The sequence below is a fragment of the Alexandromys fortis genome, unplaced genomic scaffold (assembly GCF_014885135.2).
Source record: "Alexandromys fortis isolate MF-2015 unplaced genomic scaffold, M_Fortis_MF-2015_v1.1 scaffold_159, whole genome shotgun sequence".
NCBI classification, from domain to species: Eukaryota; Metazoa; Chordata; class Mammalia; order Rodentia; family Cricetidae; genus Alexandromys; species Alexandromys fortis.
Genome location: NW_026068031.1, coordinates 3,875,929 through 3,947,296, shown reverse-complemented (window position 1 = coordinate 3,947,296; position 71,368 = coordinate 3,875,929). Strand labels below are relative to the sequence as shown.

At 50.6% G+C, this 71,368-nt stretch overlaps 1 protein-coding gene across 1 annotated transcript; it reads right to left on the bottom strand.

The window, feature by feature from the left end:
• Positions 1–14,358: 14,358 nt before the first annotated feature.
• Jdp2 (Jun dimerization protein 2) lies at positions 14,359–57,803 on the bottom strand. The gene is made up of 4 exons (XM_050164643.1): positions 57,354–57,803; positions 47,860–48,083; positions 21,342–21,446; positions 14,359–15,447 (listed from the first exon to the last, which is right to left on the bottom strand). The coding sequence occupies exons 1-4, from the start codon at positions 57,649–57,651 to the stop codon at positions 15,262–15,264; spliced, it is 813 nt and encodes a 270-aa protein (XP_050020600.1). The 5' UTR covers positions 57,652–57,803; the 3' UTR covers positions 14,359–15,261.
• Between the last annotated feature and the right edge of the window lie 13,565 nt (positions 57,804–71,368).

The following is a 71,368-nucleotide window of genomic DNA, read 5'->3' as shown; positions in this document are numbered from 1 at the left end:
CACAGGCCTCACTCTCCTAGAGACAAGGCTAAGTCTAGACACAATTTAGCTCATTACCAGACTCGAAAAAGAGAAAACTCACAAAGCAGATTTCTCTGGAGTGTTAAGGTGATGCCATAATGATGGGGAAAGAACAGGTGCTTTAGGTTTATTTATGTAAAGACGTGAGAGCTTCAGATGCAAGGATCCAGGACTGCTTCAGGGTATAAGAAAGGGTTTTAAGGTGTGCATATGCAAGTTTTCAGATTTCTCTCTCATGCTACTGCTCATAATCTTAGCGTTAATCAATAAAATTCGAACAAGCTATTAATCTAGCTCTGGCAGAGTACTGCTACACTCAGAACTGCAAGATCAACACTTTAACTATAGACTTAAAAGGTGCTTTTCATTGTGCAAAAAAAAAAAAAAAAACAAAAAACAAAAAAACAAATCAGTCACAGTCATTTCTGGCATGAATATACTGCCATTTATACAACGTAAATTTCAGTACAGATTATTAACAGTGGAAATGCCAGTGTGTCTAAAACTTATGATCTCACAAACTCAAAGAATTCTTGTAAGTTCCAGGGAGTTGACTTGGAGCACTCACCTCAAACAGATGCACCCCTCCCTCAAATACCAGACTCTAAGACCCTAAACCTCCCCACCTTTCCCTGGTTCCTGACACCCTCCCCCTCAATTACCAGGACCTAAAGAAAAAAAATTTCCCCTAAACATAACCATGTCCTCTCCTCTGCCAACATCTTGCCGGGTCTAAGAGGCAGCAGAGTTCCATAGAGCCTGAACAGCTGTAAAACAGCCAGCTACCCCAGGATGTGGCGGTACCCCAACTTTTTCAGATTCCCCCTGAAGATAGTCAATGCCCCCAGGGCAGTAGGAAGCAGTCTTGAGAACTCAGCACTCTCATTCTCTTAACCTGCCTTGCCTAACTCATCACTTTTTTTTTTTTGCCGTTGTTTTGTTGTTTTTTGTTTTTGTTTTTAGCAGGGTTTCTCTCTATCTTTGGAGCCTGTTCTGGAACTAGCTCTTGTAGACCAGGCTGGCCTTGAACTCACAGAGATCCACCTGCCTCTGCCTCCCAAGTGCTGGGATTAGAGGTGTGCACCACCACTGCCCGGCCAACTCTTCACCTTTTTAATAAAAAAAAGAAGGGAGGAAAGTTAGCATCCAGGCATACCTTGGTCCTACCCCTTGGGCACCTGGCACAGTGCATCACCCCCTCTGAGCATGGCAAGCAGTACCCTGACTGCACTGCACACAGGTGCAAAGGTCCCTTTAAGAGACAAGCCCCAAAGAGCCATCAGGGTTCCCTGCCCTGTGGGAAGTCCAAGGACCACCCCCCTCCATCCAGGTCTAGTAAGGTGAGCATCCAAACTGCCTAGGCTCCCACAAAGCCAGTACATGCAGTAGGATCAAAAACCCAGTGCCATTGTTCTTGAGGCTTGATTGGGGGAGGGGGAGGGACATGGGAGGCGGTGGCGGGGAAGAGACAGAAATCTTTAATAAATAAATTACTTAATTAATTAAAATAAATAAATAAAAATTAAAAAAAAAGAGAGACAAGCCCCGCCTGCTCCTGCTGTCTTCCTGCTGGTCTTCCTAAGAGGCCAGCAGATCTCTGCCTCCCTCTCTTCTCCCCCTCCTCTGTGTCTCTCTCTTCCCTCTCCTTTATTTACCCTTCTCTCAATAAACTCCACACTCAAGCTCCGTCTGCATGGCGGTATTTGTCTTTCACCTGCCATGGGACCCGCTAAAGGTCCCACTTCATGCCTAATTCATAATACCTGTGGCTTGGATCCGAGCCACTCCCAGAAGCACGCAGCAGCACATCCCTTCCTGACAAATGCGTGTCATAAAAATATTGAAATGTTGGCACATGAAGAAGGACAAAAATCCCTACAACTGCCCGTGCTCAGTCAGAGGAGGGTTTCGTTTCCCTAGAAAAAGAATGTGGTCCGCTGTTCACCTCACGCCGCGGCCTGGCCCTTACCACACAGGCCTGCCCATGGCCCAAGAAACTGTGGCCTCCCATACTTGCTCTCCTGCCTGGAAGACATTTGTGCTAGCTTTTCAGAGTCGAGAGAGCAGCTTAAAAGGAGGAGTGGTTTTTGTTTTTGGAGCACAGTTTCAGAGGTCTTAGTCCATGGCTGCTGTCTCCGTTTTTTCTAAGCTGATCGTGAGCAGAGGCATTCTTCCCCAGGGTGGCTGGGAAGCAGGAGAGACAGGAAGGGCACAGGGACAAAGTTTACCTTCCAGGGCTTGTCCCCACTGACCTGCTTCCTCCAAATAAGCCCCACCGCTCTCTCTGCAGCAGTCTGCCAGAAAGTTACCCCATTAATGGGGTGGTCATTCTCACGACCCAACTGCTTCATGAAGCCCCACCTCTAAACCCGATTCCTACACACCACACCTAAAGCATAACAGAGTTCAGCTAACACTAGTTCAACTGAACCTAGCAGATAGTTGTGTGAAACTGAGCAAGTCTCTCAGCCAAGCCTCAGTTTCTCCAGCCATAGTATGCCTCAGTATCTCAGTAATATGACCAATCTCACAAGAACCCAGCAGGTTCCGTCTTTTGTTCATCCTAGAGCATTAGGGAGTCACGTGGCCTTGCTGTAATTGCTCACGTGTGTGTGTGTGTGTGTGTGTGTGTGTGTGTGTGTGTGTGTGTGTATGTGTCTGTGTGTCTGTGGGGAACAAGAGCAAGATCAGGACTTACAAAGTGCTAGGTTCCAACATTAACTCACGTAGTCCCAGGGACCATGACGCCCTCTTGTGGCCATTGCATGCACTGCACATATGTGGTACCCAGACAAGGCAAGCAGGAGAAAAATCCATACACATAAAATAAAATAAAAATAAAGAAGGAAAATTTTTATTAAAGATTTAACAGAGACAGCAAGGCACAGAAGGTCTAAATCCAGGTCCCCGTGTGCAGAACTGTTTCTAGGATGACTGTCCCTTTACCGGGTTTGGGATCTGCTCATGGAGAGATGGGGCCAGCTTTGCAGAGCAAATGAGTTAAGAGTCCCATGGGATCCCATCCTCTCCATGGGAGCTCATATCCCAGCACAAGCCATTTCAGGACATTATCGGCTTGAGTAGATCCATTTGCCCTGAGGTTCTCTGGGCAAGTGACCGCAAAGGACTTCCCAGCACCAGGTGTAGGGTAGTGGTGTGGACCACCTTGGGCTCTGTTTAGTGGAGCCACCTAGAGGACGCTAGATACGCTGCGGCTTTGTTCGGCTCTGGGGTTTCTTTAGGTGGCGAAGAGCAGCTAGGAGGGCAGTCTAGACCAGCCTCACAGTTGGCAGCTCTCCAAGCCCTGACCTGTGGGTTAGTTAGAGCGCTATCCCTAACACGTTATCTATGTTGTTTCCAAACTCAGGTCTGCGAAGGCCCTGGGTCCCTTTCTCTGTGGCAGGTGTAACATCCAATATGAACTCGTGCTTCGTTTTGCAGGTGATGCTTTGGGACACGTCAGACCAATGGACCAGTGGGAGTATCATCAATGTGGCAGGCGATAAATTCACCTCGGGTTCCTTTCCCATTGTCTACCATCTCTGTGGCTTACGAGGCATCTAGTGACTACCACTTCTAGCTCTGTGGGTCTCATGAGCAGGATGAAATCCATCCAATGGGAGCTTCGGGACCCCGTGGAATATCAAGAGACTCCAACTTCCTTTGGGTCATACCAGGATAGGGAAAGAGAGTCAAAGTAACCTTCAAGCTAGATGGTGAACGGGCACCTCTGCCTTTTCCGCGAGAAAGTGAACAGATTTTTGACTCCTTTCCCCTATGGGTGAAACTTGAGAACATATTTACCAGTTAGTAGCCTCGCATATAATCGCCACCTGTATTGTCCTCTTTCCCGCACTACAACAGAATACCTGAGGCAATCATGCAATTAGCGTGAATAATCTTAGCTCATTGTTTCTGGGGCTTCAGTTCTAATCACTTAGCCCTGTGGCCTTGGACCTGTGATGAGTTAGAGTATGGTGGCACCAAACGCATGATAGAGGAAGCCACTCCACCTCCTGGCATCCAGGAAACCCAGAGAGAGAGAGGAAGCCCCTGGGGTCCCAGTATCCTCTTCAAGGGCACACCGCTAGTGACCTAACTTCCTCTTACACAGCTACACTTCTTAACAATCCAACCACATTCTAACAGCACCACCAGCTGAGGAGCAAGAGGGGAAGGCATTCACTCACCATCTGAGCCTTGTTACCGACTAAAGCGAGCTACTTTGTATCTTACCCGTTAATGGAAGCTCAGAAGAATGCATTGCCCAAGTGACTGAGCAGTATTGTTGGCTGTGATGACGACACACACAGCACACTGGCGACAATTGTCTAGGTTCACAGTAGTTCACCCTCTGCGATCCACCTTGCACGGGGGGGCCAAACAAGTGGATCCCACGGAGGTATGGTGGGGACCACGCCCACCTCCATCCTCTGAGTCCCTGCAGCAGGTGCTTTCCCTCTGCATTGCGCGTTTCTGATTTCTCATGTGTGTATGGGGGATTGGGGGTGGAATAGTTTCAGATGCATCTGCTCAGCTTTTCCCATCAGAGGTCACTGAGTGGCGCGGGTGTGTGGGTTCACACGGGCTCATGAAATGAAGACTCAAAAGAGACTCAATTGAGAATGAATTTAGCCTTTCGGCTGCAGGGGGCTCAGCCTCTGTGGACTGAAACTTTTTTCCTTTGCCTTTTTTTTTTTTTTTTTTTTTTTTTTTTGGTTTTTTGAGACAGCGTTTCTCTGTAACTTTGGAGGCTGTCCTGTTCTGGAACTAGCTCTTGTAGACCAGGCTGGCGTCGAACTCACAGAGATCCGCCTGCCTCTGCCTCCTGAGTGCTGGTATTAAAGGCATACGCCACCACCATCTGGCCCCTTTGCCTCTTGTATTTTTTCCTTTGTTTACATTTTAGCTAGTAGATTTCCATATCTCAAAACAAACCAAATGAAGCTTCCAAAAATACAATGCCAAGTGCAGATAACTGATTCACGAGGTAACACGGTTTTCCTGGTTTCCCCATAACCCAGTTTGCACAGGCTTTGAATCCATGGGAAACTCTCAGACAAGATTCACATAGGGCAACAAAAGGTATCTGTGACACAGAGGATGGATTAGGGTTGTGTGCTAACTCCAGAGCTAGGCTGGGTATTAATTTCCGCCACAACTGAATGTCAAAAATGAACGTGAGGGCCAGGTGGTGGTGGCACACACCTTTAATCCCAGCACTCGGGAGGCAGAGGCAGGCAGATCTCTGGGAGTTCGAGGCCAGCATGGTCTACAAGAGCTAGTTCCAGGACAGGCTCCAAAGCTACAGAGAAACCCTGTCTCGAAAAACCAAAGAAAAAAAAAAAAAAAAAGAATGTGAGGATTCTGCAGTCCCCAAGCTTCTCCCTCCCAAATGCAGACTTCCAGCTTAGGCAAACGTCCAACAGGAAGGGTGTGACTGTAACTCACTACTGCAGCCACTGTGGGGCAGACTAGGGCCAGTCACCATCCAGCTCTGTGACACCATCCACAGAGGCCACAGCCTTAAGGCTGTGACCAACACCATGACCCAAAGCAACCTGAGGAGGAAAGTGTTTATTTCAGCTTATGTGTTGTCCATCGGGGAGGGCAGTCAGGGCAAGAAGTCAAACAGGGCAGGGACCCGGAGGCAGGGACTGATGCAGAGTCCATGGAGGGGTGCTGCTGACTGGCTTACTCTCTGTGGCTTGCTTGGCCACCCCAGGACCACCAGTCCAGGGGTGACACCACCCACAGTGATCTGGGCCCTCCCACATCAATCACTGATCAAGAAAATGCACCATAGGCCTGCCTACAGGTTTTCTCAACTGAGGTTCTCTCTTCCAAAATGACTTCAGTTGGGTCAAGTTGACATAAATCTCACATCCTTTATATTAATGGGCATGGCCCATTATTATTAATGGATTCAACAGTCCTCAGAAGAGCTGAGAAATCCATTTCCCTGCTGTAGAGTGTCTGGAATGCAGGGATTTCTTCAGTAGAGTCCCTAGTGCTTTGCATACTGCATTCTGGGTTTGCGAGCTGACGTCCATCCAGACATGGAGGAGAACTTTGATGCCCACCATGCAACAATGCCCTTCATCATTGGTGGGGGGACAATTCTGTATTCTGTCCATTACATTTTAAATAAGTGCTGATTGGCCAGTAGCCAGACAGAAAGTAGAGGTGGGGCAATGAGAACGGGAGAAGAAGGAAGCTCTCTCCGAAGTCCTGCCCAGACACCAAAAAAGCAGGATGTGACCTGCCCCCGCTGAAAAAGGTACTGAGCCATGTGGCTAACATAGATAAGAATAATGGGTTAATATAAGTTATAAGAGCTAATACGAAGCCTGAGCTAATGGGCCAATCAGTTTATAACTTATGGAGATCTCTGTGTGATTTTCTTTGGGACCTAACGATTGTGGGAACTGGGCAGGACAGAAACCCCGGCAAGCAGGCTCTCTTGTTACACATCATGTCTCAAACAGGCCTCTCCCATTCTGCAATTCCACAATCACCATCGATACCAGGCAGCTCCAGTCTCAGGGCAAGTACCAAGTACCAAGTACCAAGCTTCTCCAAGATGCTGCTGTCCCTCATCACAATGTGCCTGTTACCTGGAAGGGGGGAGGCAGATATCTCTGGGTCTCTAGGGAGCACTGTCAGATGATGATCTTCCTGATAAATTTTCTAATCCCCACTTAGTGGGAATCCACTACCACTGATGTAATAAGCCAGTCAAACCGAATTAATAAAGCCAGGTTTGATCTGAGCAGAGCACTCCTGGGTGACACTCAGGAGGGTACGAGAGGTGTCACATGACAAATATGACTACCAGGTCTTAAGTAGCCTATAGGCGTGGTCTTGAGCAGCCTCAAGGAGGAGCTGACTTTTGGCTTTGGCAGGCTTTCTCAGGGGCGGAGTTGGAAGATGGCAGTGTCAGGGGAGGGGCCAGTGCTAGGCGCTCTGAGTGGGGTTTAGAGGGGGCAGCTCCAGGGGAAATGCCACTCAGAGTGCTGAGGGAGGGGTCTGGAATGGGGCTCCGAGCTGGAGATTCCAAACATCCCAGACTTTTGGGGTGTATATGGAGGCCGATAGTGCCTCCACCTAAACCCTCCCCATCTCACAAGTCAACTTCTTGGTGGGCCTACCTCCCCGAGGAGACACTGTCCACATGTTTCCACCCCACTTACAGGCCAGCATCTCTGTGCGCTGCAAGTGGCTACACGGGCAGTGGAGCGGATACATCCCAGATGTTGATGCTGATGCTTGAGTCAGAGGTGAGGCTCCCACTTTCCCAGACTGCGGCTTAATCCTGCCAAGATGCAACTGTTCCTGCATGTCTTCTCCTGGGTCCAGCAGATACTTGTCAGCCAGGGTCTGGGTGTCCTCCAATAAGTGAGCAATTGCCTTTCAGCCAGGGACTGTGTTTCTTTGACCTGTGTCTGGAGGTGAGTGTGGCCGACGTGGGCCCGAGGACAAACACCAGGCGGCAGGGCCTGCTTCACTGCAGCCTGTGCAGGTGACCTGATGGCCTCTGCTTCTCCACAATATTCAACAGATTCTGAGGGTTCATAATTCTCAGTCACCCAAATGCCCCCTTTCAGGTGTTAGGGTCTGTTGCCCTAGGATGTTCGCTTTTAAGGGCCCTAAATATGATGTCAGACAATTCATCAAGGGGGCTGGCGAGACGGCTTGGTAGGTGAAGGAGCTTGCAGTCAAGGCTGACCACTTGGATGTGACCCCTGGGCCCACATGGTGGAAGGAGAGGACGGATTCCTGCAGGCTGTCCTCTGATTTCCACAAGCATACTGTGGCATACAGACTGACAGACAGACAGACAGACAGACACACACACACACATCTTTTCTGTTGTTTGTTTTTTAAGAAAGAAAATTCATCAAGGGCTATTCATTCACAGATAGGCCTGCTGTCTTTACAGTCTGATTCTGGATCCAGTTCTCAGCACAGTGCGCCCTGGTGCTATAGAAACAAGGGTCCCTTCAACAAAACACTACCAAGGTGGGCTCTGGTTTTCACAGCACCTGCCGAGTTTCTAGTCAGCTGACTTCAAAAGCAGCTGGCAAACACCAACCAACAAGTCGAGGTCTGTGACTGGCCTCCAGGGCACTCAGGTGGCACACGTGTCCTTTCCACCAGTGTCACGGCTCGCTCCACGTAGACTATCCGAGCTTCTGTGGTCCACACGGGCAGGCGCTATTTGCTGCACCGTCCAGTCCGAGCAGCACTTGGCTTTGCTTGGCTCCTGTGAAGCGCACCTTGAAGCCAAGCCTTACGCTCTGGTGCTTAGTCAGCATGGCGGGGGGCAGTATCAAGTGGGACCAGGAGAGAGAGAGAGAGACAACCAGTCCATGTGTCACAGGACCAAATACCAAATCGCTTCTACGGGCCACCTCCGCAACTCTCCCCTCTTACTCTCTTCCCCAACAACGGCCCCCACACACAGCTCCCCTCCACAGTTCCCCTTCTACAGGCCTTCTCTTACCCTACTGTTAGACCTCAGGGACGGTGGGAGAGGAACCATGCATTGGGAGGATGAAAAGGAAGAGTGCTCGCCACACTCTCCTCCCCGCCAGGAACCACAGGAGGCTCCAGAAGCATCGACGCCCTGAGTTTCCAGGTCGTGTGTGTATAGCACAGATGAATTCCAGGGTAGGAAGTGGGACTGTCAGGGCCTGCACCGTGAGGAGGTGCTCACACCTGCTCAGAACAGGTTGTGAGAAAAAGCAGAGTCAGAGGGCTGGAAGCGAACACAGCGGTGTCCAGGACAGCACCCAGTACGTAGTGTCCTTTACAGCAGGGAGGGTGTGTGGGTCATTTTGCTTCCCTAGCAAGATATCAGTCTCTCAAAATAGCCAGTGTTTATATATGAATTTCATACATTCCTATAACGTATTTTGGCCAAATGCAGCCCTCTACCCCCCCCTTTGACTTCTCCTGGGTCCACTTCCCACCTGCTCCCAACTCCAAGTCCTTTTATAAAAAATAATCCATTGAGTCCAGTTTGTACTGCCCATACTCTCATGGCTGTGAAGAAGCCACTGGGACATGGTCAACCCTACCAGCGGCTACACTCTTAAAGAAAAATTACTTTTTTCTTTCCAGGCAACTGTCACGGCTCCTCAGCTAGAGGAGGGAGTTATCTGAGTCTTTCCATGCAAGAATGTTGAATGGCTTGGCTTTGTGTAGGTCTTGTCCCGTGCAGTTTTTTATCTGAAACAGCGCATCCAGCTCAATCTGCCGCTCTTTTAACCAGACTTGGGCATTCCTAAATGACCAAGATATGCCAGTATGGTAAAGAAGCTTGTGTCAAAATTTCAGAGAGACTCTCACTGTTTTGTATTTAACATGCCTGTGTCTATGCATTTCTGTGACCAGATGGATGTGTCTAGGTGGTCTGTGCATGTATCTCTGTGTCGGGCCAGGCTCCTGTGTTTGTTCTGTCTCGCAGATCTGAATGCCAGGCACTGGGAGCAGGTGGGTGGAGGTAAACCACACGTCTTCTGGAGCTCACAGAGAATGTAGCCTGTCTTGCCGGGTAGCAGGAAGGATCTTAGTTAAGGATCTCCAAGTCTTCATTTCCTGGGTCACAGGCAGAATAATGGCCAGCCCAGAGAAGGCCACATTCTAATCCTTGGAACCTGTTGTCATAAGCCGGGGAAACTAATGTTGCATGTGAAGGTAAGGTGGGTAATTTTTGTTTGGTTTGGTTTTTGTTTTTTTGAGATAGGGTTTCTCTGTGTAGCCCTGGCTGTCCTGGAACTCACTCTGTAGAACAGGCTGACCTTGAATTTACAGGGACCAGCCTGCCTCTGCCTCCCAAACTCTGGGATTAAAAGCCTGCACCACCAATGCCCTGCTAAAGATAAGGTTGTTAACCAGTCTTAAAAACAAAGAGATTGTCCTAGATTATCTCGGTGGGGACAATGTCATCACAAGGGTCCTTACAAGGCAGTAGATGGGGCCCAGGGAGGTGGCTCAGTTTGTGAACTCGGCTGTGCAAGCAGGAGGCCCTGGGTTTAATCCTTTGCATCCACATAAAAAGGCAGGCACATCTACACACGCCTCTGATCCAGCACTGGGAGGCGGAGACAGGAGAATCCTGGGGGCTGGCAGGCCAGCAACTCCAGCAGAACTGGTGAGATTCAGCCTCGGTGAGAGATCCAGTCTCAGAGTCAGATGGAGAGTGACTGAGAGAGACATCAGTGTAGTGAACGTGTACACTCACACCAGACAAAGACAGATGAGAAAAGAAAAAGAGTCATTATTAGGGGGCTTGGGCATGAAAGGATATGTGTAGCTATTGTTGTTGGCTTTGGAATGGGAGAAAGGAAGGACTGTGATTTTGGAAAAGCATGGATTTTCCCCGAGTCTCCAGAAGGGACAGCCCTGTCAATACCTTAGCTTTAGCTCAGTGAGAAGCATTTCTCACTTCTGAAGTCCGGAGCTGTGGGATAATAAAATATGTGTTGCTTGAAGCCATTTCACCGGTGTAACGTCAGAGCAGCAGCAAGAAGCCGTGCACCGGGACCCACTGAGTTCTGTCTTTCAAAGGCTGCCCCACCCTATTCTTTCCCTACCTAAGGGGCAGAGTGGAGTCTTTGCCCAGGGGATGGGTTTGCAAAGCCAGCAGGGAAAGAGAGCATCGAGGGGGCAGGAATCAACTTTGCATGCACCTTAGCTGCCCACCCCAGTGCTCAGGCACCGGGAGCTGCTGAGCCAGGGCAGAGGCAACTCTCCAGGTTAACACCCGCAGAGTGTCCTCCCCAGGGCAAGGCCAACTAGACTCAACACTCTGAAGTGCTTCTCTTTCCCTCTAGGCATGCAACTGAACTTGCATAAAGTCAGAGCCAAGTGTTGCAATCCGTTGAAATTTCAGAGTGGCTTTTATTTCCTGAGTTTGCTAAGGAAATAATGGGGGGGGGGGGAGGCAAACCTTCTATTTGAATTGGGATCTGCTCTTTTTACCAGGAAACTTGAACCAGACAAAGGAGGAAAAGGAATATAAACAGTGCCCTTGAGCACCTCTGGCGAGTCTGGAGTTACTGTACATTTGATGATCATGCTTAAAAGCGAAGAAACGGTCACACGTACAGTTGAAACCCGGTGTCCTAATTTACCCTTGGAGAATCCCCCGCTGGTTCCTGCCCACCCTGCGTCAATCCCAGCCCCTGGTTTGGGTATTTATAGCCTTCTTGCATTTGCTGCTCTGTCTGCTACCATCTCTGTGTGTCCTTAAGAACGCATCCATTTACATGTTGAGAAACATGCCACACCTTCCATCCTTCTGTATCTGCTCCCCTGCCCTCCAGCTCCCGACTGCTTCCGAGATTCATCCCAATGGATAAATGGCTAACCATGGGCGTAGTGGGGGCTCATCCTAAGGGCTAACACGCGATTCTGTGAAAGACCATCATTTGTGTGTCCAGCCTGACATTCACGGTGATTAGGTGACCCCTGGTTTTCTTTTAGCACAGCAGTCTCAGTGGTGATTATTGGGCGTTTTGACAGAACTTCTCCCAAGTACCAGTCTTAGGTGGGAAACTGCTTTGTCACCACAGGTCACCGCACCACAATAGACACTGCTCTCCCCAGAGTCCCACCTGCAGAGGATGGAAGCTTCCTTTAGCCATTCTGGTTCCTGCCTCTCTGGTGATGGCAAATGTGTCTCACCTGTCTTTCAGGCTGTGACTGCACGCAACTCAATTGCTTCATCCTGGACATTCAGGGAGGGAATGATGAACCCAATACAGCTGTAGGAGCCCAGGAGCCTTGGATCCCAGGCTTCCATCACATCACACAACAAGCCCTGGTTAGAATGAAAACTCTGCAGCCGGCCTTTAGAGACTCAAAGATAGTCAAATAATTTTGTGATAAATACCAAGTGGCCTCTCCAACAGAGGTCAGGATACTGCTCATTTACCTCCATTCCTTCTTTGATCCTGAGAACATCCTCATAAAAAGATTAGGGTCCTACTGTCCCACATTACAGGTAAGGAAACACCAAGCTCTCCTCTGTAGATGGGCATAAGAGCTGGCGACCCGGCGTGTGCTGTGAATGCATGGGGCTCTGCGCGATCACTTCCGCCTGCTGCCGTGATGCTCTGGCAGCTGAGGTCTCATTGCAGACAAATTAAGCTCAGACCATTCCCTTTCCCAGGGAGGTGCGGGCCCAGCTGTTATCCACCAGAGGAGCTGAGAATAGCATCTTGTCACTACCTAACAGGTTTGTGACCTTGGGCGAGGTCCCTCCTCTCTCCGCCTTGTCCTTCTGAGACTGTTGCATGGACCTCCCAGAAAAGCCTCGTGAACCAGCTGAAACACACAGTGTGTGACACACAAGAGACACCCTAGAGCTGGCTCTGATGGTGAAGCCAAGAGTGTAACTGAAGGAGAAAGCTACCATGTCAAGAACAGGAAGACGTTCACGCAACCTGTCTGGATCAGGCGGGCAATGGTGGCACATACCTTTAATCCCAGCACTCAGGAGGCAGAGGGTAGATCTCTGTGAGTTCGAGGCTAGCCTGGTCTACAAGAGCTAGTTCTGGGACAGTCAGGACTGTTATACAGAGAAACCCTGTCTTAAAAACCAAAAACAAACAAACATACAAAAAAACAAAGGGTTGGATCTATGAAAGTCCAGGTCTTGGCTTCCCAGCAGGAAATTAAAGCAGCCACGGCCTGGGGTGGACAGCAGCCCTGCAGGGGCATCTCCAGGCCTCCTGAAGGGCTCTTACAAAGTCTCACTTTCCTTACTCTCCTGGCTGGACAGTGCCAAAGAAACCCAGGTGACGGGTTATTACTGTGTGCTGCCCTAACAGACAGGGAGCTGGCCAGATTCTGTCTCCAGGCTGCGGCTCTGGGTAGAGAGACCACACCAGGCAAGTCAGATGGAGGGAACACAAAGGGAAGAAGAGAGGGACCAACTGTTTATTAGTGACCTATTTTCCATTTCCATCCCTCCCAGATGCCTCATTGATGATTGAGAGGCCACTCAAGGTCACTGACACAAAGATTCAACACCAAGAAGTTCCCCGGCCCCAGAAGAAACACATTTCCAGGAAGGAACAGCGTGAAGTCTGCACTCATTCCGCTTCTCTCGAGCTGGGGGACTTTAAGCTTGGTGAGCCTCCGGGTGGAAGGGAGCTAATGGCAACCACCTTGTTGGCCTGGCTGAACCCTCACAGAAGCAGACAGCGCATCGAGCTGTGCCTTGCACACGGTCATGTGTGGAGCAAGTGGCATTGGGGTGCCCCAACTCTGCCGGACAGGAAATTTGACTGTGGAGATGAGAGACATATGTGTCTCTTAGGTCATGGACACCTCTGCTGGGAGAGCTGGCTCACTACATCATCAGGGGCCAACCTAGAACTCTCCAGAGTCTACAGCTCTCTCCCAAATTATATCTCTAATGGTGGCCTCTAAACTTCCTGTTCCCAGGGGTGTGGCATTCATCCATAAGGACTATCAAGACAGCCGGTGATGGGAAAGCCATGTGTCTCTGGAGGTGGAGTTCCAATACCAGCTCTGTTTCTTGTGAGCTGAGTGACCCTGGGTTAAGTCATGTGCCCTCTCTGAGCCCTAGTTAAGATATCCATCTGAGAGGGGGATCTGTTCTGTGCTGTTGTAGGAAGTAAAAGTGACCTCACGTTTGTCATGCAGTTAAGACTTCAACAAGTGGTGGCTTCATCTTGTCTCCCTGGGTCTCCAAATCCCCATCTATGAACTGGGGCCAGTGGCCGCCCCTTTGACAAAGCTGCCATGCAGATGAAGAAGGGTGTTGGGTTTGAAGCAAGTAAGCAAGTATAAGATGACCCCAGCGTGGGCTCCATGGGGCAAGACCAAGGTTTGTTTATTCCCCGGCAAAGGTTCCGTTCATTGCAGTGCCTGGCCCACTCAAGAGTGCAGCTTCTGTGGAAGCTGAAGAGAGACGGTTCTGCCGGTCAGAGTACATACTGCTCTTTCAGAGGACCCGAGTTCGGTCCCCGGCAAGCACATCAGGAGGCTCACAAGTGCCTGTTAGTCCAGCTCCAGAGGGATCCAAATCCCCTAACCTCTGCACATATCATACAAAGACATACACACGCAATTAAAAATAATAAAAATAAATATCAAAAAGTTTTGGCCTAAATAAATGAAGCGAGTACTCTCAAAACCGGTAATGGATGGAATTCTTTAACCTCTCTAGACCTTAGCCTCCTCATCTGAGACATGGGCATATTCAGGCTTACCTGGGAGGGCAGCTATGGCAATTACTCCCAACGCCTCCTGCCCTGGGCATGCCCTCTCCCCGGGGCAGACACCACTCGAGGCAGCTGAGTAATTAGAGCAATGTTTACTGAGCGATACAGGACTGAGTACTAGGAAGGGTTTACAAGGATGGAAATGCACCCCCACCGCCTGGCCACCAACCCTCAACACCCAGCGCCTACAGTACTTAGGAATTACAACGGCTGTACCTGGAGGGTGGATGTCCTTAACGACAGACCATAGCGTATGTATTTGTACTGTGTCAATCGAGTGATTATAGAAATCCATATATATATTGCTCGTATAAAATCTTTTTTTGTAAAAAATATTAAAAAAAAAGAAAGTATAAAAAAAAAAGGTGTGCAGTTGGAAGCCCCGCCAGGACAGCCAGTCTGTAAACATTCATCGACTGTGTGCTTTGGGAGGGCGCCCGCGCCTCAGTGCCACAGCAAACTCCAGCAGGGCCACCTGGCTGTGCCACCTGAGCAAGGGCCATCACAGCCCCGCAGTGCACCCCTTTCCACCGGGCTTGGGCAGGGCTGGGGAGGGTGGATTGCAGTCCACGCTGAGTTCCATCCTTGGCCACACCGTGTGTTGGGACGCATGGCTTTTCTCGGCTGCTCGGTAGTCCTTTGGGTGGGGGGTCTCGGCAGAGAGGCCAGAGGAGCGCCTGAGGAGGCTACCTGGCTGGGCATCTCTCTGGCTGAGGTGCCCTTCAAGCTGGGCCTTGGAGTGGGACAGCCCCTACCTGCGGGTCAACTTTGGTCTCATCGCTTGGTCCCTCTGGTTTCTTCAGTCTGCTCTTGCTCTCGCGTGGCTGGGCTGAGTTTCAGAAAGGAGCCGGCTGGAGGCCAGTTATGCCAAGCCTCATGGTAGAGTTTGTCATGCGCCCTGGGGGAGACCTCCATCACCTCTTCTCCTTCTGCCGTCCCCGCTCCCCATCCTCTGATGCCTCCTCCAAGCCTTCAGTCACTTCTTGTCCAGCTGCTCCAGCAGCGGGTTGCCTTCGGACTCAGGTGTCCTGACGCTGTCTGTGCGCACGATGCAGGTGGGGCGGTGGCGGTTGAGCATCAGGATAAGCTGTTGCCGCTCCAGCTTCAGCTCCTCTATCTGGGTCTTCAGCTCGGCGTTCATGAGCTCCAGCCGCTCTGACTCCTGTGCAGACAGAGACACACCATCAGCCGCCCCTGCCAGCCTGCTCCCTAGGAGTACCCAGACACTCTGGCCGGCACCTGTCCTGCTGGCTTGGTTTTCCGCCCGCCAGTCCCACGGAGGCATCTAGGGGTAAATGACCTTTTGCGGGCAGTGCCCTGTCGTGCGGTAATGACCTCTGCCACAGCAGGAGGGGTCCAGACACGTGGGGAATAGTCCAACTCAGAGTCCTTCTCGCTCCCTTCCCTCGATCTGCCCCAGCCTCATGGCCCCCTTGCTGTCGACTAGAAAGCATAACCTAATGCTCCCTGCAACAAGATCTCTGCACCAAAAAAAGGTGTGTGCCGGGGGGTAGCCCACAGGTCGCAGCACAAAATCAAGAAGAGCTTTGCTACGTGGCAATATCTGATGGGATAGTGTTGATGTTGGGGTTGATAAACCCAGTGTGGGCCTTTCCTCCTCCAGCGTGTGCCTCCTGGCCATTAGCTTTCAATTACTTAAAACTTTCCCCTCTTCCCTCAGGATCCCCAGAATCTAGGAGTCTTGCCCACAGAGAGACAATTGACAAGTGACCTGCTGGACCCCAAACAAGGTTTCAAACTGGTCTCAGATGAGACTTCCTACACACTCCCAGCCCTGGGGAAAGGAAGGAATGCTGAGGGTGTGATGGGGTGTGGGTGTGGGTTCGTGTGTTCAGAGTGGGGAGAGGTGACAAGCATGCCTGGTCTAGGCCTGGGGCTCACACAGTAGGACCATTGCACAGTAGGACCATTAAGAGCACAGCAATGGGCCTTCCTGCTTTTCAGTTACAGCCCATAACTGCAAGTTCTCCTCGCGTGTGAATGAAGGAGCCTCAGGCCGGCGAGCTCTCCGTGGAAACGACCTTGTGTCCAGGTGTGGAGAAGGGTTTGGCTCTCACGGCTGAGGCTGCTTCACTGGCAGGCAGGGGTTGGAGAATAAAGATCTGTGGTTGTGACAACAAGGCAGCCCTCACAAGGACATTCCGGCTCAAAATGCCAATGCTGCGGATGCTGAGTGGCCTGTGTTAGTCACAGAGCAAGCTGTGTGGCCAGTGCTTCTGCCCAGTGGGGTACAGTTGGGGCGGCCTCCCTCTGAGACTCTGGGCCTTCTGTGGAGTCCCCACACCTCCAGTGAGGGGGGCATCTTCCTCACACTGCCAGGTCGGGATTGTTCCTCATGCACATCTCTGAGGTGGCTGCACAGGCTCCCAGAGAGCTCAGAATAGCTGAGGAAGGCAGCCATTAGGATCACACTCCCAAAGCAACAGTTTCAAAAAGGAGAAAAGAAATGCTAAGGGGGACCCCCCCAAAAAAAAAAAAACAAAAAGTGTCTATGGTCGCTTTTATTGGGACAGGCGAAGACAAGACTGGAATGCAGGCCTGGTCCACACTTCTCAGAACTCTGAGAGATGGCTAGTGTTTCCGCCATCCTCCCCACCTCCTCCAACCCAAGCTGCTAACACAATCTTCAGATTGTCCTCAGCCGTTGTATTGAGAAGCCTCCGGGCCATCTACCTACCTCTGAGGATGAGCCTAGGCCTGCCCTGGCGATAAACACTTTGGGGAATCCAAAGCCTGTGAACTGCTCCTCCTATGGTTCCTGAGAGGTGTCCACTCAGCACATAGCAAGGCCCCCCAAAGCGACCAGCCATTCTGAGTGCAGAAGACCAACAGGCATTGCTAACAGCAGGATGAGGAGCTGCCTCCAGATAGTGGAGGGGGCAGGGAAGGGCATCTGGGTAAGAACCCTCAGGCAAGAGGAGTGCCGGGCTGCCACAAGGGAAGAAATAACCAGGGACCACTGCGCTCAGCTCTCTAAGACACAGCCTGGTGCACAGTGGAGAGGGCAGAGAAGACAGAGCCAGAGGGCAGCTATGCAAACCCCATAGGCTTAGACTCAGTCTTAAGCAAGTTATCTTGATGATCCCTGGGATTAGGAGAGTTCCCACAGAGAAAGCAAAGTGGAAACCAAAGGGCTAGAGGGGCTTCAGGGAGTCTCCCTTGAACCTCTGGGCAGGAAGACAAAGATGCTTCAGGGTCAACTCAGCAAGTCTTGAGGACGGCCTGGGTTTGGAGAACGGAAGAGGCAGAGCAGAAGGGAACAGCCGCATGGACACTAGAACGGAGCCTGAGAGGGGAGCTGGGCTGGAGGGTGCCAAATGGGGCCTGGAAGGAGTTTGGCCTTGGTTACAGTGGGAGTTTGGCCTTGGTTACAGTGGGAGTTTGGCCTTGGTTACAGTGTGCCTGAAGTTCACGCTAGACATGGCTAACTCAATATAGCGGCATAAGCTTGTATTTCAAACCCTCAGAAGTTGGAGGCAGGAAGTTAGGAGTTCAAGGCCAGTCTTGGATACTCAGTAAGCTTGAAGCCAGCCGGGTCTATATGAGACCCTGTCCTTGTGTTCCAAACCCAAAACAGTTAAAAAAACAAACAAACAAAAACCCAATGGAAGAATACGTCATAGCACTCAACACCACATAGATCTACGGCCTCCGAACCAGCAGTGGAGATTTAATCCCTGCTGTGGACATCTGTGTCACAAAAACAGGTGAGGTTTAGTGTTTACTTGTCCTGGCTGTCACAGCATCACTAACCTCTTCTTTTTTGTTGTGGTTTTTGAGACAGGATTTCTCTGTGTAGCCCTGGCTGTCCTGGAGCTCACTCTGTAGCTCAGACTGGCCTCGAACTCACAGAGATCCGCCTGCCTCTGCCTTCTGAGTGCTGGGATTAAAGGCGTGCGCCACCACCTCCAGCCCTGACTTTATATTTTAAAATGTCCCAGGCGACACAAAAGCGAGTTTCATCAACTTTTCCAAGGGCTGGGAAGCAGCTTGTGTCTGGGCTAAATGCTGGCTGTTTGCTAGCTACTGTGAAGAACTCTTCCCATGAGAGGCCACCCATTCATCCCTCGAAAACCTGCCAGCAGAGGGGGCCCTTCTCATCCTTCCAGGGTCGACGTGACCACCAGGAGGAAAGCACCTAGGGAGAGCACAGAGTATCTTGGGAATGTAAAATGGTCTTGCCTCCAGGGCCGGAGGACCTTGTGTGGGTATAGTGGCACAGGAGCAGCCAGCGTCATAGAAGAGAGACACCTTAGGCTGCAGACGGAGGCTTTGGGGCAGGCCCAGGGTCTGTGAGGTGTGAACTGACCCATCAGGCCTGTGCATGCCCAAATTCAGGCCTTGGCTGATCTAAAGAGGCGAACCCTCTAAGAGGTTGTCTCTTTGGTGCACGTCAGTGTCCAGAGGTCAGGGTAGGGGTGAGGGCTAAAAGCTACGTTCCGCGAGCCACTCGGGTCTGCAGGCCTGGTCAGCACAGTGGTCACATCGAGACTTCTCCTCCAAGGCCTCAGATGGCGAGGAAGAGGGACTGGGCCAGAGCCCACGTGGTGTCGCTCTCCAGATCTAAGCTCACAGAGTTTCCTCCATCATGGCAGCCACATCTCTTCCTGGGACAACACAATAGTATTTCATCTGCCCCAACCCAGCGGACTCCTCTGATGGGCTGGCGCCTTTCTCCTCCTGCATCCTCTGGTGGTTCTCCATGACCACGGTTAGTATCGTGTAATGGGGACACTCATGAGAGGGGAAGAAGGTGTCTTAATAACGGGGGCAGGACAAGAGGGATACGCCAGTCTATTTCAGACGAGCCAATATGTAGGATATCTTTAAAAATGAGGCTTTGGGTCTGCCTGTCCCAACTTCCTTCCACGTGGGAAGCTAACCTCCAGCTAACTGATAACGTTCTTTTTAATTCTCTGAACACACCCTTAAACAGCAGCACCTGCTTTCGTATGTGCCACTTCTGATGCCCCCTTCAAACCCACATTCTTCATTCTTACTTCCTTCCCCATTTTTTGTTTTATTTTGTTTTTGTTTTTAGAGATGGGATTTCTCTGTGTAATAGTCCTAGCTGTCCTGGAGCTAGCTCTTGTAGACCAGGCTGGTCTCGAACTCATAGAGATCCATCTGCCTTTGCCTCCCGAGTGCTGGAATTAAAGGCGCGCACCACCACCGCTCAGCCTTGCCTTCCCCTATTTTGTCTCACCAATGGAATAGCTCTCTCAGTCCATTCTCAGCACTGGAAGTCCCCACAGCACTCTGGGCTCCTGAAACAACATTCCTCACTAGCTACCGCTCCTCATTTGCCATCTGCTACCCACTGAGAACGGGGCCCATGGACCCACAGTACAGGGGCCCTTGGTTATCACCTGCTAGACAGAAAGATAGATGAGTCTCTGCCCTCCACCTGCTAGCAGTGTGGCTTTGGGCAAACAACTCCATCTTTCTGAACCTTATGAAAAATGTTGTGACCATTGTGACCATGTGAAATGCCTGGCACACAGTAGGTGCTTGACAAGTTCACCTGGCACCGACTATCTAGGCACACAGTAGGTGCTTAGCAAGTGTTAGGCTGAAAAGCCGTCCATCTGGCACTGGCTAGCTAGTGTGCTGCTGTGTCACTGAGAGCCTCTGGTGTGGCACATCTTGTCCACTGTCTGAAAAGCTCTAAGTAGCAGGAGTTGCGTGGGCAGCTTCTCCTAAGAAGCCTGGCTGCACCTCCTGGCTCTGTCCATTGGGTACTTGATAGATGGACATAAAACACCCAACTGCCTCCTCTTTAAGGCCTGTATCTTCAAACCCGCTGAACGATACCCTCACTTTAAGACCTCCCAGCAGTAGGCGATTCCGTCATGTTGATTGGCACTGCCTGCCCAGGGTGCCCACAGCTAGGGAGAGGTCTGTACATGGCCCACATTGTTCATACCTGGGACCCCAGAAGAGCTCTCTGCAAGACTGAGATGGGACCACAAACCCCAGTGTTGGAAAATATCAGGCCGATCCAGCCTTACCTCTTCATAGCAAGAAGGACAATGTCCACTCTTGCTCTGCCCCCCTAACAGCAAGCCTCGCACACCCTGGAGCCTGAGAACCAGAACCAGAGGTTTGGAGGCTAGTAACGGGCTTTGGCATCAGTCCGACCCTTCAGTGGCTGAGAGACCTGGGTGGGTCACCACCTTCATTGTGTCTTCCTCGCCTGCAGAAAGCGAACCACGAAGCTCCCTATCTTCATGGCTACTCTGCCAACAAAATGAGATCTCAGTGCCTGGCTTTGCAAAGGTTCACGACTATGGCTCATCGTTATGGTGACTCGCGGAAGAAAAATGCCTGTCGGTTAAGTTAGCATATAGCATTGCTATTACTGTTCAGTGGCAAACCAGTGATGGGGGTGGAGCGTGGCTGACAGCCAGGGGACTGCCTATCCAGTTTTCCACTCTCTTCAGGGCCATCATTTTTGGAGACAAAGGCAGCAGAGGCTGAGACGCAGGACCAAGGGGAAGAAAGAGCAAGCACCCTGCTCGGCATATCACAAGTAAAAAGGCAGCTGACAGCGGGAGGAGGCAAAGGCAGTACGTGGAGCCTGACCTCACATTCAGACCAGACCTCTGGTCCCTGGAGGCAGCAACAGAGTTCAGAGGTCATCTTCAGTGGGACTAAGTGCTGGACAGTGGGGATGCACGGTAGATGAGACGTTAAAATAAATGGAGTTTTTCCTAGTAGCCAGCCCAGGAGCTAAGTCCACTGCCCACAGACATGACATTGCCCCAACATCCTACTTCATTAGCATGTACCCTAACACCATGGTAGCCACAGGGGGCCAAAATGGATACTGCCAGGTTTGGGCCACTGGGTCAATCAATACCCAGGACCTAAGGTCAGTGTGTGTGTGTGTGTGTGTGTGTGTGTGTGTGTGTGTGTGAAACGTGGATCTTTCTACCTTCTCTGGGTTGCGGTGTCTGATGATGCACCCGACTACCGAGCGCATTGGCCCCTGCAAAGGCCAAGGTGCCTCCCCTCCACCACCACCCCGCTCACCCTTTGCAGAAACTCCGTGCGTTCCTTCTTCTTGTTCCGGCATCTGGCCGCGGCCACTTTGTTCTTCTCTCGGCGCCTTTTCCTTCGCTCTTCTTCCTCGTCTAGCTGTGAGGGCACAGAGCCACGGATTAGACACCACGGGTGGCCCTGGGCACAGCTTCCCACCTGACACATGGACAGACAGGGGGACAGATCCCCCGTTTGCACCCACATCTCAGCAAACACAGCTGTCTCCTGGTCATAGGAGGATACTTCTCTGAGCAGGTGGGTAGCCTGGGGAGGAGCCAGTGTTCCCCCACCCCAAGGGCAGGGCTACCTGGCTTAGCCAGAGTTTCTGAGACAGGCAGCTCCCCGCAAGGGAGTGGGGCAACCCGTTCTGCCTGGCACAAGCCCTCTGGGTGTGATTTTTTTCCAGGCCAGCAGCTCCCAGGCACTTCCTTTAAAAACACCTTGGGCAGAGACCATTCTGTACCCACCCCTCCCAGACGATCTTCACCCCACCTCTTCAGCTGGGATTTCAAACTCTCACCACCCATTTCTGCCAATGTGGCTCCTTTCCTTGGTCCCCCAAACTTTTGCTCTATTTCCCCAGGCTGTCACAGTGACTCTGTCCCCTCACCTGACTGGAATTCTCTTCCCCTTTTTCATAGTCCTCTCCTAAGACTCCAGCTGGGAGGTGCCAGGACACATCCCAGAGTCCCCTGAGATTACAAGCTAGCCTGTCTCTCCGGAAGGAATTCGGGAGCATAAAGGAAGGCCCCTAACCCAGGAGCAGCAAAAGCTCACCCCTTCCCCTCCCTGACTGGCAGTTGCTAAGGTTTCACTGTCAGTATGAACAGGAGCTACCCCTTGTCTACTTTGGCAAATGCTCCCAACACAAACATCACAGGATCAAGTGACTGCTACTGTCCCGATTTGCAGACAGTAAAGTTTGAGACTTAAAAGCCACTTTATCAAAGGCCACAGCAGAGCCAGATCTTGAACTTTTGGATGGATTTCACCAGTTTCAACCTTTAAAAAAAGAAGAAAAAGAGCAGGAGGAGGAGGAGGAGGAGGAGGAGGAGGAAGAAGAACAACAACAATAACCGGAGGCTTCTGTAGCCAAGGTTGTTCTCCAGCTCACTAGTAGCCAAAGATGACCTTGAATTTATAATTGGCCTGAGTGCTAAGATTATAGCTGTAGGCCATCACAAATCAATTTATCAGATGCTGGGGATTGCGTGATAGGCAAACACTCTGTCAATCAAGCCACATTCCTTCAGGGGTATTCTGTTGAGGTACCTTGTGCTGTCCTTGCCAACCAGGGAGATCTGGAGGCCTCAGAGGGCCAGCTGGACTGGGGACAGCTCCAAGTCAGAGGCCACGAGCTGTGGTGTTGCTCTGGGCTTGCCAATTCTGTCACTTCTTGAGTGGGATAAGGTTAGGGGTGACTCTGGCAATGCACAGCCTGTGACAAGGCCTCAGCCCAAAGAGGCATCAGCCAGGAAAATAAGTGTCCTCTCTGCGTGCCCTTCTGGAACAGTCAAGAGCACGAGGAGAGGACCCAGGCCAATGCGCTGGCCCAGGAAACAGACCCTGGCAGGGAGGCTTACTTCCTCCTTCATCACTACTTTAAGGCTCCTCTCTAAGCCATACTGCCCCCCCAGCAGGCCGCTGGAGCGGTGCCCTCATGGATGCCACCACACCCGACACCTCCCAGGCCCCTGGCCTCCTTTGAAACTGAACCAGAAGTGACAGCTCCTCTGGCTGACCTGCGTCTAAGGTACAGAAACCTGGCTCAAATTGATTCCGCCCAACCTCAGTCTCACCCCAGAGCGGGCCGAGGTAACTGTGACATCAGGCAAAGGGAAGGAACTGGAGGAAGTGGCTGGTAGCGCAATCTCCCCTCTGCCAAGAGGTTTTGCCCACAAACTGCCATGGTGATGGGTGCAGCCTGCTCCTGCCGGGCTCCAGGGCTTCAAGCCTTCCCCTAAGCAGCCCAAGGAGACGTAGTCCCATCCCCGGAACCTGGATTCCCAGCCCCCGGCCCCTGCACAAGGCCTTGGACCAGAGTTGGGAGCGACATTTTCAGGGGCTGTGGCCGCAGCTTTAACAGGTCACCTGGGTCAGTTTGACCCCAGAGCAGTGGACCATTCTGTCCACCCTCTGAGCCAATCAATCCCTCCTGTCAATCCTTTTGACTCTGGAGGCCACACCCTCCTCCAGCCGGTCAGACCATCTACCCTAAATAGGGGGACTTTCCTACTTGGTAAACTCCTTCTCATCCTTCAAGAGTAAATGTCACCTCCTTTAGGAAGGCCCCTTAGATGCCCCTTATAGAACCCCTGTGCCACTACAGAATTCCACTCCATGCCAGTGAAGGTGACAGTTTGCCATCCCTGCTTTTCTGGAGAATGGGTACCAAGCACGCACTCAGTCAGTGACGATGGGCTCAGCTGAGTGAACAGAATACAGAGTGTAGAGAATGGACGGATTCTATCTATAGACTTCGATGGTTGAGTTGACATCCATGGGATGCCTCTGCCTGTCTGCATGGGGTTGGGAGTGTTGGTACCTGTCTCCTCCAGAAGCATAGTGGCGGGAAGCAAGATCTAGGTGACCGGGACGAATTTGTAGAAGTCCTGTGTAGTCCTGGCATGGATCAGGGTGGGAATTTAGGTCTAGAGCCCCTATTCTGCAGCTCCCACTGCATACACCCCAGGCCGCCTCTCCACCCACCCTGAGCCATCTTTCCCACTTACCACATCTTCCCCATTAGAATGGGGATACAATCCTCCGCCCACAACTGCTGCTTTGGAGCTGCCTAGGGGTGATATGGCTAGCAAGGCCCTTCCAGAAACAGGGCAGGGTCTCACGGGGCCTCTGCCTTCTCCATCCCCACAGTCACTGGGCTCCTCAACTGTCTGTGGCCCTCACTAGACAGAGACTATTCTCCCTCTCCTCCCTCAGTCTCCTCTGCCACCCCCAGGAAGGAAGCTGGACCTCCCCCTCCCTGATGCCTCCTGAGTTCTCCAAAGCATCTGACAGAATGTCCTCACCACACACAGTGCAGCCATCTAAAACCAGAACCCCAAATTGGGAAAGGGGTGTGTGGGGCAGAGCTCTTACAGCTGGAAGAACCTGGGCGTCAGAGGTAGCTTATAGCAGAAGGCATCTAGAGAATGGTGCAATGGAGTTGGGAGCTGGGGAGTCCACCCTTTCCAGCCATCACCCTGAGCTCTGTCTGTGGTCCCCTCCAATTCCCAAAAGCCCCAGGGGTGGAGAAGTCTGCAAGATCAGTCAGAGTTGTTTCTGCACTGTACTCTGCATTGAAGGGAAAGATGCTTCAGGGACCAGTGACCTGAAAGGTCCCTCCGCGCCCCGTTCCATCTCTATTCTCAAGTCCCTGCCGAGGGACAGGGAAGCCACAGATGCTGACCACAGTTGATGCATGGGACAAGGTAAGGATGGATGGTGACAGGAGCTGAGCTGTGTTGTGATTTGAAGATTCTGAAGGCTGCACACAGAGATGCATGGAGTCACCAACCTCCAGCATTGCCGGAGGCAGGGAGGTCAGGCAGTTGAAGTATACAGGAATAAAGAGAGATCTGAGGGAAACAAGAGGGAGTTATGGGGACAAGGGAAAGGTGTGGGCCAAGATGGGTGAGCAAGATACCCAAGGCACACACTGGGTCCCCTCACCCTGAGGCCCCTGTAAGTACAAGGTATACCAGGGAGAGGTATATCCTTCAATGTCTTATCTAGGCCCTGAGAGACGATTCCAGGAAGAAAGAGATATTTGAAGAAGGAAGACACAAAGATGGGCGAAGAGAGGTGGAGCTTGTAAAGATAAATGAGAGACACAGACAGACAGACAGTGGCAAACAGCAGCACACAGGCAGGAAAAAAAAAGCCATCTTGGTCCTCTTGATCCCACCCAGTAGGGCCTGACTATGCAGCTTGTCTTTGGGGTTCACGATGGACCCATGGATCCTGAGACTTTTTCCTTTGACGTGGAGTGAGTCTGAGGTTTCTACCGCTTGCTACTGAAAGACACCTGGGACATTAGGTTCCCCCTCCCACCATCAGGGGCACCTGATGATACCAGAAGAGCAGGAGGTGGTCCCAGTGATCTTAGGAAGAACTACCCAGCAGTAAAGTCTAGAACCAGCCACGGCAGAGTGCGGAGCACGGATGCAGAGGGCCCTTAGACAGCAGCTATGAAAACAAGCAAATGGTGCCAGCACTGGGAAGACTGGCGTCTAAAATCCTCCCCCCTAGCTCCTGCTATACCATTATGCTACATGGACACGGTATTAAACTGACCCCGAAGTGCATCCCTCAGCCCTCATCAGAGAAGCATCTACGTGTAGTAGACAATGATTACCAGAGACCTACAACTGATCAACACACCGAGAATGAGCAAGCCTGGAGCCCTTGGTCCTAAATGGGACAGCTACTTCCTCGCTCCCCTCCCAAAGCACAGAGATCACTGCAGTAGAGAGACTGCAGCGTGTGTGAGCGCCGGAGGCGGCGGATGACTACAGCTGTTTTCGGGACACGTGTGGGCAGCTGCACATAGGAACTCAGAGCAGCGGACAAAACCTCGGCAAGCTCAAGACAGACAAGATCCCAGCATGGAGAACAGAAGTGGACATGAAGGTCTACCCGAGCCACTCAGAAAGGAGAGGCAGCGTTCTTCGAGAACGCAGCCCTTGAGAGTCCACCCTTACTTCAGTAGATAGCCCTACGCCCGCGCACATTCTGGCGGCCCGTGGGTCACTCAGGTGGTAAACAAGAAACACATGAAGCTGGGAGGAGACCGTTGTGGGGAGGTGAGAGGGGAACTGAGCGGAGGGAGGGTTAGTGTGATCAAAACACCCTGCATGCATATGTGAAATACTACGTTCTCCCCAAACATTTAAGAATGCTCTAATAGTTAGCTAAAGAATATTCCCTCTCCCTGCTGGCCCTCTCCTGTTGGCCAAGCTCAAAGCAAGGGATGCTGGGTAATGGTACTTTGCTGTGATAGGCCACAGAGGCACGCAGCAGACAAGATACACATGGATCTGACGGATGAGTGAAAATATCCCAAACACGGCTTTCTGTAGCCCCATACAAGCCCACTTGCCAGAGCTGTCAGGCAGGACACAATGACAGGGATTGGGGTCACCCCCACAGTTAGCTTTTCTGGGCAATTGCCATCAGGCACTGTGGGGTTCTAGCACCCTGAGACTCAGAGTGAAAGTCTAAAGACAATTGTCTGCTTAGCGGCTTCCTTCCTGAACCCCACCCCAGACCTTCGGGACTGGCATTTGTCTGTAATCTGATTCCCAGGGGACCTGTGTGCCCTGGAGTTTGCTCAGGAGGGCATCATGAGCCCTCGGCTGTTCTCTCTACAAACGTTATTTCTCCCGAGGCTGTGTTCTTTCCGTAAATACCACCATCTACCTGATGGTTCTGCCAGAAACAAGCCTGAAGCCACCTGAATCCAACAAGCCCCCTCACAACAGCCCATTTCACAGCCTGCAAGGATCCCACTTGCAAGCCGACCAGATTGCATCATCATCAAACTCTCACTGCTGAGCCCTGTGACAGGCGATGGCCCCCAGGGGCTCTCCTGGCTACAATGTCAGTCACCTCCTGTTTTCAGTCCTCCACAGCCTCCATCACTTCCGGCACAAACCCTCGTAGGTTGGGCAGGGCCCAGTGGGAGAAGATCCAGCCCTGACTGCTTCTTCTACAGCCTGGCTTTTCGTTACCCTCAACTCCAGCTACAGGGCCTCCCGTGCCATCATCAGAAGACCAAGTCCTTCCCATCCCAGGGCTCTAAACACGCCGTCCTCTCTCCTGGGACCCCTTGTTCTAGATTCCACAGCCACCTCAACGGAAGGTGCCTTTCTTTTCAGGTGCCCCCCCACACACACACCACATCTATTTCTTTCCGGGGCTTTTCACGAATCGCATTTACCTTTTCCAGGTAGACATCTGCCTGCTGCTTTTCAGTTTCCCCTGAGGTTATTAACCTATTTATAGTTCGTCTATCTACATAAATACCTTAGCCTGTCTCTACTGCCGTCACCCAGCCACTAGAGCTGAGTATGGCATGGCGGGGGGAGGGCCTTCAATGGCTATTTATAAATTAAATCAAGAATGTTTACTTTTCTATCTTGTTAGGCATCTAACACGGACCTCTCTTGGCTCCCTACCCCCTTTTACAAATAAGGTTGTTGGTATGATTGGCGACAGGGTTCTAATCCAGGTCTTTCGGCCCCAAGGACCCAAGCACTCCTGCCTTTGTGAAAGGTCACATCGTCTACATGTATTCCACATGCATCTAACATTCACCCCCCCATTCCCCCCATTCCCCCCTGCCCTCCCCCTTCCCCCCACCCCCCCAAGCCTCTTCATCTAAGCCCTCCATGGGAACACATAACAACCCCAGAACTTCTGGTCCAGATAGCAAGGTTCATTTTGCTTTTTTCCTCTTTGGGTCTTTTTAAATTGAAAAAATATTGACTACACAATGAGCAGGAACAAGTAGTGGCTACCGAGCTAATGGAGGGACTTCTGTTCTCCTCAACTTAGTCTTCACCTTGGGTCACGTTCCTCGGGACACGGAACTTTGTCTCTGCAGCTGCAGGAGTTCACACGAGACTGATATGTGACACCTGACATTTCAAAAGTAGTTTCAAAATTATGTCTCTTGAAGGCTGGGGATATGACTCAGCTGACAGTGTTTGTCTACTGTGCAGAAGGCCCTGGACCCCACTGTCAGCCCCACCTAAACTGGGCGTGGTTGGCGTGCACCTGTGAGGTGGAGGCAGGAGGATCAGAAGTTCTTAAAGTCAACACTGGCTACATTATCTAGGTCAAGGCCAGCTTGGGCTACACAAAACTCTGTCTCGGGAGGAAAATTCTTTTGTGAGACCACCAAGCGAGAACAAGAAAGAAAAATGACATGTTTAACCCAAGGTATAGGAAATACAGAAACTCTCTGTCACGAGGTCACACGGACAAAGCAATAAAGGAAGGCGGCACAAGCAGGCAGGGTAGACAGCGAAAAGCAGAAACCAACGGTATTGTTAGTGAGGAGATCTGAAGGGCCCGGAACCAAAGCGAGCGCAGCAAGCCAGGCATGGGTGTGGGTGATGGCATAGTCTGTACTGTTCTCCATGGTCTGGGTCCTAAGCCACTCTGTAAGGCTGTGGGCCCTTCTCTGAGTCCCCATTCCTCAGTCCACACGGATGGCACAGGGTGGGTTCTGCAGGACACAGCCGCAGCGCAGAGCCTGGCACACAGGAATGGCTCTGCAAATGTCCTTCTCTGCACACAGCAAAGCAACCGGCACTCCAATTGCCCAGAGGCAGTGAGAGGGGAGAGAGCCTGGAAAGGTGATACAGCCTTACAGCATCCAGTCGCAGCTCTGGGCTTAAAGCCGCTATCCAGGCCCACAAGAGCCCTCCGCAATGATAGGAAGAAGTCACATTTCAACACCAGGGACCCGTGAGCACCCTGGGAAGTAAACACCCAAATGCCAAACATACCAGACATTCCCCCACATAAACAGGCTGTGATGAGCCAGGGGTTCCCTCGCCCCCCCCCCATCAACAAAGTAGGGCAGTTCAGAGGTGAAATCTTGGCCACCGCCACTCCTGCAGGGATGAGGAAACCCCAGGCTCTGTCCCCCTGCAGCCTTCAGGGGCCACGCCTCTGGCCTGCTCTCCAAACCATCTACCCTTGGCTCTCCTCTTCCCTAGCCAAGCCTTCTGATGCAAGTGGCCAAGGGCTGAAGGTCTGCTCCTTCTGGGCACGGCTTTGTGAGCAAATTCACACAAATGGCACTTAAAGGTCAGGGTGGCAACCCCAAACCACGGTCCAGAATGAGGCCGGTTAATGAATGGTTAATAAAGGAGGAGGGCTATCTGGATAGGACCGTGTCTGCAGAGGAGACACCCAGGTTAACACCAGCAAAGCAGTCTCAATAGTGCCCAGTCTTCCAAGTTTTCAGGACTAGCTGAAAATATGAATTTTAAAAGTAAGACCTCTCGATTCTTAACATTGCCAACTAATTCCATTTTGAAGTGAACACTGCTTGAGCCTAAAAAACAAAACAAAAGAACAACAACAACAAAAAAAAAACCCCACATCTGTTGTACTGCCTCCTGGCTCGCTTTTGACTCCAATGGAGTCTGCCATCAGAAGTCTGGGGTCTCGTCATCCCTATCAATGTCCTACTGAGACCCTGAGCCAACCACTCTCTGGACCATCTCAACAGTTCACAGAAACAATAGTTCCCAGTTCTCTCTGACCTGTAGGTACATCTGCAAGGGAAGCTGGGGGGCTTTGTTTTCTTGTTTTACCAGTGAACAAACTGCAGTTTGGGAAGGTAAAGATCAGCCCATAGCTCCACAGGCAGGGCAACTACTGGATTCTGTGATGGCAGGCTGCCTCCTGCGGCTGACTGGTCTAGACCCTCCTCTCCGCTGACTTCCCTGGGTTCTGTCCTCCTGGCAGGGATGGTTACAGAGCAGGGAGGAAGAGTGAAGTGCGGAAAGGACAATAATATTCTCCTAACCCCTTTGAAGAAGTTTTTGTATGTACAGACTAAATGGCAAACACCAGGACCCATCCCTAGATTCTACAGATGGGAAACTGAGGCTGGTTCCAGGTTTACACTTGAGGGCAGGGACTGGGTCTCAGAAGACAAGTTCAAAGGACACGTGGGGATGTGAGGGTGACTGACTGTGACATCTGTCACCCCATTGATCTCCAAGGTTGATGTGGCTGATCCGGCTGGCTGGGCGGGTGTCCTCTTCCTCCCTCACTGGTCCATGTGTGTCCCTCCCAAAGCTGCACTCAGTTGAAGAGAATGACCTTCCCCAAATAGAGGAGGTCCCGTCTTCTGTCAAGGGTATATGAGTAGCTGCGCTCCCCCGCTAGAACCTCCAAACAAGTTCTCAAAGGACACTTGGGTTCATCCTCTTAGGCCACTAACTGTCTGTGTCACCTCTATTCTTGAATTCTCTCCATCTTGGTCCAGGTCACTGGCACCACCGCAGGTACCACGGCATCCACTCCTGTGGTTTCACAGCCTCCTGGACACAACTACTAACCAGATCTTTATGTCCACACCCACGTACCCAACTGATGCCTGGACACTCACGGTGACGCGCTTCGGCCCCCAAAGATGATATCCCCTACTGTCTCCTTCCTCTCTGTTCTCCACCCTGGCTGGCATCGCCACACACCCATTCCCCAGAGCTACAAGCTCTGGCCTACTCTATCCTATCTTCCTCATTATCTTCAATTCTGACCTAACTAGACACCCAGTTCCATGCCCTACACCAGGAATGTCCAAGCTTCTACAGTTGTGACATGGCACCGTCATCTACAAATGGATTGTGCAGCAGTCAGAGCTAACCTGAGATGCATGTGGCCCACGCAACATAGATTGGACATGCCCACCCTGCATGGCTTTCAGATTCGGTCTCTGTCTTCCATATCTACTGCTGGTTTCCTGAACCCTGCTTCACAGCTGGAATACCACAATGGCCTCCCTAGAGGACTCCTGGTCCTGCTGTAACTATCCTTCATCCTCCCAGCCACCAGCTCCTTCCGAAATGCAAGCATAACCAGTGGCAGCCCTTTGATGGCGGTAGTGGCTTTCCTTGCTCTAAATGCCAAGCTGCTTACTAAATCACACAAGGTTCCTGTGCCCTAGCCACACCTGCCTGTGATCTCCCCTGCTGCCTGTGCCAACTCTACCACTCTGTGTTCCCGAAGCGCCGGGTGCTAATCCACCTGAGACTCCCCTGGCCTGCATATCTCTGCACCATTCTGCTCTCAGCTCACTTTTCGGGTCTCCTGTATACGTAGTGGGAATACCACCTCCATCAGGAAGTCCTCCTTGACTGTAAGCCCTCAAGCCGAGAACCATCCCTCTGAGCTCCCATCCAACTCTGAGCTTCTCCTTGTTTGGTACCCTCTGCTACTGTCCCCATCCCGGTGGGAGTTCCATGAAAAGAAAGCCTGTATCATATTGGCTTTTTGTGTGCCCAGAAAATGGCTAAACAGTTGCTAAGAGGAAAGGAGGCTCCATCTAGACAAGAACTTGGGTCTTTCTTTCCCTTTACGGTGCTGGGGACCAGACCTATGGCTCCAGTATAAGAACCTAAGATTTCAGATCCTGGTCCAGTGTTTTGCTACTGCACTCTGCTGCCTGCAGAGCCAGCATGTAACCATGGCAACTGCAAGCACCAGGCCCTGCTCCCTGGAGGCCACTTGGTAAACCCTGAAAGAAGGCTTCATGAGAGCACTGATGGAGGCACCAGCTCCCCGCCACAGTGATTCCTCAGCTCCTAGGCGCAGCAGGTGGATGAGTCTCCCCGTACCTGCCAGCAATGGTAGGGAGAAACGGGGCTGGAAACTAAACCCCAGCCTCAGGTTCCGGAACAGACAAGACCCTAGGATGCTATAGCTCTGTGCATCCGTGAGGCAAAAGCTCACAGAGGTGAGTGAGCATGCCCAGGTCCATGGATCAGATACTGGCAGGCCTGGCAGAAAGCCAATGTCTTCCAGGAAGCGGCACGGATACCATTTTTACGAACTGGTAGTCTTTTATGAATTGCTACACTAGTGCTTCAGGCTCACCCGTTAAACCAACTTCTGTCTCCTCTCCCCACCACCCCTCACCAAGAAGTGATGCTTGTCTCTGACTTTGGCCTTCCACCCACCTAGTCCACAGGGGGAAACATCTTCTGGGTCAAGAGAACCTATAAAACAAAAGGCTGCTAGGCGTGGGCTGCTTTTACAGCACATGTCGGGAAAGGGCCGTTTTCACAGAAAGCCATGCAGAACAGCCTGTTTCCGAGGCTAAGAAAAGACAGCATTGTGTTTGGAACAAAGCCTCCAAAACCAGGCTGAGCAGGGTGACACCCATTCGCTGACAACCGGGCTAGAGAAAGAGCAAACAGCGCTACTAGGAATGAGAACGGAGGAGACACCGGAACAACCGCCCTGGCCCAGGCAGGGATCAGTTCTAATCAAGAAGAAGAGAGACAACAACAGCCAAGAGGGAGCGAAGACTTTTATTGAAATTTTGTCTGTTTCAGGCTTGGTCCACACCTACGGTTTAGTGGGCTCTGGTTTCCCAACGCTAGGCCATCCATCTTTTTTCTTGTCCAGCTGTCTTGTCAAAAGATGATAAAGGCCTCTCAATATCCCCCAAAAGGCAGGCACAAAGCAGAACACAAATGGCAGGGGAAAACCTATTTTCTCCTCGAAAAGCTAATAACCCGCTGAAAGTGATTTTTCGGCGTGTGTCCACGCACAGGCAGAGTCTGACACTGGCCATCTTCCTCAATAGCTCCCCACCTTAGTGATGCTATTTTATTTTATTTTGAGACAGAGCCTCTCACCAAACCTGAAACTTGCCATTTTACTAGACTGGCTGACCACTGAGGTTCTTCTGGTCTCTGGCTCCTCAGCAGCAGGATCGCAGGCTTTCACCTCGGTGCCAGGGATCGAACTCAGGTCCTTACGCTTATGCAGCAAGCACTTTGACTGAACTATCTCCCCAGTTCCGAACTGGGCTTCTCTAACAGCGCTGTGTGGTGTGAAATGCCTGGAAGGCGCTGGTCAACAAACGAGATTCCTGCCCCTGCGCACGGACTCCACCAACAGTTAGAGAGAGGTTCAGCCGCCTCACAGCGTATTTATGAACAGGGCTGCTCTGGAAGCTCCCGTTGGCCCAAGTGGCCCTTTTCAAGTGCCAAGCCGTTAAAGCCTTTGGAAGTCATTTGTCTTTCACTGTGAAGGTGAAAAACAAGGTCCCGAGCTTAATTATTCCCCACCAAGGCAGTTCCATTTCATCTGTATGCAGGCCGTGCAGCCAAAGCACTGGGTTCAGCCAATTTCTCTCGGGCGCAAGCAACAGATAACTGACATCACTCAGCAGAATGGCCGCCTCTCCGTCGAGGGAACTGAACGCTGGCCAATAAAAACCCTGCACTCGGGACAAGGTCAAGTAAGGTCACAGCCGGGGATGCCTGGCTTAGAGGAAAGAAGGAAGGCTTCACCACTAAGATGAAAGCTCAGATGGGTGGGGAAAGAGCTTGGCCATGCTAAGGCAGGTGGAGTATGGCAGACAGCTGTCGCTGGCCAGGGGGAGGATGGAGTCATGCCCTACCTAGTCCTTAAGCCCGACCAGTTAAGAACTCAAGGGCAGTCACAGCAAATGCAGGCTCCCCGGGCATGGGAACAGCTTATCTGATTGTCCCTTCCTATAACAACAAAGGAGCCAGCTTAATGAATTGGGTGAAGTCCCTCAGGGCATGGGCACTGCTGATGTCAGGCCAGAGATCTCAAGACATGGAAATAAGGGGTTTGGATGCTGACTCAGACCAAGCGCTGGTTGAACAGATCCAGGTTCCATGCGCTTTAATAAACAGACAAGGGCAGGCGGATCCACGCAAGAAGCTGGAGAGAAGTTGGAAGGAAATTGTGGTTTTAGATCCTTGTCAGTCATTCTGGGACAGGAGCTTGCCAGGCAGGGCTGGAAGGCCCAATGACCTCACAGCCGCCAAATTCCCAGAGGGCTTCCCACATAAAGGACCCCACCCTCCACAGAGTCAGCTTGGGCAAAACCCAAGATGACACTTCTGGCATACTCCTGGCTGCCACGCCATCGGCTTGGGGGACCCACAGTGAAGAACATCAGTACAGTCGGGCGGTGGTGGCACACGCCTTTAATCCCAGCACTCGGGAGGCAGAGGCAGGCGGATCTCTGTGAGTTCGAGGCCCTTGGTCTACAAGAGCTAGTTCCAGGACAGGAACCAAAAGCCACAGAGAAACCCTGTCTCAAAAATAAAAAAAAAATCAGTACAAACCGGTGGGTTCCGGGCTGGTTTTAGCAACGAAAGCCTTTTGTCCATTTGATACCGCAAAAGTTAAATCTAGAAAACAACAGAATTCCATTCAAAGACCTATAACTGCATCAATACTTAGAGTCACTTAATGGAAACGACGGGGTGTGCTTTGATGGATGAAAAATTGAAACTCAGAATTAGCTGGGACGGTTGCACGGTTCAGAGAGTCTCAGTATCCAAACTTACTCAGAACCATAGGTCAGGCAACTGGCAGCTAGGTAGATGAGTAGGTGAATAGTCAGAAAATGATGCCCTGGCTGTCCTCAGTTAAAGTCAAGCCACAGGAAGACCCCTGATCTGAAATCTATGCAAAACAGGTCGTCTCGGCACCAGGAGCCATTATAGGAGGTAACTAAGAGATATGAGATCTGTAGACAGATCTGTAGGCAGATCCCACACCAAAAGACAACTTCCTTTTAAATAGAAGAAAGTCATGTTAACAAGTTTGCTGATGGCCTGGTCTTACTGAGTCTCCATTCCCTAACAATAAATGGTCCTCCCACGAGGAGGCTGGAGCAGGTGAGAGCTGACCTCTGCAAAAGCAGCTTGCTGACTACGAACGGCGGCGGTATTCAGGTAGGCCTCCTGCCCTAAACACAGACAGTGGCTGCTGTCTACTGTGCTGAAGGTTTCAACCAATAGACACAGGTTATCGCCGCCTGCCAGCCACACGCAGACTGAGTTGGGGACCCAGAGGTGTAGCCAGAGTTAGTGTCGCTCCGGTATACCCTATTTCCCAGAGTTCTGTGCTGTAGCCAGAGTTAGTGTCGCTCCGGTATACCCTATTTCCTAGAGTTCTGCGCGAGCTCCTGCCCATGCTGTTCGCTCCCAGATGGGCCTAGCGACAGAAAGAAAGTAGAGAAAGCCGACCCTCACCAGTTTCTGGATTTTGCACAGCTGTTGGCACCAAAGGGGGATTTGTTTGATTGTCTTTTAGATTTATTTATTCTACTTTTATGTATACGGATGTGGTGCCTGCATGCCAACATATGCACCGTGTGTGTGCCTGTCGGATCTCCTGGGGATACAGGAGGCCGTGAGCCACTGTGTGGATGCTGGGAACTAAACTTGGGTCCTCTGCAGGACAGCAAGTGCTCTTAACTGTTTAGCTCTCCCCAGAACCAAAGAGGGATTTAATATCCATAGATGCAAATTCTGGAGCACTGCTGCATGCTGGGAGAACTGTTATATTGAACCTCCTCAGACCCCTGTGAGGCAGATACCATGCTCTCCAATTTATAAGTATTATTTTTTTTTTCTTTTTTCTTTTTGGTTTTTCGAGACAGGGTTTCTCTGTGATTTTGGAGCCTGTCCTGGAACTATCTCTTGTAGACCAGGCTGGTCTCGAACTCACAGAGATCCGCCTGCCTCTGCCTCTTATCCACCCAGGGGTCTCCCCAGCCCCACATGGCTTCCTTTCTATTGGATACAGGAGTGGTGTCTCTGGGGCTTATGGTAACTGTTTTGTCTGTTAGAAAGTGCCAGACTGTTCTCCAAAGAGGCTGTACCGCTTACACTCCCACTAGAAGCTTTGACGGGCACTGCTCTGCATCCTCCTAGGCTTTGTATTATTATTTTCTTAATTACAGCCATTCCATGATGAATGACTGTGACGTGGCAGATCACACATATAGTTTTGATTGTTGACCTTCATTATTAGCCATTTAATTTTTTCTTTGACAAATATTCCACATTTTCTTTCCTATGTAAAATCTAGATTTATACGTAAGGACGATATAAAGGTAATAGGGGGACAGAGGGGGAAGGGAGGGAACTGCATAGGGCAATAGGAGGTGTGAATGTGAGTAAAGAAAATTATACAAATGGGGGGAAATGTCACAATGAAACTGATTGTTCCTGTATTTCAATTAAAAAGATTTTAAAAACTAAGAACAAAAATAGAAATCCTTGTCTATTTTTTAAACTGGGTTATTTGTCTTTTTAATATTTAGGTTTACTCATTCTTTTGTGTGTGCACACATGTTCCTGTGTGCAGGCACCTGTGTGTAGGGATGCACATGCGTGTGTGTGTGTGTGCACATGCAGAGAACAGAGGCTTAGATTATAAGTCTTCCTCAATCGCTCTCTGCTTATTTCTTTGTTGAGACAGGCTCTCTCAGGCCCCAGTGTTGGGACTACAGGTACAAGTCACGTGCCCGGGCATCAGGATCCAGCTCAGGGCCCCAGGCTTGCACGGCAAGCCCTTAACTAGCTGAGCCATCTCCCCAGCCCCATGGTCATTCTTCATTGTTCACCCGTGCATTGTCAGAGCCATAATTTGCAAAAGCTCTCATCTGTGGATGAGACGTCTCATTTTTCTCTTATTTCACTACTTGTGTTTTGTGTGTGTGTGTGTGTGTGTCTGTGTCTGTGTGTGCATCTGGGTAACCATTGCCTAGACCAAGGACACCAAAATTTTACCTTGTTTCTTCTAACAATATAATTATTTTATTTTTGAAATAATAGAAATTTTGTTGGTACTGAAGCAGAAAACGAGTCCAGGTTAGTGAATAAGACCTCAAATATACAAATGCAGACCCCAGTCCCTGTGACAAATCTGCACTCGATTGCCATCGCCTCCATAGGCCCCGGGCGGCACCAACTGGAAGAGTTGCTTTTTCAGCCTTTGCTGACTCTTGGCTTCTCACCGTGCTGTCTGTTTCACCCCCACTACCCTGCTTCACCCCCACTTGTACAAGGGTGTATCACAACTTTGCTAGAGCCCAGACCCTTGAGCAGCAGCAGCGTGGGCTTCCGGACCATCGCCATAGTACAGGGTAGTCACTGTGGTTGGGTGGTGGCAAGGACAGAAGGCTGGAGAGGCCCTGCCACCCACAGTACGCACGCGCGCGCGCGCGCGCGCGCGCGCGCACACACACACACACACACACACACACACACACACACGGCTCGGATAAACTGAGACACTGATGCTGCAGAGCATGGCCATCCAGGGCAGCTAAACTCAGAGAGGACTTGCAACTTCATCTCCAGCACTCACACAGCCTGCCTCAACCCATCTACACATCTTTCCAGAGTGCTCTGCTCAGCCTTGAGCCAAACTGTTCTATGCCTTTTGGAACAGTAGAAGTAAGAGGGCCTTAAACGGCTCACACTGCCCAACCTGATGAGTTTTACCTGGTGAACACATCAGTTTCCCAAACTACCATTCACATTGCCAGGGATTGGCAACAGCAAAGGAGATGGACAGAAATTCCTTAAGAGGCACTTTACAAGGCTGCTAAAATAAACAAACAAACAAACAAAAAAACAGCGGCCAATAATCATCCACCATTAGTAAACACCACAGGAGACAAGCAAAGGGCTAAAGCCCACCCACAGAGTCTGAGGATAGCAGACTCCAGCTGCTTCTCCACTGCAGGAATGCTCAGAAATGGGAAGGTCCACCACTTCCCTGCAGCCCAAGTCACAAGCTCTGTGCATCATGAGATCAACACCCTCAGGACAGTGGAATCGGAGCAAATGCACTCATACCAGGAGAGGTGATTCCCCAGCATGGAGCGCTGTTTGATCAAGGCCATCTTTGTACATCGTGCCTCCCTGAACCTTCGCATTAAAATTTCAGAGTCTGAGTTTCCTTGTTCTATGGCTCAGCCTGGTCAATAACTTGCCCAAAGTCACACTGGGCATGCGTATCATTCTGTTTTAAACCTGGAAGCATACACTCAAGCCCAGTGCTCGTCCCAGATCCCAGAAGTGGCTCCCACGGTTAGGACACCAGGGCGACGTCCTGCTCCTGGACATCTCCAAACGCTCAGGCCATCCAGCATTTTCAGGGACAAAGAACTTTCTAGGAAACAAGAGTTCGTAGAACCAGCTCCTTAGTCAATCACAAAAAAAAAAACGAACTTGCACAATCAAGCCTCTGGATGCGTGTGTTCTATTATAGGGCAGGCATCCTGGGACAAGGTCACTCACATTAACTCACTGTGTTCTATCAGCTCTGAGAAGGAGGTGCCACGCCCTTCTTTTGGTGGGAGCATGAAGAAGAAGCCACAAGACTCCCAAAAATTTTTTAAGTGTTCAGTTTCCACCAAGAAGATACAGATATTCCCACGAAGACACAGATGTCTTCCATCATCTCTGCAAAGGACCTCGTGTCAGCACAACAGCTATGCGTTTGATATCGAACCTAGAATTCTGAGCATGCTAGACAAGGACTCTACCTACCACTGGGCTACATCTTGATCCCCTGTAGGGATAGGAGCGGAGGGCTGCATTCTGCCCAGCTCCCACAGGGCTAGCTTTACCCAAAATAATTACACGGAAACTGTATTCTTTTAAACACTGCCTGGCCCATTAGTTCCAGCCTCTTAGTGGCTAATTCTCACATCTTGATTAACCCATTTCTAATAATCTGTGTAGCACCAGGAAGGCTGTGTAGCCACCATGTGGCTTACCACGAAGGATTCTAGCCTACATCTGTCTGGGGTCGGAGAATCATGGTGACTGCCTGACTTGGCTTTCTTTCTCCCAGAATTCTGTTCAGTCTACTCCGCCTACCCAATTTTCTGTCCTATTAAAGGGCCAAGGCAGTCTCTTTATTTAACCAATGAAATTAACACAAAACAGAAGACTCTCACATCAATCCCCAAATATTAATTACAGTAAAAATTCCCGAAGCCCCGTACATGCTCAGGGTTCAGTATCAACTTAGACTCAGGACCACAGGGGACAACATCAAACATCCTCATCACCGCCAGTCACTGTCACTCCTCCTTCAGTTCAATTGTTAAAAACAAAACAACAAACAGACAAACCAAAGCTCAGGGCTGTGGTGATGGCTCTGTCAGCAAAGTGTTTGCCATGCAGACATGAGGACCTGAGTTTGACTCCTAGAGCCTACCTAAAAATTGGGGCAAGGGCACATGCTTATAATTGCCATGCCAGGAGGACAAAGGCAGATCAGTGGAGCTCACTGGCCAGCCTGCCTTCCCACAGCTAAGGAGCTATGGCCCAATAAAAGACTTTGTCTAGAAAATCAAGGCGGAATGATCATCTCATTAGATGCTGGAAAAGCCTTCGACAAAATACAACATCCTTTCATGATAAAGGTCTTGGAGGGAGCAGAGATACAAGGAACATACCTAAGCAGAATAAAGGCAATATACAGCAAGCCAACAGCCAACATCAAACTAAATGGGGAGAAACGCAAAGCAATCCCACTGAAATCAGAACAAGACAAGTCTGTCCAATCTTTCCATATCTATTCAATATAGTTCTTGAGATTCTAGCTAGAGCAATAAGATAACAAAAGGAGATCAAAGGGATACAAATCAGAAAAGAAGAAGTCAAACTCCCACTATTTGCTGGTGATATGATAGTTTACACAGGAGACCCCAAAAATTCTACCAAGGAACTTCTACAATTTATAAATACCTTCAGTGATGTGGCAGGATACAAGATTAACTTAAAAAACTCAGTAGCCCTCCTGTACAAAGATTATAAATGGGCTGAAAAAGAAATTAGAGACAGACACAAATAGCATAAACTACCTCGAGTATCTCTAACCAAACAAGTGGAAGACTTGTATGACAGGAACTTTAAATCTTTGAAGAAATTGAAGAAGACACCAGAAAATGGAAAGATCTCCCATGCTCTTGGGTAGGTAAAATTAACATAGTAGAAATGGCAATCTTACCAAAAGCAATCTACAAATTCAATACAATGCCCAGCAAAATTCTTCACAGACCTCAAAAGAACAATACTCAACTTCATATGGAAAAGCACAAACCCCAGGATAGCCAAAACAATCCTGTACAATAAAAGGAACTTCTGGAGGTATCACAATCCCTGACTTCAAACTCTACTACAGAGCTACAGTACTGAAAAGAGCCTGGTATTGGCATAAAAACAGATAGGAGGACCAATGGAACTGAATAGAAGACCCAGATATCAATCCTCACACCTACAAACACCTGACTTTTAATAAAGAAGCAAAAAATATAAAATGGAAAAAAGAAAGCATATTCAACATGGGGCTGGCATAACTGGATATCAACATGCTATTTCCATGAACAAAACTCAAGTCCAAATGGACCAAAGACCTCAACATAAAACCAACCACACTGAACCTCACAGAAGAGAAAGTGGGAAGTACACTTGAACACATTGGTACAGGAGACCACTTCCTAAATATAACCCTAGTAGCACAGACATTGAGAGAAACAATTAATAAGTGAGACCTCCTGAACCTGAGAAGCTTCTGTAAAGCAAAAGACATGGTCAACAAGACAAAATGGCAGCCTACAGAATGGGAAAAGATCTTCACCAACCCCCCATTAGACAGAGGGCTGATTTCCAAAATATACAAAGAATTCAAGAAACTGGTCATCAAAAGAACAAAGAATCCAAATAAAAAATGGGGTACACACCTAAACAGAGAACTCTCAACAGAGGAATCTAGAATGGCTGAAAGACACTTAAGGAAATGCTCAACATCCTTAGCCATCAGAGAAATGCAAATCAAAACAACTCCGAGATTCCATCTTACACCTGTAAGAATGGCCAAGCTCAAAAGCATTGATGGCAACTTATGTTGGAGATGATATGGGATAAAAGGAACACTTCTCCATTGCTGGTGGGAGGGCAAACTGGTACAACCCCCTGGGATATCAGTATGGCAATTTCTCAGAAAATAAGGAAACAACCTACCTCAAGACCCAGCAATACCACTTTTGGGTATATATCCAAAGGATGCTCAATCATGCCACAAGGTCATGTGCTCAACTATGTTCATAGCAGCTTTGTCATATACAGAAACTGGAAACAACCTAAAATACCCATCGACCAAAGAATGGATAAGGAAAATGTGGTACATTTACACAATGGAGTACTATACAGCAGAAAAAAATGACATTTTGAAATTTGCAGGCAAATGGATGGATCTAGAAAACATCATATTGAGTGAGGTAGCCCAGACCCAGAAAGATAATTATCATATGTACTCACTCATAAGTGGCTTTTAGACATAAAGCAAAGAAAAATAGCCTACAATTCATAATCCCAGAGAACCTAGACAACAAAGAGGACCCTAAGAGAGACATACATCGATTTAATCTGCATGGAAAGTAGAAAAAGACAGAATCTCCTAAGTAAATTGGGAACATGGGGACCATGGGAGAGGGTAGAAGGAGAAAGGAGAGGAAGGGAGGGGAACAGAAACATATGTATGTATGTATATATATATATATATATATATATATATATATATATAAACAATTTCCTTGTTAGCTGGGCGGTGGTGGCGCACACCTTTAATCCCAGCACTCGGGAGGCAGAGGCAGGTGGATCTCTGTGAGTTCAAGGCCAGCCTGGTCTACAAGAGCTAATTCCAGGACAGGTTCCAAAGCTACAGAGAAACCCTGTCTCGAAAAACAAAACAAAACAACAACAAAAAGCCTTGTTAAAAAAAAAATCACTGGAGAAATGACTCAGTGGTTAAGAGCACTGACTGGTCCCAGGTTCAATTCCCAGCACCCACATGGCAGTTTACAACTGTCTGTAACTCTAGTTCCAGGGGATCTGACACCTCACACAGACATACATGCAGGCAAAACACCCAACACACACACACACACACACACACACACACACACACACACACAAAGAAAACTTAAAATTAATAAAAAACCAAGGTGAATCCTGACTGAGGAAGTATGACATCTGAGGTCATCCCTGGCTTCCACAGACACTCACACGTTAGCGTGTGCACCTGCATGCACATGAGCGTGTGCACCAGCACATGCATGAGCATTCTCTACCCACATTTCAGATAGTCAACCACTTTCCAAACCAATGCTCACAATGCAACGGAGCCTGAGCAGAAATTTAAGATTTCAGAGATGAGTTGGAAAAGTCTCTTCCCAGAGAGGGCAGACTGGATTTCTCTGCCAACCAAGTATGAGACCAGGGGGGAAAAAAAGGGATCTGAGCCAGGGGGAAGAAGGCCAAGCCTATTCCAAAGAGCCACAAATTAAAAACCAATTATGCAAGGCTTGCTAAAAATGTCAGCGGACTGCCTTTATGTTTCAAGTCTCTGAAAACACAAGCAAGCCTGGGCCAATGTTTACCCAGCACAGCGCTGACTTGACGCAACTTCGTATGCTCAGGCTAAAACAAGGATGTATGTCTCGGTCCCTTTTGTGAGCACACCCTGGACACACCACTTGTGCTGGGGAGTGAACTGTCTTCTGAAGTCACCCTGGGTCCAGAGATTCCAATTCACCTTCACCCAGTGGGTAAAAGCTTCAAAATGCCCCATAGGGCTCTGGAGAAGGCGGGAAGCTACCAGTGTGAGATCTGCCAGCAGCCGATTTCCTGTCTTGCTGGGAAACTGACAAGGGGGCCCTGCCCTGAAGTTGGGAAGGACATATGAATGTCGGAGGTATAGATGCCTGAGAGTCACGTTCCCCAAGAGACGTGAGTGCACACAGAGCCTGCTAAGTGTGCAGAGGCCCTAAATTCTATACTGATGTGGGAGTGTCATATATCAATCTGTTGATTTCATTGGTTAAGTTATAATAAACCAGCTGCTTGGCCTCATGGCTTGGAACATAGATGGGAGGAGTAAACAGAATAGAATTCTGGGCGGAAGAGGAAGTGAGGTCAGACTCTGCTCTGCTCCCGGAGAGACTCGACAGCTCTGCTCTGGAGCAGAGACGCCATGCTTGCCATGCTACACTCTCCCAGGATGGACGAAGGCTAGAATCTTCCCGGTAAGCGCACCTTGGGGTGCTTACACACATCATTAGAAATGGGCTAGTCCAGGTGCGAGACCAGGTGTTGGGGACGCAGCCCCGCCGCCGCTCCTATTTCAACACTATACCCAGGGCATCCCAGGGGGCGGGGCAGAGAATGAAAAGGGGGATCTTGAAAAAGCTTCCCAAGCTATGTGAATGATCCACCAAGTTTAAGAATGCTTATTTTGATTCCTTTCTCTCTCTCTTTCACTCTCTCTCCCTTTTCCCCTCCTTCTTCCCCTTCCTCCCTCTCCTCCTTCTTTCCTCCTCCTTCCTCTCTCCCCCACCCCCATTTAAATTGAGAAATTGCAAAACTGGGGAAGGTAAGACTTGGAAGACAAGAGCAAATGAGTGAGAAGAGACCACAGTACCTTGTCAAGCTGACAGATAATAGCAGCCAGCCCAATAAGCAGGAGTGGAACCCACGACCCACAGGAGGAGCTACAGGACCAGACAGAAGTAAAGCGGAATGTGAGACCCGACCCCTGCACCTGAACCCAGAGCACAGACTGGAAAATCCGCCAGTGAGCAGCGTGAGAAGGGGATCAGAGCAAGATGACAAAGTGCAGAGCGAGACAAAGTGACAGGGAAAGTATTTGTACATAGAAGGGGGTAGGCCTGCAAGGGCTAGGGAGAACCCCCCACACACACACATACACACACACAGAGCTGAGCAGGGGGCCTCTTAGAAAGCTGAGACAGGACGTTCATAAGTTCAAGCCTGGGCTACTTAGGGAGACCCTAGTGTAGGAAAAAAAATAACAAAATAAAAGGAGAAGGAAGAGGGAAGGGAAGGGCAGAGGAGGGAAGGAAATCACCGACTGTTTAGAATTTGACAGCACCGAATAAGACTCAGTCTGCAGACAGATACCCAGCCCAGCAGAGCGGTTTCCAGCCTCTATCCTGGAGGGTCTCATTTTGATCCCTTAAGCTCCCTCCAAACATTGCAGTGCAGTAGCGGGGTGTGGTGGCGGTCCTGTCCACTAGTGTGAGTGCATGCTGGTGTGTGGCTGAGTGTGCAAGGGTGAGGCCACCAGGTCACAGCTGCCCACTGTAGCAGGGTCGGGGTCTCCAGGTCAGAAGGGGCCAGCTGGCCATCAGGGGATGCAGGACATGAAACAATAGGAGGAAAAGGCCAGAGTCTTCTAGAAAGCAATGTTGCCTTGAAAAGAAGGTAGAGTCAAGAAAGAAGCATCAGCTGTTAAAACAACACACACACACACACACACACACACACACACACACACACACACACTGAAATCCTCAACAGAACAGAATGTCCCTAGAGGCCCTGGCCTGTCACCAGAAAGAGCACTATGCTATCTCAACAGATGGGACTGACTTGACCACTACCTGGTCTTTAATACTACAAATGAATCGCCTTCTTTTTTGGCCGAGCTCACGATGATAGCCCCGAATGAGAGGAGGATTCTACCTCCTTTATTGACAGCTCCGGCCTCAGGGCACAGCACAATGTTTGGCAATGTAGTAGATACTCAGTGGATGGACCACAGGCAAGGAATTGGCCCCAAACCATTTTAATCTCATGTCAGCCATTAACAGCAGCCTCAGCAGAAAGCAACTCTGTAATTCATAACCTGTTGCTTAATCCCTAACTGAACTGCTTTCTCTAACTGAACTGCTATGTGTGTTTGGATGCGGCCCAGGAGACCATTGGTCTTTACAAGACAGACGGCCCCAGAGCCAACTCTGACAGAGCTGCCTGCACAGCGGCTTGGCCCTTGCTCCCTTGGGACCCTGAGACATTGTCACTGCTGAACTGCCATTGAACAGATGAGTGCGTTAGGGCTGGCTGTATCCGGCATCCTCAGGCCGAGAGAGAGAGTTCAAAGGCCTCGCAGAAATATGGGGCATGGGAACAGCATTGGCTAAGGTTAGATCTGTTGTCCCCAAAGTCACACAGGTTTGCTCTTCTCCTAGCGGGTGACCTTGGACCTCACTGAGCCCTGTAGACCTCACCTGTAACCACTACATAAGAGCAGCCATGACTTCAGGGATGGCAAGAAGGCTCAGTAGGTAAAAGCACCTCGTACAAGTGTAAGGACCTGAGACAGAATCCCCAGAACTCTCGGGGAATATGGACACATAGCCTGAGTGTCTGTCATCCTGCTGGTCCTCTGGGGAGATGAGAAATGGAGACCGGAGAATCTTCCAAAGCTAGTTGGCCCAACATATGCAGCAAAAAAAACCAACAACCATCCTGTTTCAAGATGGAATGTGGAGACGGACACTGGGGTTGTCCTCTAATCTCTGCATGCCAGCCATGACAGGAAAGCACCCATACACACCCAGCACTGCACAGACAGGGGCAGAGGGAGAAGGAGATAGAGAATGACCTCACAGGGACCTGTGAGACAATGACCAGTACTACACCTGCTGACTGACCTGGGGCGAGGGAGAGAGAGCTGTGATGACAGCCACTAGCCATGGTATCTAGGACCCAGCACGCTGCTCTTCAGCAGCACGAGCTCCAATCACTTCACCTGCCCACTCGACCTCAAATCCCTGCTCTCTGCTACAGGGAGGACATGGGTCACCAGGACGAGGTAAGGAGAGAAAGATCGAGTGTGTTAAGAAGCCCGCACAGAGCCAGGCGGGCGCAGCTCATCGGTGCCAACCGGCACTTTAGCATCATTGCAGGAAGTTGTATGCGCCTAAAACACCCATGGGAAAATGCACAGAGGCCGTTTGCCACACACAGATAGGTCTTCCGCACAGCTCCATCAGCTGCAAGGTCCTCGGTCCTCCACCGGCTCCAAGGAAGAGCTTCTGACCCTGCTGTCTGACCTAGGCAACATCTGGAAGTCAGTTCTAGGGGCACCACTGGTCTTCCCCGGTGAGGAGCAATTCAGCTGTTCCGACTGCCTCTGCCCCCAGAGTGCTGAGCCTGACGGTGAGCTAGAGGACATGCAAATATGCCCTAAAAACAGCTTGTCATCTTCACGGCCTGGATGGTACACGTCTGTGGGTGCCTGTGAGGACAGAGCGTCACTATCGAGTACAGGGCATATGCCACCAGTCTGGGGGTGGCTGTGAAAAGTAAAAATACCCAACCCCAAAATGGGTCTTTTTTTCCTCCAAAAAAAGGAAGCTCCTCCAAGGTCTTTGGGGGAGGTGAGAAGTGGAAAATGCTGTGCCCCAGGCAGGTCACAGCTGGGCCAGCGCTTACTGGTTTCATCAAGCTACTCACGGCCTCAAAGTTCAGTGACACCGTTCAGTTAGCCACTCTCCTAACAGAAAAAACCAGAAAGGACCACTGTCAAGTAATGGGCCTAGGAAGGGGAGAAGCAGAGGGCCAAAGACAAGGGTCCTCTGTGACAGAAGAATGTAGTCAGTCCATTCCCATTTTGGAATCAGTCGTCTTTAGTAGACACTGGTGATGTCCTTAATCCAGGTAGGTGTCTCCAGCCCAGAGACTCCAGGAGGGGCCGTGCAATGGCGGGGAAAACAGCTGGGAGGAAGCTGGTAAAAACCAGCAGGAACAGCAGCGCCAAGGCCCTAAGAAGGCACTGGGGTCTATGGCAATCAAGAGTGAGACAGCTCTCTCCATCCATGTAGCCTTTGGGACTGGAGCAGCGTGCAACCAGATTTTCCAAATTTTTTTGCTGGAAATTTTAAGTGAAATATCGGGTTGGGTTGCTCTGAAAATACTGAGAAGGCCAAAGCAAACACCTCTGAAAGCCAACTTCAGCCTGCAAAGAGTGAGTCTGCTACCCAGGGCAAGCCCCCAGAAACCCTTCTCTGCAGCTTTCGTGGTACTCATGTGGAGAGAGGGACTCGGAGAACAAAAACCCAGTCAACGCACATGGTGCACAGCCTGACACCTTCCTCCATCCCAAATCCCCGTCTCCACAGTTTCCAGCTTCCAAGCTCTGAGTCTCCACGGAGGCTCACCTTAGCGTGTGAACCCTTCCTGCAGGCAGGACCACACACGCATGATGCTTGGTTACTGCCTGTTCCCAGCCCATCCCAGCTACCTCTACATCCTACCCCTGGCTCCCTCCAGGTTGTGGATTTTTAGAAGGCATAGCTCGGCAGGAACCCTCACCAGATAAACCTTTGGACAAACCAAATCACCCGCTCTGGGTGAGGCATGCACTACACTGGTACACACTGGTAACCACTGGTAACCACGCTGGGGACTGTTGCCTCTCACCAGTCGCTGGGGAACAGCTGTCCTGACACACGCGGGTCCCGAGAGCAGGCAGCAGGTGCAGGAGACCTCAGAAGGGGGTGCCTTCCATGAGTCAGTCATCTGCAAACCCCATCTCAGGCAGATGGTGCTGGGGACTGAAGCCATGCCTATCTCTGCAGCAGCAGCGCAAAGAGGAAGGCTCCACTCTTTATTCCCCTAACTTCCCTTGTTCGGCTCCAGCTGGGAGCCAAAAAGGGTAGAAGCAGTGATGCGACCACGGACACTGACTTTTAAAAAGAACGCGATGCCCTCTATGCTTTTCAAAACATGTGCACATCTCCATGACCACGGTTGATCCCCCCAGCACCCCGGAGAGACTGCTAAATAGGATTAGCATGGCTCTCCCCTCACCGCCTAGACCCACAGGCAGGGTAAGCCTTCCACCCTAGCCCAGTGTGGCTCAAACTTGAACACATGCATGAATACCCCAGAGCTTGGTAACAATACAGGTTCTGAACCAGCAGGGCTGGGGTGAAGTCTGAGTCCCCGTCCCTCCTGCTGGTTCTCAGACCACACAAACACACACACACACACACACACACACACACACACACGGAAGAGCACGGCTAAGGTTCCAAGGTGTGTTTAGACCCAAACCTGGAAACCTGGGCTTTGGGGAACAAGGGTCTCACCTCACTCTTCACGGGTTGGGGCCTCTTGCCCAGTTTCACCTCCAGGAAGTGTAAGGGCGCAATCATAGCCCCAATGTTGCGGATGTCAGCGTATTTCAGCTCCTCTGTGGTCAGAGCAGAGCTGGGAAGTCCGGTGAGGGGGCCGAGCCCTGGTAGAGAACCCGCGGTCACTGAAGGGTCTGGGATCTGCCCAGGCATCATAGCAGGAGGAGTGGCAGGCCGGCCTGGAGGGGTTGGAGAAAAGCAGGGGGAGCAGGTTAACATGAGAAGAGGCTATGCGAACCGCCAGAGCCCATCCTTTCCTCACCAGGGTTCCCCTGAATCCTTTCTCCTCCCTGGCAGGCGTTCTTCCTGCCTGCAAGCCCCAAGTCCTGGTGATGCAGGGAAACTCAGCCAACTGACTCACAGGAAGGCCATCCATCCAACTGTAGGCAACGTTTATCTGGCACTGGCTCGGCTCCAGGTTGCCCGTGGACGTCCCACCCACCCCACCAGACCTGACCAGAATCCCTTGCAGAGGCGGAAAGATAGCTCCTGGGGGCTCTGCACATAAGCTGGTGGACGAGGTCTCACCAGCAGCGGCGGCCTCTGGAGAGACTGCACGCGCGCACAGATGACAGTGGAATCTCAAGCACCTTCGCACCTGTTCAAGAGGCAGCTATTTCTGGTCTGGCGTGGTGCCTCCCCTCAAATCACACATCCTACTCTGCACACTTGCGAAGACACCATGAATACAAGATGAACTTCAGCGGAGTGAAAGGTGACTGTGTATGTGTCCGACGCCCAGGGAACACACTGGGCTAAAGAAGAGGGACTGAACTTGTATGCACTCTCTCCGCGCACCACCAGGAAAGTCCTTAAAGATCTCTCTACTCTCAGAGCCCCCTACAAGGAAAGACAGGCGCAAACTTGAAAGGGCATAAAAGGGGGATCAACGCCCAGGGAATTCTTATTTCTTCCTTCCCTTTGCTGAGGAAATCTTATGGGTATGACATAGTCGTTCCCAGGCAGATACGAGGGAAGAAAGTCTGTTGGCCAAGAACCATATCTAAACATCTAGATGTATTTAGTCCTCCAGCCCACCCGTCCGTCCACCCGTCCACTCTTTATCCTTCCATCCATCCAATTACTGACCAGCTATTAGGAGCCAGCAGGAACTACAACATGGGGGTCAGAGTTTCATAGCCTTAAAACAGCCCTGTATAGGGCCTTCTAAATAAAACCATTCACACATTCCAGTGTGGTAAGAGAAGTAAGTTCTTGCTTTTCCCACCGCTCTGCCCAGGTCCATAAATACCAATCTTTACAGTCTTAGAAATCAAGGGCAGTGGGCAGGCAATGGACATGCGTTCAATCCTCCCTTCTTCTGTCTCTTTGTGGAGGACAAATAGGCCAGGAAGGGGAGATGGACATCCACTGGACCAGGTTTCTCTGCTGTCAGAGTTCAACTACTCCCAGGCCATGTTTGGGGCGACCTGTCCTCATACACAAGTGACCCTGGAGAGTGACCCTCACCACCTGTCCTCATACAGTTTCTCGGATCCAGACCCAAGAGAAGGGTAGACCTGGAGTTCATTTTATCAGTGAATACAAGACATACTCTCCATTTCACCTCGGAGGGTAAAACCTGCTTCCCTACCTGAGTCTTGGCCCTACTTATTTTTAATTTTCACTTTATTTGGTGTGTAAAGGTGTTTCGTCTGCATGTATGGCCATGCACTGTGTGGGTACAGTGCCCCGAAGGCCAGAGCAAAGTGCCAGATGCCCTGGGACTGGAGTCACAGACAGCTGTGTGTACTTGTTGTTGTTTTAATTCTTTAGGGGCCCCACCACCCAACTCCCAAATAAATACACAGAGACTTATTCTTACTTATGAATGCCCAGCCTTAGCCTGGCTTGTTTCTAGCCAGCTTTTCTTAAATTATCCTGTCCACCTTTTGCCTCTATCCTATATACCTTTCTTTCCTTCTTACTCCGCAGCTGAGTAGCTGACCCCTGGCTTCCTCCTCTCCTCCTTTTCTCGTTCTTCCCTCTTCTTTTCTCTCCTCTTGTTTATTCTCTCTGCCTGCCAGCCCCGCCTATTCTTTCTCCTGCCTAGCTATTGGCCATTCAGCTCTTTATTAAACCAATCAGATGTTTTACACAGGCCAAGTAACACAGCCTTACAGAGTTAAACGAATGCAACATAAAAGAATCCAGCACATCTTTGCGTCATTAGACAAATATTCCACAGCAGAAACAAGTGTGACACATCTTCAAATAATATTCTACCACATCTGCGAGCTACCATGTGAAGGCTAGGACTGAAACCCAGGGCCTTTGGAAGAGAAGCTAGTGCTCTTTCCTGCCGAGCCATTTTTCAAGCCCCCTGGGCCGGTCTCTTAAAAATACAAGAGTGTTTGCACCCTCGAACGACAGACTTCATTGGACGTTATTTGTCTAAAGAAAGGCAGACCTGGATGGTGAGTTGGCCATTCCCACGGTACTGCGGGGCTTCTGTCCATCACGTTGCTCACAGAGTCCCTGTTTTTATGGATCCTTCATCCTAGCTCCGCCTATTATACCCTCAGTATCTGTTCTCCCTGATCTTAACACCCTCTTCCCACCTCCTGAGCACCCAGTGTGCCCTGGGCCACCTCAGAAAAGGACCCAAGATTCACTCACATTGAGTGACAGGCTCACAGCCAGGAAAGGCCCTGAACTCATCTGAACCACATCCTCATTTTGCATGAAGAGACGAGCCTGAAGCTCAGAAAAGTAAAATGACTTGCCCAGGGTCACACAACCAGACAAGGACAAAACCAAGACTAGACTCTGATCCATTGTTTTAGAACCCTGCCTTTTTCCCAGTTCCCTTTGGGAGGTTCAAGAGGTGTTGATGCCTTCAGCAGAAGGCAGTGTCCCCTCCTGACAAACTTACACCTAAGAGCCACCGTACAGAACTCTCTGTTTCCTAGGAGACCCAGTAATAGGAAGTTCTGCCTAATGGCTCCAAAGCAGCTTGAATAGGAGGGGCAGCCCTGAGGCCCCTCCCACATGGACATACCTTAGCCCCAAGATGGTATCCAGAGTCAGGGACAGAGTGGGGTCTGTGATGCAGAGGGCCTGAAGCTGGCACAGGAAGAAGCCTCCCCAGAACACCCCCAGGCAAACAGCCATCCCCTCCCCCCTCCAGGAGAACAGGGAAGGGGCAGCTGCCACTTCTTCCTCATCTGTGGCAGAGCTTTGCCCGGGTGCAGCTAGTCAAACCCCGCCCCCAGAACAGGTCACACCAGCTGTTGTTCTGGTGACCCCATTGCCTACTGTCACCTCTGGCACACACAAAGCACAATGAAGAAAGACTTGGTGAATGAGTGCGTGCGAGAAGAAATGAACAGCAGCAAATTCACGGCCGAAGACTTCAGTATGTAGGGTACAGATCTCTCTGGAATCGCAGAGGCTCTCTGCTAGGCCACACTTTTACCTCCTGGCCATTTGTTCCCATAGAAGAGCCCAAGAAAAAGCCCTGAGGGCTTTGGCCCGTTTCTTGTCTCAGACATCCCTAGGAGATGGAAGCCAGACCTCATTCTGTTCCCGGAAGGCAGGCTCTGTTTGCAGCTTCTGTTTATGTTCCTACAGATGGTATACACGAGACACTAACAAACACTCCTGACGAATAATGAATTTTCTGCTACCGAGGAACCCCTTCTGGGAATAGTTGCCCCCCAAATTCTTGCCATTTTCTGCTCCCCTACAAGTCTATCCCAAAGACAAATCTTGGTCAGGGGACCCGATACCAGGTTTTCCTTTGAAGAAGCAAAAATCACCCTCTCCTTCCCCTGCTTGGGAACCCTAACTGCTCAGGCAAACCACAAAGTCCTTAACACATGCCATTCCTAGGAGGCAGCCACAGCACTGACATTCACCAGGGAGGAGTCATCCGGGCTGCCTGGGGGGTGGGGGGGTGGGTAGGGGGAGGGCAGAGGAACAGCAGCAAAATGGAAACCCCTTCATTGCAAAGCCACCAGTTGGCTATACAAGGCCAAAGGGCAGCTTTTGGTGTTTTGGACAACAAAAACAATTCCGTGTGATTTAGGGAATCTGTAAAAGCCAAAGGGTTGGCGGCGCTAAGAGGAGGCTACTACTTCGAGCAGGACACAGGAAAGACAACAAGAGGCAAGTCGCTCCCCTCAGCACTTGTCCTTGACAGAACAACTTGGCAGGAAAGGAGAAGTGCACACTGGATGCCCAAGAAGAAAGACCTGGATTTTTCTTCCCTTCGGGGCCTAGGAGGTCTGCAGTGACGAGAGACACCCTTCGCGGCTCCATGAGGAACTAGGATCATGAGTACAGGTCAAGTTCCCAATTTCCCCCATTTGGGATCTTTGCCTAAAACCACAGGAAAGAACCCAAAGGGACTATGGCGAGTTGGGACACTGACCAGGGATAAGTGGGAAACCAGCCAATGAAGGGAACCCAAGCTAGGTATGTACCAAAGTATCACCTGCTACTTTGTATGCAAAAACAAAAATTAATAATAAAAAAATGGCAAACAAACTAAAATCTTGGAAATGCCCAAAGCCAAGATGACAAACTCAGTACAAATAAGACTTTTAGAAAAGGCTCTAAAGGTCCCAGGGCCCCTAAGCCACTGTGGAGCTAAGATAACGGGAGAACTGACATCGCCTCCTGAAAACCAGTTTGGAGAGAACGGACCAGATGGGCTCAACGGGTAAGAACTGGAAGAAACATTAGTATTTATAAGTCTGTGCTTACTTCCTCAGGGACTTGGAAGAGCGTAGTAGGGTGCTGCGTTGGATGCGCAGAATAAAAAAAAAAAAAAAAAAAAAAAAAAAGCTTTTCCAGGCCCAAAATAGCCAGTGTCAGATATTAGCACGAAGTCCTTCCACTCTGAGTAAAGGGAGCCATAATTTATTCAGCTTCCACCTGCCTTTCTTGATCACTGTACGGAACGCAACACAATAAATACCTCACGTCTCTTTGTACGCCTGTAAAAAAAAAAAAAGACTAGAGGAAAGGGACATGGAACCTAACTTCTAGAACATCAGAAAAAGTGAAAGCTCCCTGGGCCCCTAGAAGGTCAGCTGCTCTCCACAGCAGCCAGCCTGGGCTGACATAGAAAATACTGGGTAAACGGACCCAAGATGGCCTCAGGTTTGAGGCTCCGGACTGAGAGAAAGTAGAACAGGAAGGAAGAACAGAGCAGGGGCTGAGCAAGATTGCAGGTGCAACCCCAAGAGCAGGACTGGAGCCAAAGTCACAGGCAGGCAGCAGTGATCAAAAATCAGGACGACTTAGGAGCTGGGCTCTGGGAGGCCCCCAGGAGGGTAGAATGTCCACGGAAGGGGACAGAGATGGCAGGCAGTGACCAGAGTGCAGGACCCATGGTTAGGAATCCTGGGTCAAGCAGGATATGATGGGGTTAAGAAATCTAGCCAAAGTCTCAAAGCAAGGAAGCAAGGCCAAGGCCAGGACAGGATTTGTTTTCAGTAATCTGAATGGTTCTGCCAAGCAGCCTTCAAAACCTAGAAACCTGGGGCCGGGGGCTAAGGGGCAAGGAAAGCACCTGGATGATAGCAATGGCTGCTCTGAAGTCTACAGGCCAACGAGAGGGGATCCACAAGGCCGGATGGTTCAGAGTGAAACCTTGCCATCTTTGGGACCTCAGACAAGCCTATGACCACTCTGTGCCTCAATTTCCACGCTAGAAAGCAGGAATGACATGGTTTGCCTCGTAAGGCAGTAGAGAAAATTAGATTACTTATCATTTGCAAAGCACCTGGAACAGCCCTTCGCTTGATAAGCTGCGGGGGGGAGGGGGGTCGGTGTGGCACAGTATTCCTTCCTGTGGAGGCACCAGCGCCAGACTACCCCTCAAGACGACCTCAGGATCGTCCCTCTCTAGCAACGGTCTCTCTTCCCACCATCATGAAGAGGATTCGCCCCACAGGATTCCCTGCGCTATCAAGCCTCAAGAAAGCAGGGCCATATTGCACCCTGACGGTAAACTACAGCATAGAAAGGAAAGGTCTTGAGCCAGGGCTGGGTACAAAAGAACAGAAATGAGGCCTGGCACCTTCAACCCGCCTCTTAGGTTTCTCCTAAAGTGTCTTAAAACCTGCAGGTCGACGTGCACCGGCATGTGTTCTTGGCCGCGGGTGCTACTGATGGGCTAGGGCTGTGGCCCTGCTCGGGAAGCAGAGTGCCAGCATCGTTCACCTCTTTGGCTGGCCTTTAGGGGTTACTCATGGGCTGCCATGGGAAGATGAAGAGGGACAGCCAGGGTCTGAAGAAGGCACAGTGTACTGGCAGGAATGACTTCTGCAGAGCCATCCCAGCCATGGAAGGAGGAACTGTCGTCGTCCCCCACCCCCACCCCCAGCAGACTCCTGCTCTNCTGGAGACCAGAAAAAAAAAAAAAAAAAAAAAGTCTTTCACAAAGCCCTGCCCGCAAAAACAGCTCTGCCCTCTCCCAATGTAGAGGATCAATAAATGGCACCAAATGGTCTGTGAAGACCCACACTGAGGAAGGCTATAGGGAACCGAGAAGGTCCTACCACTCCTCCGCCTTCCCTCAGCTCTGTCCCTCAGTGGCAAGGCTAAATAGCATAATTCGGGGGACAGACCATGGTGTATGATGGCTTTGGTCCTGAAAAAAAAAAAAAGACATTGGCCAGCTAAAGTTTCGGAAACACCAAACCCCATGGGCTGAATCCAGAAATCAGACTTAACGGTGGGCTCTGGCCAGCCTTCCCACCTCCAGTGTGTGCAAAGAAAGACTGGAAATTCCAAGCCTAGGTCACTAAAGCATTTGTTTCTGCTGAGTCTCAACAAACCACACACATGAACACACACACACACACACACACACATGAACACACACACGCAGGCACACTGAGCTTGGCAGCCCCGGAGCTCCAAGACGGGTAACACAAACCATGGAACCGACTGCCAAGACAAGCAATAGAATGAGCCAGACCAAGTTTCATTGGCCACCATACGTTGCATATGGCCCAGGACGAAGCCAAAACAGTGTTCTCACCCCCCTCAGAGGCATAGGAGACCCTCTGTTTTCAAACACACCTCCACAGAGCCTTAATTAAAGGAAAATGGAAAAAGAGTGTGCCTGTTACTCTCGGCCTGCCTACAGAGGTATCCGCACACGGAGCCCTGCAGAGTCTTTTTCTCTTTCTCCAGTTCTGAGCTTCAGACACAATTCATTCCCGTGGAAAGAAAAGTCCGCTGCATTCTGCCGCAGAAAAGAATCTAAGTTGTCCTCGGCCCTGGATAAGGTTGGAGGGGCTGAGAAGAGTTCGTGCTGAATGGCTACAGAGCAGGCCAGCCTCGAGTCTGTGCCGATTCCTTCCTTTCCGGAGGGGAGAGAGAGGGAGGGAGGAAGAGAGAGAGGGAGAGAGGGAGATGAACTGCCACACCAGTAGTTACTCCTTAACAGACAGGCCCCACAGCTCCTGGCTCTGCAGGCTGAGAAAGGTGGGAGAGGGGACACCCTGCACGCAGGTGGGAGAGACAACAGATCCAGGGGGCAGGGGAGTTCCCTGCTGGCTGCTAAAGTAGGCAGGAGTTTTTCCTAAGTGACACAGTCACCATGACAGACAAACCTCCTGAGAGATGACTGCAACCAATGTACTGACAGAAAATTCAGAGGCCTTCTCGCCCCCCCCCCCATCCTTCCTGCAGCCCTTCAAACCACACAGCACCCAGCTCTTCAGAGAGATGCTGGAGCTGCCTGCTCCTCTGAACTGAAGCCAGCATGGAGGGGAAACAGAGGATTCTTTGAGAAATCTATCCTCCCTACTTTAAGCACAGCAAAATCTCAAGTACCCAGAGGCAGAAGAATAGTTCATGTTTCTAGTCCCCCGAACCTCAGGTTTCTGCAAAAACCAAGAGTCCGGCTCACACCTGAGCCCTGCTTCAACTCTCCCCTAGAAACCTGCACAGGAAGATAAACCTGCCATCCAAGCTGCAGCCAGATTTGTTGAAAAGCAGTGAAAGCTTGCAGGGAGGGGAGTGATTTTTTTTATCCCTTTTTAAAGGGATACTTGGGAATCGGGGGGGGGGGGGGAGAGTTGCTAACAGTCCCCTAGGACAAGCAGGTACCCACCCTGCTGTGGTGTAGATCCTGTTTTCTTGTGTTCACTGAACTAAGGTCCTGGGTAGAGTGGACTAAGATTTTTAACAGTCCACACAGGGCAAGCCCTTCTCAGACACGGACCTATGCCACAGCACTCTATTCTGAATGGGACAGGGGAGGTGCCACTCGACCACACAAGGGCTGGGCAATCTAGCAGGAGCTGTCTCAAACAGTCGATTGATTCCCTTCTTGCACCAGCTTCTCCACCTCTATCCCCAAAGGGCCCATCCATTTCTGCAAATGAGCCAAGGCTTCCCAGGCTTGCCAGCTCCCCCAGGGACCCAGGCAAAGCCTGTCTCTGCCACTCCAGGGCCCAGGAATCCAGATGGAAGGCCTAGACTTCTTGGAGAAGAGGGACAGAAGAGTGCCCTCTAAAACTAGGCAGGTTACCTAAATAAGCCTGCTTACCTTCTTATGTAACCTGATGTGCGAGAACGGGATCCCAAGGGGATCCGGGACTACCCCGTGGTTCCCTCCTAACCCAGCCAGAGCCCGCGGCAATGGTCCTGAGCAAAGGAAACCCTTTGGGTTAGATACCTTTCCCAATACCCTCCTCCCGGTCCTGCGGAGCTTTGGAGACTGGGGCGCGACCTGTCAGTTGGTCTGGGGCGTGCATGTTCCCCTCGAGTTCCCCCGCAGTCCCCACGACAGTTTTCTCCCGCTCACCCCGCCCTCTCCACTGTCCGTGCACAGCACCTCCCTGCACGCGCACTAGGGGAGGAGAGCGGGGCGGGAGCGCCCCGCTGTCCCGGCCGCAGACAGGACTGCCCGGCCCAGCCCGGCAAGCCACGGGTGGGCAGCGGTTGCAGCTCTTCCGTAGAGCGCTCAGGGCCCCGGGTCGGTGGGAGCCCCCAGCGGTAGCTACTACGACGGTGGCCGCCCCAGGTACCCGCGGCGGCGCGCCCCGCCTACACCCCCCCCCCCCGCCTCACACCCCCGGGCACCCACCGTGCAAAAGCCGCTGGCGGAGGCGGCGCCCCCGGGCCCAGAACCCGGCTGCAGGCGCCGTGCCCACTCCGCGCCGCTGCCGCCCGCTGCCCAGGCCCGACCCGGCCCGGGAGCCGCCGCGGCGCCAGCCCCGCCGCCGCCGCCGCTGCAGCCTCTGCCGCCGCCAGCGCCCCCCGTCGCGGTCGCCGAGCGTCCCTCCCGCAGGCTGTGGCGGGCGGCGGGACGGGTTGCATCAGCCCCGGCTATATAGCGGGCCCTGAGTCGCGGCGGGGAGGGGTCGGGAATGCGGAACCGGCCGAGCTGCCAGCTCCACACGTCAGAGGGGGGACGGAGAGGAAGAGAAGGAGGGGACGGGGAGGAGGGGGTGTGGATCGCGCGCTTCACACCCACTGACCTTCACCTCCCCCGCCGCCGGCGGCCTCCTCCCGCCGCTGCTCGCACTCCTCTGCCTGCCGGGCCGGCCCGGGCCCTGCCATGCTTGTCCTGGCAGCATCACGGTCCCGCGGCGCGCCCCGACCGCGGCTCCCGAGAGCGCGAGGCAGCAGGACCCGGCGAGCGGTTATGTAAGCGCATCCCCTGCTCGGCCGCACGGCTGCCACCCCCGAAGCGCTGAGCAGCCAGGGAGGCAGCCACGCAAAGGCGGCGGCCGGACGAGCGGAGAACCCCTTCCAGCTCAGCCCTCGCTGAACCATCGTCCTCGTCCTCCTCCGTCCGGTGCGCTCTCCTTCCTCCCCCGCCTCAAACCCAGAGCGAGGTGACGTTCCGCGCAGTGATGTCTTCGGACGCTGCAGGATCTCGCTCGCAAGCCTGTTTTGTTTTTCCGTGCAGGAGCAAGGGCGGAGAGATCAAGGCGTTTGAGAGCCTCTGTCCCTACCCACTGTCCACCAAAGCAACCCGAGGTCCTGAAGCCACGCTGTGAGTGGACAGAGACCCAGACTGGAGCTGCAGTTTGAGGCCACTGTTGTGTCAGTGGCTGGTCCAGTTTGACCCAGGGCTCTTTGCCCAATCCCGCAGGCTTTTGCCTTCCTTTAACAGGATGCAGCAGTGAGCAGACCTGACTTCTGCAAGACCTCCAACAGCCTTCTTCCTCAAGGACTCTCAGGACTGGCTTCCACGCCCTCCTCCCAACTTCCTACGGAGGTAGATGGTAAAGGACACTCCAGAGCGAACATGACAGTCCTTCAAAGGCTAGTACACAGAGCCCTTTGGCAGAAACACATGTGGCACCTGAGAGCTATTATTTTCATCCCAGGTCTTCAAACCCTTGAATGACCAGTCCGTCCCCCCACCCACCCTTTCTGCTTAAGCCAGAGAGAGGTGGCAATGTTGACACTCAGTGACCTTCAGACTCCTTTTCAGAGAGATGGCAGGTCATCACCCATAGAAGGAAGGAAGTGAAAGAAAAAGCTCAGAGAGTACAGATGCTCAGAGTGAAAGACTTCAGCACCAATGAGCCAAGCCGGGTGAGCACAGCTCCACGTGCTTGCCTGCTGGGAGGCGTCATTCTCTATGCTTCCTTTACATCTTCCCGCAGGGGAAAAACAGGTTGACTGGGAAGAAAGAGACCGTCCAATGACATCGCCTGTCCATCCTCACAGTCACCATCTGCAACCTCCGTCAAAACACTGATGCAAGAAAAAGGAAAGTAGGACCCCCAGAGGAACACGCTCTGCCAACTCAGTAGTAATGGGATCGTCTCGTAGAAGAAAGAACCTGACTCTCCTTCCCAGAAAAGCCAGTGACACCTTTACCAGGGCACAAAAATCAAAGCTGGCGACTGTGAAAATGGCTTACATGATGTTTCTCCCCCAAGATGAGGGTCTGGGCATTTATGTGAAAGAAAACATTGAACACGGGAAGCATTACTTTATGTATCCTCTGTTGGGACTTTGAAAAAGCTAAACTGATCTCTGTGCAGGGACTAATAATTAACACGTGTGGTTAAAGTTGGTTCTCTCCATGGCGTACTTTGGATCGTGGTTGGGTGACTGGCAGAATTACTGGGCCTTTGCTTCCTACACAAATAGAGAAGGCACTAGGGAGGCCACTAAGGAGTCTCTTCCCTCTCATCTCCCATAATATTCACTTAGGCTCCCCCTTTCTAATAGAGATGTTCTCCAGTTTCATATACACATACAGCTCAAGACCTGTCTTCCAGCTATACTGTTTCCTACCAGACGCCTCTCCGCAGCCATTGCCTATAGGAGAGGCCGAGAGGGAAAGGCCACAGCTGGCTCCTCTGTGCAGACTCACACAGTCTCCTGATGGAACTGATCTACCTCGGGCTCCCAAGGAAACAGTGGTCTAGCCTAAAGCAATCTGAATTTAGGTGTCTCCTGCTACTAAAAATAGGTCCTGATTAAGATACACAGCCATGGCCGGCGAGCTGATTCAAAGGCAATCACGTAGCCCAGACCAAACGGATGAGACTAGGAGTTTTCCCAGCAACAGACTACCAGAAACTGACCTGGAATTCACAGGTGCCACCTCAGCAAGGGAGTTTGCGGAGGGAAGTCAAGCCACCCGAGGAGGGAGTGACAATGGAATGCCCATGGCACCCGGTCCCTAGGTTTTCTCCCTACCCCCTGGAGATTTCAGTTAGGGATCTGTGAACTGTGGCTTGTCTGAAGCAGCTTGGGTTTAGATCTCCTAGTATTTGCTACTGAAGTCCTCATGGAGGGAGCACGTGTTGGAGTGGGGATAAAGCCCTGTTAGTAGAGTGCTCTCCTAGCGTGGTCCCCAGCATCAGCACGCATTCGGGGTAGTGAAGCAGACCTATAAACTCAGTGTTTGGGTGGTAGGGCAGGAGGATCTGGAGTTCAGCTACACAGTGAGCTTCAGGTCAGCCTGGTATCCATGAGACCCTAGGTAAATAAATAAATATACATTGGCTGTCGTATCTCTTATTTGGACTAGCCTGTTTTGAAGGTTACCGGACATTGATAAATCCCAAACTCTTTGTCGAGGAAAAAGTGAATTGATGAGGTAAACCAGTTCCCCGGAAGTGTCCCTCGGCGTCAAAAGAGGAAGCGATTGTTCTGACTAACCAATCTGTTGGCTCACAGGCACACTCAGTATTTACTGAAAATCTTCTGTATGCCTGCGACCTGTGACGTGCACAAAGACGCGGCTCCTCATCTGTCCCCACCTCGCGAGGAAAAACAAGTTAAAAGAAAAAAAAAAAAGCCGCAAGGTCAAGTGTAGCTGGGAGATAATTACGTGACCTGAGCCGTAGGCACTGCAGGAGTCCAGGCAGGATTCTCACACGTCTCCATTCCAGCTGTTGATGCTGTGGCAAACAAGCCTGAGGTCTCTGTACAGCATTACAATTAATACTAAGTCTCCGAGTCGGTTATTTGGGAGCTGCTCTTCCCAAGGACCCATGTTCAATTCTCATCACCCACATAGGGGCTCCCAACTGTCTGTAACTCCAGTTCCAAGGGTCCGGCACCCTCACACAGACATACATATAGGCAAAACATCAATGCACATAAAATTAATAAACTATTAAGATATCATTGGCGGCAGATAGAGGGCAGCTGCTGGTGGTCTTTTCCTATCATGTGACAGGAGTCTGGCCTAGAAAGAAACCAATGAGGAGAAGAAAGTTCAGACATACAAGAAGAGAACTAGCCATGAGTTCATCTTCGAATCACTGAGTCTAACATGTCACATGCTCGGTTAGTCTTTAGACACTGCAGTGATGGAGTCGGCCTCCTCTTCCTCTCTTGAAGAGATGGCTTGAGTCAGGTTTTCTGACACTTGCCACCAAAAGAATGCTGAAGAATACATGCAGAAGATATCCAAAGTGAAGTGTTTTAAGGAATGCTGAATTGACTCCATGGAGTTTTATGTTTCTATTATTGCTCATCCATCAAATGCCACTCAACCTCCGAGAGACTAAATACAGAACTGTAGAAACTGCTTTCTCATGGTTCACAGTTGAGCTAGTCATTTAAATAATTTAGTCAGACAACCTTATTTGAATATCTGCTCGGCGCTGGTACACCCTTATGAAGGAAGCGAAGTAAAAAGGAAATATCATTACTTCCTGCCCACAAAGAATGACAGTCTGTAGACTGGGAGTGTGAGTCGGGTGGCTGCTTACCACACACAAAGCCCTGGACTCGATTCCCAGCATCGCAGAAACCAGCTATGCTGGCCTATCTGCAATTCCCACACTCAGAGACCGAGACAGGAGGGTAAGGAATTCAGAGTCATTCTCAGTCGCATAACAAGTCAGAGGTCAACTTGGCCTATAAGAGACCAAACTGTCTCAAAACTAAATAAATAATAAATTAATTAACTAATAAAACAAAACAAACCACACACATAAAACAAGCAAATAAAAACCAGCCTCAAGGTCCAAGAAGATGAATGCTATTCATGGAATTGAGGCAAAGAATGATTGTGACCCAAGGAAGACCTGGTACATTCTGCTCCCAGAATGGAAGTGGTCCCTGAAGGCAATACTAGGATTGTACATCGACTCTCCGAACTCTGTTAGACCAAAAATGATGTTTCAGTCATATTAAATTTCAAACCATGAGTTATTAACGAATAAGTACTGACTAAATAAGTGAATGAATTAACAGGTTCTGGAATTTTATATCTAAGTTCATTTTGGCTCACAGGTCAAGGCTACAGTCCATCGTGACGGGCAAGCCAAGGCAGCAGGAACTTGTAGCATCTGGTCACATGACCTCCACCGCCAAGAAGAAGAGAGTAAAGAACGCTGGTTCTTAACTCAAGGTTTCTTTTTCTACACAGCCCAGGGCCTCAGTCCAGGGCAAGGTGCCACCCACTGTGAGTGAGTCTTCCAAACTCAACCTAAGGAATACTGGGCTGCAGGCGATTTTAGATCTCATCATGTTGACAACTGAGGTGAGCCATCGCAACCGTCATCCGGATTCTAACGTCTGTTTCATCCAACACAGACCCTGTTGCTGTGTTGGCTTCTCAGATTGGTCAGACTCACCGTGGCTCCTCCCTCCCCTGCACCGAATCCTTCCAACATTTGATCATCTGCGACGTTTACTCTGTCCCTTATTTCATGTGTGAACAAAATAAATAGATAAATAAAAAGGAAAAGAAAACATGGCTGCTCCTGGTTTTGGTGGAGCACGGTGGACACGTGGAAGAGCACAGTCAGAGGGAGAGACACCTGGGAGAGTCCTGCATGGACATGACCCTCAGCCAGGCCATGTGGGGAGACAGGGTAGGGAAGGAGAGGGCGAGAACCGGGTGCATAGCCAGGAGGTACAGAGACACAAAGAAAGTGGGTAACCAAGATGGCTGGATTATATAGAGAAGAGCAGCCCAGCCCTCTGGGCTGGGAGTTCAGGGTAGTGGAGGCGGGGTATGCCAGCCAATAGGTCCCTCTAACAAGGAGGGACTGCAGGATGCAGGAGAAACCTGGCATGTGTTAAATAGGCACCTCAGCCGTGTTTGTGCAGGGTTTGACACCTATAGGCACCTCAGCCGTGTTTGTGCAGGGTTTGACACCTAACTACATGTGCTGCACTTGCAACTCCATAGAGGTGAGGACAACATTTTTTTGTTTGTTTGTTTCGAGATAGGTTCCTCTATGTAGCCCTGCCTATCCTGGAACTCAGTCTGTAGACCAGGCTGGCCTCCAACTCAGAGATCCACCTGCCTCTGCCTCCCAAGTGCTGGGATTAAAGGTGTGTGCATCGCCATCACCAGGCTAAAGGTTTTCAACTCCTGTAACACCTGCCGTGGACTGCACTTCTGACTAGCACTTGACATTTAAATAAAAATGGGTGGGGCCTAGAAGATAATTTATTTTGAATCTTTGCTGAGGTAGAAGGCAGTCTGGGTTCTGGCTTTCAAAAATCTTCACAGGCTGGGCAGTGGTGGCACACGCCTTTAACCCCAGCACTCAGGAAGCAGAGGCAGGCAGATCTCTGTGAGTTCGAGGCCAGCCTGGTCTACCGAGTTAGTACAGGACAGGCTCCAAAGTTACAGAGAAACACTGTCTCGAAAAACCCAAAAAAAAAAAAAAAAAAAAAAAAACTTCACGGGGCAGGTGTGGAGCAGAAACGGAATTATCAGTCATACAGAACATACCACCTAGCCTGTGAGGAAAATACTGTATTTCATTGAGGAGGAAATTAAACCCACACTGATGACACAGATCTAGCTGAACAAAAGTTATGGTGGGAATAAATCTGGGTAACTTTTATTTTTCTTCTTCTGCTGCATGTCTTAAAACAACCATGGATAAAAAGTTATTTCAGTAAATGTTTGTGGAAGGGGGGGCGTCCCCCAGTTTTCTGAGCTAGGTGACGTTTCCTCTGCCACTCATCAGTCTTGGTGTGGTGGAGAGGTGTGTGGGAAGGCACTCCAGGGGCAGAGACTGGGCTAGTGTGTGTGGGCTCCAGTGTGGGAGGGGCGGGATTGCCACTTTGAGGAAGGCTCTTCCGCTCCAGGCAAGGGAGCCAGGTTTGACGCCTGGGTTTTCTAAGCGCATGGCCCCAAGTCAGCCTGTATGTGCTTTCCAGAACAACACTCCTCCAGCTGAGGTGAGCCGGTCCACTACCTTGGGGTCATAGATGGAAATGCGCCCTCGGAGACAGCAGAAGCCTCTACACGTGGTGCCTGGGTATCTGCTGTCATCATCCAGGGTAGAGAAGGACTGAGCACACTACTGTAAGAGGCCGCCTCTCTGGCAGGCCTCAAGGATGTCACACAAGAGAGCTCCCCCCCCCCCCAGGGAGGTCTGAAGACAAGGGCCTCTTTGGTACCCAGGCTGGTTCATAGTCTCCTTTTCAGGTTTCATGCCCACAACTCCTGTGTCCTCCCACCTGGCCTGTGGCCAGCCTTCCTCTATCTCCTGCACATACCTTCTTAATCCTCCCCTTCCTCCTTTGAAAAGCCTGCCTTCCCTTACCAATGCTTCCTCCAATGCGGGCTTGTTATTTTCGCATTTACCCCTTGAAGGGTTCCCCTCAGAGAGCTCAGGCTGAAGGCAGGTTTCAGAGCACAGGCTACAGTTTTATTAATCCCTTCATCGCATGGCTGTACGTTCTGCAAATGCTTCATTGGGTACACAAGCAAGGTCATGATTGTCAGAAATCGATGAATAAGGCCAGCCTCGTTGTTAGATGAATAGATAATTAGCCAATTAACTAAGTCATTACAAGAGCACACGGGAGGATTAAGAAGTGTCTCAAGACAGAAAAGCCACTGCGACCAACTTCTCCCATTATCAGCAATTGTTCTCCAGCTGCGCTTGGTAGCACACACCTAAAACCCTAGGACTCGGGAGCCCAACAAGGCCATCAAGAACTTGAAGCCAGCCTGGATTCTAAAGTAAGCTCTACCACACCCTGGCCTACATAAAGGAATCTTAGTTAAACATAAAACCAAACCAGAAATTCTTACTGAAACCAGCATGGCGCCCCAAGTCTATCACCCACTGGGCATGGCTAAGATACTTTGAACAAAACCTTCTCTGGGAGCTTTGTCCTTTTCCTTCCTCTCATGGTTCAAAGTCTCCATGCTGCAGAACAGCTCTACAGACTCTATGGCCCAGTCGTGGTTCTTCCGGATCTGCTGCCACCTTGGTGTCTCAGACCACATTTGCACGTTTTAACTAAGACCCTCATCTTTTAAGATTAGTGGATAATGCAGGCAAATTCAGCATGGCAGAAAATGCTGGGCCTCATAAGGCCCAGCGTGAGGCCCAGTGTAATTTCCTGAGCACCGCTCGAGTTTGGAGACCTGTCTTTGGCCATGACTTCCGCATATGAGTGACTCAACACAGCCCCACCTAAACCCGCCTCTGCTCCAGCCACCGCTAACGTGGTAGAATATTACTGGCCCTTATTTCTTACTCCGCCCCAACCCATCCCAAGACTCCCACCCACTATCTCAGCCCTACATAAGTTCCTGCCCGCAGCAATAAAATGAGATCCTGCTTCGACAGACTCCCGACTCAGTGTATGTGTTTCTCCCTGGTGGCCAGGTCAGGGTCTCCATCCCACTCAGCCCCAGGGAAAAAAGTCTGGCAGGTCCGGCCCTGCCCTGCCCTTTCTGCCAGAAAACCCAGCAAGAAAAAGGGTGGATTCTGGAGCCAGACTACCCATTTGCAAGACTCTCTGAGGCATAGAAGTTGTGTGGCCTTTGGCAAGTCATATGCACCCTGTATTCGACTCTCCTTCCCCGCCAATAATACTGCTTATTCAATAGTGCCCACATGATTGTATTATAAACCTGTGAGGAGTTACTACCCATTTGGAAACGATGCTCATTGTGTAGTAAGGGCTGGAGGCAGCTGTTGGATGTGCTTTTTGGACCTCCACAGCAATGTGGTATCTAGCCACTCAGAATCAGCCAAGTCTCAGGATGACTGGGGGGAGAGGGGCTGGAACATTTATCAAAGGGACCAGTCAATGACAGCAATAAAGGATGCTCCAGAGATAAAGAGACACATGATGGAGGTGGGTCTTGTATCTTATCTGTTGATTTCATTGGTTAATAATAAAGAAACTGCCTCAGCCCTCATAGGACAGAAAATTAGGTAGGCGGAGTAGACAGAGGAGAATGCTGGGAAAAAGAAGCTGAGTGAGTGAGTCGCCATGATGCTCCCGCTCCAGACAGACGCAGGTTAAGATCCTCCCTGGTAAGCCAGCTCATGGGCTACACAGAATATTAGAAATGGGTTAGAACAATATGTAAGAGCTAGCCAATAAGAATCTGGATCTAGCCGGGCCAGGCAGTGTTTGAAAGAATACAGTTTCCGTGTAATTATTTCGGGCATAAGCTAGCCATGCGGGCGGCCGGGTGCTGGGGACGCAGCCCCGCCGCTCCTATTTCAACAGACACAGAATGAAGACAGTTCTCTCAACCCAGCAGTCAAGCTCAACTGTCCGCTGCTCAGACAGTAAGAAAGGAGCACAGAGGCTCATGAGCAGGGTTTGCCTATCCATCACGTCTCATGTGGCTCTCAGTGATCGTCATTTTCTCTGCTTCCTTCCGTTCTTCAATGACGGGGGATAATATTCTTAGGATAGTGGCACTGAACTGATTTCAGCCTTCGGGATTCCATAGTATACTCTTCCTGATTTTCCCTCTAAGGGAACTAAGGTTCATGAAAGCCATGTGTCACAGACAGCATGGGGGTGGAAAGAGCCGTCCGTGCCCGAGTCAGACCCTAGGCTCGCAACCCAACCTGGCTCCCAGACTCAGTTACTTCTCCAGGGAAAACAAGGAGTAATCCATACTCACTGGGTCACCGTGAGGACCAGGCTGACCATATGTGTCATGCACCTGACCCAAGGCCTGCATGGAGTTCGTGAGGACTCAACAAGGACGTTTCCTGGTGCTCTTCTTTACTGGGCAATGAGAGGAAAAAGCCGGGGAGGGGCTGGAAAGATGACTCCGGAGTTCAGAGCAATTGCTACTCCTCAGAGGACCAGGATTCGGGTCCCAGCACCCACTTGGTGGCTCACAAGCCTCTGTTGCTCCAGTTCCAGGAGATATAACACCCTCTTTTGAACTCTATGGGCACTGCACATACGTAGGGCATAGATATACATGCAGGCAAAATACCCATACATATAAAATAAGAAAAAATAAAATAAATTTAAGCAACAACAGGGCTCTAAAGATAGAACTACCAGATGGTCTTTCAGCGCCATGAATATTAATTGCCCAGTTAAGACCCATTAAATCTATTTAAGAAGCCAGTAAGAGTGCCGGGAGCTAAAGGGTTAATGTCCATGTTTGTATGAATTTTTAGTTTCTGGTTCTTGATGGCACTTGGGATAGGGCTTCTCAGAGAAACCAAGCCCCTGCCTAGCAGCATGGCCTAGCAGCATGGTCTCCAGGGCAAAGTTCCCCATGGGAAGTCTCTCTGCCAACATACCTCTACTGTGAGGTGGAATTATTAAAGTAAAGCTACGGCTTGGCTCTCAGTCCTCTCTGAAAACAAATGTGGTCGGGTCCACAAGCGTCACTGCTGTCCAGACCTCCGGCCATATAACAGGGACAGTGGCCCCCTCTCCCTGTCTCAAGTCAAGGTGGCAATGCATTCAAGCGCATCTAAGATTCAGTTGTGCCATCGTCTGGGGTCAGACCCAGAGTCAAGGAAGTGAGCCAGGCGATGTTTAAGAGATACTGGGGCATTAAGTAGAAGGAGACAGTTCTTCTTTATTTGTGTTTGCGGTTTGGAAACTCATCTTCCTTGAACCTGCTGCCACCTCTCCTTTGCTAGCACGGAGCTGTATGTGTACTCCTGAACTAATCCTGTTGGGCTCAGACCCTCCATTCACTTCAGGGAAGCTGAATCCCTGAACCTGCTAGACACTGGGGGACTGCACAGTGGGGAAGGAGAACGGAGGCTCTGAGCAACGCAACGGGCTATCCTCGACCCCAGGGACTCATTTTTGTTTGCAATAGGAGAACATTAAAACATCACAGCCGGGTAGTGGTAGGCACGCCTTTCATCCCAGCACTCGGGAGGCAGAGACAGGCAGATCTCTGTGAGTTTGAGTTCGAGGCCAGCCTGCTTTACAAGAGTTAGTTCCAGGACAGGCTCCAAAGTCACAGCAAAACCCTGTCTTGAAAAACAAAACAAAACAAACAAACAAACAAACAAAACAAGGAAACCCCCACCAAAACAAAAAGACGTCACTGACTGAGGCCATTTGGTGGTGACTGTGCCTTTAATCCCAGCACTCTGGAGGCAGAGGCAGGAGGGTCTGAGTTCAAAGCCAGCCTGATCTACAAAGTGAGTTCCAGGGCAGCTAGGGCTACACAGAGAAACCCTGTCCAAAAAAAAAAAATAATAAGGTTACAAATTTAAGGTGGCTTTGAAGTCTACCAGCCGGATCCAAATTGCACATCATAAGGACTAAAAGTCCTTGAGGACTCTATACCCCTAGAGCTCAGGGTTGATTACAGGATTGTCATTTCATATGTGTGTGTGTGTGTGTGTGATGTGTGGTGTGTGTGTGTGTGGTGGTGGTGTGTGTGCGTGTGTGTGTGGTGTGTGTGTAGTGTGTGTAACCACAGATTTCAGCATCCTGCATTGGAGGACACGCTGTGCTACAGCGCCCGAGGTGGCTGTTCTGGTCAGGAGAAGGCTAAACGACCTAACTCAATCCAGTGCCCAACCTTCCTCCCCAGAGCCACAGGAGACACAGAACAATGCTTGGCTGATGAAGGGCAGGATGCGGATTGGGTATCTGCCAGGTCACTCAGACAAAAGATACTCAAGTGTAGAGTGTGTCTGGTTTTGCTGCTGGGGATGTTGAGATGGTCCTGTCAAAAGCATTCTCTCAGAGCATGCATGGGCTTGAGGACTCTGCCTCCAGAACGATCTTCCACTCTGTCACAGTCGCGAGAAGTCTCTCTTTTCATCCATGCTCGGGTCTATCCCGACTTGCAGCGATAAAACGCAGTCACCGTTGATCAATGGGATCGGCTCCTTAAAACGCTCGTTTTTAAACAGCAGCTGGTGTTGACTGCGCTGCTGCAGGTGTCAAACACTTGGCCAGACGTTTCAGATCTGCTAATTCTCCCAGTCCACACAGAAACCCACAAAGCAGGCACTCCAACCATGCCCATTTTACAGCTAAGAACTCGGTGCAGAGTGAGTAGCTAGCTTGCTGACAGTCACAGTTGCCTAAGGGGACAGAGCCACAATTCCAACTCAGATTCTACAGCCAAAACCCACCCTGTTGACCATGCTTGGCACAGGGAGTTTTGTTGCTGTTCTCATTTACTTTTGTTTTCAACAGAATTGAGAATCCACTCTTAGAGCATCATCCCAAATAGTTGTCTGCCCTGAATACTCTCTGTTCTATGCCAGCTGTGTCTCCTCCCACCCAACATCTGGCAAACATGATCCTTTTACTGTCTTGAGACTTCTGCCTGCCGTGAGGCATCAGATATCAGTTAGAATGATTCAGAAGGGCTTCAGACACTCACTCATGACCTCAAGACTCCCCGTATACCCTGGCTTGGTAGCTTGTTCCTTTCTGTCACTGGATAAAAGTCCATCGCCTGAACACACAACATTCTGTTTCTTCGCGCGCTGTGTTGCTTGTGAGATTGAGCAATTATGAATGACAGCTGTAAAGATCTGTCTTCATTAGGGTTCCTATTGCTGCGAAGAGACACCGTGAGCCTTCACAGCATCAGGGATGGGAAGGCTCCAAATCACCCATTTTATACATGAGAAAGCACACAGAGTAACAGGGCAGGGTCCTGTGTCCTCTATCGGAGTGATTCCCGTTAGGCTGTTTCCTTTGTGGGCAGTTGGTTCCCGTGGACAGGAGCCACACCTGACCACCTGCCATCTACCACCCAGTGTTCAGCATGGGACCTGTGGATGTCTGCGCTGAGGAGAAGGAATGGCCTTCTTGTGACGCTTCTGCACCCTTCCAGAGAGCTGTCTGCCCTGTGACCTCTCTCAGCTCCTATCTGCAGCAGAGGAAGAGAAGGGAATTAGCATTTCATCCTCCATGGTGCAAAGGTCAGGGCAGAGGCCAAGTCAGACCATAAGTCTTACCCTTGGCTCTACACGACATCACCCACTGAATGCCAGAGCCTATCCCCGGGCCTTCAGTTTGTGTTTGTGTTTGCTGTGTGACACTAGGCTAAGCCCTCTGCACACACAATCATATTTAGCCCTTCCTCGTGCATGTGGACCTAGACACCACCCTCATTCTGCAAATGAGAAAGTAGAACTCGGAAAGGTTAAGGAAGCCCCTCAGGATCACACAGCTGATGCGTGCTAGAGCCAAGATGCCATTAAAGACCCTTTGGTTGCTTTCTGATCTGTCGGCTGGCCTGAGCCCTGCACATGGGTGAGCACACACATTGACACATGAAAAGCATCTTGGGCACACAATTTATTTGATTTTACTTTGCATTTCTTAGGGCTAAGGACTGCACCTAGGGCCGCAAGCATGCTAGGTGTGCTTTCTACCACTAAGCACACACCCAGCCCCACAGGGAAGTTTTTCCACCAGTCTATGCAAACCACATTTGGTAAGACCCTGGAAGCTGAAGACAGGAAAACACCAGATTGCCAGAAGCCAACCAAAAGAAACCACAGAGGTTTGCCCATGGGGCAGCCCCTGAGGGGCACTGAGAGCTCAGGGGCACTGAGAGCGCAGCTGGAAGGCTTTTGGGCTCCACCAAAAAGTAGACAGAAGCAATTGGGGTCCCTTGCACCTTGTTCTAAGGTAAACCTTAGGCAGAGAGAATGCAGCTGACCTCCAGTACACAGGCTTGAGCAATCCCCCAGTCTCATCTTCTGAGTGGTTGGAACTACAGGAAATGTATCATGGATTTTGATCTCTTTTTTGTTTCATGCTGTTTCTCTTTCTCCTCCCTCCCCCCTTCCATCTCCCCCCCCCCTCTCCTTTTGTCTTTCTGAAACAAGACTTTACTATTGATTCCCTGCTTGGTATATAGACCAGGCTAGTCTTGAACATATGCTGATCTTTCTGCCTCAATGTCTCAAATGCTGGGATTACAGGAGTATAAGAGTATACCACCAGCCTGGCTGGCCTGGCTTTTAAGTAAAAATTTTATTGATATAACATACTAACAAAAAAAAACCAAAATGTGCACAAGTATCCATTGTGCTGTTCAATCGAGTCTCACAAAGCAAATACCCTGGTGCGTCAGTCCCTTCTGGCTGTTATAAAGGATTGTCCTAGGGCAGACTGATAAACAATAGGGCTATTTCTCATGGAGTGCTGCAGGCTAGGAAATCCATGGTCGAGGGGTAAGCAGATCAGGTGCCTGGTGAGGGTACTATGATCCATACACCTGCCTTCTCCAAAGCAGAGGGCCCAAATTGTTCTCACGCCATTTGCTAAAGCAATGGCCTCTTTCCTGAGAACACCAGCCTCCTTTCAGCCTCTAGCTCCTAGTGTTTGGATGTGTGGATGGTAAGGAGAGGGGCACCGGCATCACCTACAGCTTCTAGAGACGCGATCCATTTCTTCTGGGTACCAATGTTATCGCCCTGATTGCGGGGCAGATGTAAGTGTCCCCAGAGTTCCACTGGAGACTTCCAAGCTAAGATTTCTTACAATGAATTTTACACCACAGACAGATGTCCTTTCACAAAGAAGACATGACAAAAACAAACAAGATGTACATCACATGCTGGAAACCACCCGTTGCTATTTTGAATACAATGTGAACCTTCTAGGAGGCAGGCAGGCTGCTATTTATTCCAGTTCATTAAGCCCCGGAAGGGGTTCCTCTTCTCATCTAGAGGGGCTGATTTTCTCCCTGGGGCATTTAGTGCAAAAGTGACAGTGAAGGGGCGGACCCTCTGTCCTTGGCCACCTTTAAGGCTCAGCGTTTACAATTCTTGACATCTAGGCAGCTCCGCTGTGGGGGGCAGCGGGAAGGACG

Bases quoted from the DNA above. Each gene is read 5' to 3' on its own strand.
- Jdp2 (XM_050164643.1), bottom strand. From the start codon at position 57,651: ATGGTTCAGCGAGGGCTGAGCTGGAAGGGGTTCTCCGCTCGTCCGGCC. The intron at 48,084-57,353 runs GTCAGTGGGTGT...CAACCCCTCCAG, and splicing joins CGGCGGCGGGGGAGGTGAAG to GCCGGCCTGCCACTCCTCCT. The intron at 15,448-21,341 runs GTGAGCGGGGTG...CTGTCTGCACAG, and splicing joins GCACGGAGTTTCTGCAAAGG to GAGTCAGAGCGGCTGGAGCT.